General features: G+C 36.2%; 2 protein-coding genes across 2 annotated transcripts; one reads left to right on the top strand and one right to left on the bottom strand.

Annotated features, from left to right (window-relative positions):
• Positions 1-18,369: 18,369 nt before the first annotated feature.
• Positions 18,370-21,627, top strand: LOC113237079 (cytochrome P450 18a1). Its single transcript, XM_026473340.1, has 6 exons — positions 18,370-18,772; positions 19,157-19,278; positions 19,492-19,716; positions 19,798-20,002; positions 20,109-20,373; positions 20,486-21,627. Exons 1-6 carry the CDS (start codon positions 18,385-18,387, stop codon positions 20,910-20,912), a joined length of 1,632 nt encoding a protein of 543 aa, XP_026329125.1. The 5' UTR covers positions 18,370-18,384; the 3' UTR covers positions 20,913-21,627.
• Positions 21,628-22,525: 898 nt separating this feature from the next.
• LOC113237177 (cytochrome P450 306a1) lies at positions 22,526-28,318 on the bottom strand. The gene is made up of 7 exons (XM_026473495.1): positions 27,994-28,318; positions 26,143-26,288; positions 24,246-24,445; positions 23,716-24,166; positions 23,444-23,590; positions 23,158-23,332; positions 22,526-22,839 (listed from the first exon to the last, which is right to left on the bottom strand). Exons 1-7 carry the CDS (start codon positions 28,310-28,312, stop codon positions 22,658-22,660), a joined length of 1,620 nt encoding a protein of 539 aa, XP_026329280.1. The 5' UTR covers positions 28,313-28,318; the 3' UTR covers positions 22,526-22,657.
• Between the last annotated feature and the right edge of the window lie 27,008 nt (positions 28,319-55,326).

The raw sequence follows: 55,326 nt of genomic DNA, 5'->3' as shown, positions 1-55,326 counted from the left end.
TTACTTTTATTCATTAAATATTTTGTAACTGTCATAAACGTGTGTCTTATTATTTAAAATAATAATAAATTTTACGGATGTCCCGCTCTGAGAGAAAAAAATAATAGTCACGTTATATTTTTTTATAATATCAAGTGACGGAACGAACAAGGCGTGCGCCTGATGGTAAGCTACACGCCTGTCCATAACAGTTACAGTGCCACCCAGAGCTTTGAATTGCAAAGATCTGAGGTGCACGACCACTGCGCCCTGAGACGTAAGTTGACTAGTGCCACGTGCCTGTAATTTCACCAGCACCCTTGTCCTTTAAAACCGGAACACAATAATGCTGACATTACTGCTTGGCGGCAGAAATAGGTAAGGTTACCCACAGGACGAACTCTTTCACAGGGAGCTCTACTGCTAATTTAAAATTTTTATTATACTCGTATTATTTTATTATAACCTTCCCGTATGGAGCATGAAGCGTGGTGGATTACGATTAACTTTTTTCTGACCCGTTTCTACTCGTGTCTCGTACATAGTTTGTTGATGATGGTTAATTTTAATATTATATTTTTATTCATTACACACATACATTTTTAGCTCTATCTAATCTTGGTTTTACGTCCAACGTATCGGTACTATGAAATACTCAGTAGCGATGCATATTGTATTGCTTTGTAATCTTATCACTGCCTGGTGCAGGTCGAATCACTAATTTGTAGTACTCTAGCTATTTGCAGCATTCTAGATTGTGACTGTTACTATTATTTTAAATTATTTTCAAATAGGTGTACGTATAAACCACTTTATTGGACCCTAAACAAAAATTATGCAAGCTTAAAAATTGAATATATCTTACTACCAATTTCGTGTAGTCTCCTCCTTGTAAATAGGTTAGTGAAAATTAGTATCAGTCCTCCCTTCGATGTTGACGCCATTCGTGATGGTAACTGACACGAGTCGGAAAAATAAATAGAATATATAATAAATAAAATAGTCATAAAATATATATTTTTTGAATATTACTAAGTAACGGGACGAACTAGTCGTGCACCTGATAGCAAGCGACACGCCTATCCATAACAATACAATACCATTCAGAGCTTTAACGCAAATATCTGAGAAGCTGGCTTGGTTACCCTGAGACATAAGTTAACAGGTCCGATGAAATTCATTCGTCTAATTTACGTGTGAGTATTTCGATTTACGTACAAGTATTTCACTATCCGACATCAATTGCGTTGAAATAAACAGTTATTTGCAATTAGCGTGCAAATAAAGAGACCTATGCTCAGCAGTGAGTTATCAAAGACTGAAGAAGAAGAAATTATTCTTTATATTTGCGCAATTTTGAAATTTATAAATGAGAATGGACGATATGCAGAAAATAAGCATCTGAACTACGCCACCGAACAAAATTGCTCATGCGCAAGATAACTGCATGTTTTTAGATACATTACGTATTTTACGTTTCACTAATTTGATTGCAATAATGAAATTTTATTTCGTTTCATGTACACTGTACATTCCAAGAACACTCAGACACATCGTGAAGTATACAATGAACACGTTGTATATGATGTACGATAAAATTTCAACTAATAATCGCGACGGTTTTTTTAACGTTCGGTTCTTCTTCTACTTCTTCTTTAGCCGTTCTCGACCTGTAAGGCCTCCGTCAGCTTATGTCATCTTTCCCATTCTTGAGAAGTTTTTAACAACTTTGTTACCGCCAGTCCTTTGATATCGTCGTACTCGTCTCTCGCCCTACGGTCTCCATTCTACCGTTGCCTTGCACCAAGAGCCTTTCTTGCGGGCGACAGGGCCAGCCCACTCCCGCTTCAATTCTACTCACTGTTATTTTGACGTTATGTAATTTTAATTATTGTTTATAAAAAGAATATACTCGACAAAATTGTTTGTAATTTAGTGTAGTCACTAAACTATTTATTTTTCTATTGAACAAAACAGTTCAATCGAAAAAAAAATTATACTTATAATATTACTAGATACGTTTAGAAGGGGTTCCAAAAGGAGGTACACCTCCTACAAGAAAGAGATGTACATTATGACATAATTCTAAACAATTTAATCAAATATTACTGTGCATACAATACCTTTTTTAAATGGTGGAAAAAAGGTATTGTAAAGTATTTATTGTTTTTACAATTAAACATGTAGTTATAGCCGAAGAACTTGCTGAGTACTTTGGTTCTCAAATAATGAATTAACAGATATCAATTTAATCTGTTCGAAGTGGGTTATCGGCTGACCCATGAATTGCGTTGTAGTTTCGACGTAATGACGTCACATGCTGCGTTGTGTTTAGATTTAGTTTAGGGCAGTTCTCACGAGCCGTTGCCTGCATTTCATTGAACCAGGGTGAGTTAATCATTCGTAATTGAAATCTAAACGTAAAATTTTAGAAAAGTATAAAGTGATACCACTTTCTAAAGGCCATTAAAATAGAATTTTCACCAAAAAGATATCACTGTCAACTTAAAATTTAAAAAGAAAAACATATTGCCAATTAAATAGGCAATTATTTAAGAAGCTTTCAAAGAAGCGATTAAATATTTTAATTTAAACCTTAGTATGTAGTATGAGTTTTTATTTAGTATGACGGCGTATGAAAGTTAGTAAGAAAAGCTTCCGTGTCGTTTATGGTTCTCCATACCAATTTCAGTTACCCCGAGATAGTACATATTCTAGAACAAAGACAGAAATTCCTTTCAAATCCACTTTAGCATTTAATTTATTACTATAAGGAAACACTGTAGGACAAGTATTCCGTATAGTAAGACCCTTAAGAGGGCGGACTGCACTTACGCAAGCCTCTTATCGATTGGTTGCGCCTGCATAATTCGTTCCGTTCTAAACAGAGTCATTCACCCCGACCATTCACACAAAACACTAATTTCAAAAATTTTGTGCATATAGGTATTGGATATGTTTTATAATGCCATTATCAATACTTAAAAGTTTCTTACTAAGATATAACTTAAAGCTCTCAATTGGCGCTTCCCAGTCAACCCGTGGCCACAAAGCGCAAGGTGACACGTTCTATAGCCACTAGTTGAAATGTGGGGAGAAGTATTTAAAATCATACCGCGGTAAGCAGCTGCTTGTAAAAGAATCCGGCTATCAGGAGTACTACCACCTAGCAGTAATGTGAGCATTACTGTGTTCTGGTTGTGAAAGGTAAGGCTGCTGGTGAAATTACAAGCACATGAGACTTGTCAACGTATGTCTCAGGGCAAAAGGGGCAGAGGCAGTGTCGTTTGAATTTTTGCGATTTAAAGCTGAGTGGCACTGCAACTGCTACGGACAGGCGTGTCGCTGAACACCAGGTACACGACTTCTTCGTCCCGGTACTTGTTGCCATAAAAAACCCCTGTACCTGTAGACCTATAGCGGTACCTGTAATATATACCTTTGGCTTGGTACACAGCAGGCTTATAGGAGTTGAAGTTAATGATGAAGTTTACACTTCTGCTACGCCTTTTGTATTTTTCTCTCTGCTCTCAATTGAAATATTTTCTCTCGAGTATAAAAAGATAAATAAATGTTTCAACAGGATCGTATCAGTAACACAACCCTACGATATTTGTTTATTATTTGGGAAAGTGTAGTAGCGGTATCTCTTGTGACGCGATGGCCTATTATTACAAGTGGAATATTATGGAAACAGTCTTGCGTGGTCCGATGTTATCGTTACATTATGTCATGGGTTTGTCGTTGTTTTTACTGATTTTTAGTAGCTATGTACCCTATATCTTTATTAACATCAAAGACAAAGCTTTCAACATCGTTTACGTGTTTTAATTTACAGTTGTAACGTCCACGTCCAACTTTATTTACAAATACTTAACATTTTAAATATAAATATTAAATATTTTAAACATTAGGCTGCCAATTAAGAAACTCTAGTAGCAGTACAATAGGGAAGTACTGCTACCTTACGTATTTCTGCCGCCAAGCAGTAATGTGAGCATTACTGCTTGGTGTTTTTGTGCTACTTGGTGTTTCGGTTTTAAATGGTAAGGGTGTTGGTGACTTTACAGGCACATGGGACTTGTCAACTTATGTCTCAAGATGACATAAGTCTAATAAAATAACTCAGATCTTTGTGATTTAAAGCTCTGAGTGGCACTGCAACTGATACGGATAGGCATGTCATTTACCAACAGGCGCACGATTTGTTCGTCCCGTTACTTGGTATCATAAAAAAAATCTTTGAAAAATATAGTTGATACTTGTAATTATATAAGTGTATACCATTCATCCTATCTTATTTACTTTAAATCTTAGTTTCGATTGCTTTTAATCAAACGTAAATGCTTATCAGTAGCCACTTACATAACTAAAACAACATGTTATGAGAATTATACTTAACACATGCCTAATCCGAGCTTCGTTTCAGGTTACGTCGGAATTATTCACATGCAATCCCGGGAAGACATTACAACCAACCCAGTTCAAGGAAACCTCATTTATGTCTATATCGCTTTGAACGTTAGGGGCCTGCTTAAAGTGGTTGTTGCATTGTTACAACTTCGACACGGCACTGTTTACTTTACTTCCACGTAACGACACGAGACCCCGTGTTACGGCCTCTTGAGCACCTAGTCGTTTGGATACCTGAAATATGACCCACCATTACTATAATTGCATTCCTGTGATAGTTCTGCTAAGCAATAACTAATTGTCTTAGGTCTCGTTTTGTCGTATACATGCTTTTACTCCGATGGTCTACAACCAACTATAAATGCTTAGCACAGAAGATAATGTAATCAGGCAAAAAGAGAATAACGATTAAAATTAAGTATGTGCTAAAACTTTATTCAATGTCGTGTTTTGGTTTTGCAATATCATTATCGCACATGTATTGAATTTTACGAAAATGTTTACTATTGAAGGCGAGATAAAAGCGTGTCACAATATTTTTATTATATTCTTTCATTCGATAAATGTCACAATTGTCCAGCTTTTACGTTTACGATGTAAGCCAGTAAGAAACATTAATTTTTCTCTTTTAATAAAAGTATTACAAGATCAGCGTGTCGCGTGTTTACCGAGTGAATTTATCGTGTCATTTTTCTGTAAAATGGGTCAGCACCTACTTTTTGCACACTGAAGGTCATGATATTATAATATTTTATATTAGTAATAAAAATTGTATAATCAACTGTATTAATTCGTATGACACTGGTGTCATGGACAAACTGATAATTAAATGTCCTAGACATCGTTAAAAAAATTCCAAAATATGTACCAGCAGTATCGATGACGCTACATATTCTCTATGGATTTTTTAAAATCAAGCCTTACTGCTCATGACAATAAAATTAAGAGTTACGATAAAATGGGTGCATTAATTGAGCAACTCAATTGCTTATACTTAATCTTGTAGTATGCAGTAATGGCATGCAATTAAGATATTGCCCTGTCTGTAATATACATATTACCTTACATAATATTTCCCACAGTATTCAACTTACCCATAAAATAAGCTTTACTAAAAGTACCGACGCAGTCTCTTTACCTTCCTATTTAAAATATTTCTTCATAATATATTTGTTCTTAATAAAGTGCTTTGTATGCATTTATAAAATATACGTGATCCTAATTGTTTGAGTAGATATTAATCTTGCATAGAGATACAAAAAGTGATTATCTAGCAACATACTTGTAGAAATGCATAACGTGCTTGTTAAAATGCTGTACTTCATATGCCTACATATAGGGTGAAGTAATTATAGTGCCGCTTTTTTCTTTAATTTATTTAATTTCAATAGCACAAATTTATTTGGTTTTCATTTTTATAGAGACGTAAATAAAATAACTTAATACTAGACATTATTCGGAGGCCTTACCTTACCTTAGTATTGATCCCAAGCTTACTAGAAAATTTCTAAAAGGTAAATCTAGAATCTCATCCGCCTTACTTCTCAATAGTCTCATAAAAGTCTGGATGGACTTAGACCACAGTTTCTCAAAGTGGTCCCTACTGCCCCCCAGCGGGTGCTGAAGAGACCCTGGGAGGCGGCAGGAGTCTCAAAAACAAATGGGGGACATCGATGCTGTCCAGGGGGTGCTACTGTATTTGAGAAAAAAACCTGAATTATCTATACAAACTACATTACATATGTATATATTTCTCTTTGTGATTTTTGTGTTAATTTAAAAAAAAATGACGTGTTTTCAATTATGTTTTGTAATGGTGGGCGTTAAAATTTTTTTATCTTGTCTAAGGGTGCGGTGAGCCAAAAAGTTTGGAAACCTATGGCTTAGACCATCTAATAAGAAACTTTAAGAGCGAAATATCTAATCCAACCTTTGATTTAACCTATGATTCCGTTCTTTAATTCAGAATTGACTTCTTTCAAGACAAAATTTGGAACTGATAAGTGTGGCGAAAATTTAAATTTACTAAATAAGATAATTTAATACAATAAATATGTGTGCACGTGATTTTTTTTTATGTTAAGAGGAATAATGTATTTTAACATCCCGTCTCCTTTCTACACGATTGTTTTGATCTCACGCTCGCCCTAGCGGCGCCTACAAACAATCGAAAACGGTGATAAATTGTTCTGCGCAATCTGGATCACATACGTATTCCACAAGCATCTGGAACATTCACGTGGTTTGCCTAATTTTACTTGTTTCATGTAAAACGCAAATGAATAAGTAAGTCGCTGATTCTCCAAAATAGCTTTAGGTGCTAGTGATTTCACTACAGGTGCTTTCGATATCTAGTGATAATATGATTGCTATTCCGTAGCAGGTTGTTTTAGTAGGTCAGACTAAAATAACAGTATGGCAAAAAGATTAATAAATGCGTGAGGTAACTATTACTCACAGCTTAAAACTGTATTGCTGTCATTTTAAATTAGATCAATAAGTGAAATCAGTTGTTATGATTAGACAATTTTCCATCCGTACGTTGAAGACGTATTGGCAAGTATTACGAGTAAATAATCGAGGAGAAGCAACTGCATTTCTCCAGTGAGTTGACGAATACTAAGCTAAGCTTACAAAGCAAGGCGGTTTTTGTGCCAAGAACGACAACCCACTTGACGCACACTGTATGGCGAAAATTTATATGTTTTCTTTTTTTATGTAATCTCTGGTCTGTGCACTGTTAATGTAACCAAGTACACTAAACATATTGTATACAGGGTTATTTGTATAATTCTAACAACCTTGCAGTATTATATTACTAACACTGTAAACCACAACTTTCGTTCCATGAATTTTTACAAAACATAATAAATTTACCATAAATAGATTTTTTCAGTTTTTGTTGTGCTATCTGACACTGTTTAGATCTTTAGTAAGGGACTCGCCACATTTATTCACACGGAACCGTAGTAAACTGGTCAAAAAAACCTTATGTCCATACAATAAGAGCTAAAAAGATGTTGCGCGTTCCGCTCGAATCGCCGATGCGAAACGCACAACGTCATTTCCCTCTTATTGAAAGATTTTTCCAAACAGCTTAATGCGGTTCTGTGTCGATAAATGTGGTGACTCCATAAGGTAGAGGACTGAGATTGATCTATTTAAATATTTTTAGTTTTGTACGAAACTAAAATCATATAAATTATAGAAATTCATGGAACAAAAGTTGTTGTTTATGATATTAGTGGGAAATTGTTAGTATTTTACAGATATCTCTGTATATGTATTCACAATACAATATGCATCGAAGAAGAAAACAATTCTACTACCTTCTTCGTTTTCGTTTTTAAGGATCATGTCTGTTGACTTTAATAGACGCTATCAATCTATCAATATAATCATTTAGAATCAGGCAATTGACTATAATAATAATTAAATTAAAGCCTAAGCTGTCTGCGAAATATCGCAAAAATATTAAAGGCATTTAATGGGTAGTGCAATGACAAATAGAACACTCACTCCCAATTAACTACTTCCAGGAACTTTGCTTTGTTAGCATATTAATAAAACATAGTTTAATTTGTTAAAGCAAACATTTAATTCTGTAAATGTATACTAATTTATTTACCTAAAGGTCATTGATTATAATATCAAATATTCAAAATAATGCACCCAACAAAGATTGCAACACCTAATGACTTCAAATATCACTGACCTATAAAAAAAATCACAATTCATTGTTTGTGTGTTTACCCGTCTTTGTTTGCGTAGAACTATTTACCGTATTTACGTGAGCGGAAAATACGTTATTGATCTAGGAACTAAACCGACGAATGATTGCATCGATAAAAAGGACGGCCGTTGAACCGCATGCGCTGCACATGTTGCGCCTGCGTATACTCATAGTCGTAATGGGCTATTCCCACAAAGTTTTCTTTAGGACTATTACATATAATAATTATTGGTAACTGTTAATTAGTACAGTTGTACTAAAGAAAAATCAGCTTCGAAATTGAATAATGTGTTTGTCGTATCGTGTAAGATAAGCATAGATACTTATACATTGTAGCAATTATTCTAGATAATTAACAGTTACTACTAATTGGATATCCGGTAGATAAACAAATAATAATTTACATAAATACAACAAAGAAGGTAATCTTACGTTATTGGTGCATTTAATTTAGTTACTGAATAGCCCTAAGAAATTTTATTCGGTCATTGTGACTAATTAAAATAATATGATACATACAATCCTCAACAAATAGAAGCAATTTAGCGCTAATTAGCGGCAAACTTTAAAACCAGACAAATCTAGTAAATGTTTAACTGGTTTTACCAATTCAATTAAAGGTCCCAAATGACTCTGCAATGTTTGAAGATTAACTTATTGGACGCACATTTGGTAATTATATTTTGGTAAAGGTTGTTAACCTTATTAAGTTAAATCGGATAAGATTGAATAGGTACCTAAATGTGTATTTAATCCATATTCACATCTTCGGTTTCCAGCAAAATACTGGAAACTTGTGGATACAAACGGAGAAAAAAAGAACATTGTAATTAGACTTTCACGTAGATTAGGTTTGCTTTAGAAAACTTTAACACCTTGCCTAAATAGAATTTTGTAGACTCTGTCAAATGAAGCATATCCGATTGTATTCGAGCAAGCCCAGATTAATTTCTTGCACCTCGCGTTTTGTAACGAGGCGTGGTAAAGACAGTGCCGCATTGTTTTACCAATCAGTTTTCTCGTCACTGTATCGACACTGATGATGAGGATACTTCGTATACGGACTTCTTCTATACGATAAACTTAACGATGACATTAACTTGCAGTCCTTATGAAGAGGGTTGGTATCGTTACAATGTTATATAGTAATATATTGTTGAGACACACGTTACAAAAATCTCTAATTTCATAGTCACATTCACAAGAAGCCGTATAGGTATATGTACTTACAAGCAAGAAGTGTATGCAAATTTTAGTCCGGCTAGAAGTTCAAAAGCGTAACTTGATCGAAAAACAAATAGTTCGCCGATCGGCGTCATTTATTTCTCCTGGCCTAAATTGATCAGAGCCAAATTGAACTGTAATAAATCCGTCGATATGAGATACGAGTATCCGCCACCAAACAGGATCTTTAGTTTTGGGTCACAACACTGAACGAAATATGAAAGACTACTTTGTGCAATATTTCGAAATGTACAGGGTAATGTTTTAATCAAAATTTATTTATTAAACTCTATGCGACCAGGGCAGACAAGAGGGCAGTGGGTTAACTCCTAATCAACCCACCCGGGTTTTAACCGGGTTTTCACCCAAAGCGCTGGGTGTTGTCCCATTTCTAAATAAAATCGTGGGCAGAAACGGCGAGTACGGAATTTGGTATTATTTAATACTTATTATAAATTTTGATTTAAAACCTTTTTTTTTAGAGAGAGAAGCATCTCCACACAATACCCTTCTTGCAATTGATTCTCACAACATAGCGGCGTAACGGAATGGAAGCGAATTTTTGTAACGATACTATTGTGTAACGTACAAACTAGATACAAATCAAAATCTTCCGCGGAATTCTCGCGCATGCTCGAGAAGACTCGCGCATTCCGCGGAAAATTTTGGCTGGGATCTAGTCTATACGTTAAACCTATATTGACCATGAAGTTCATTATGCTATGTACCATATTGTTACAAAAAATCGCTTCCATTCCATTCCGCTGCAATATAAATTAAGCCTAAGGATTCCACATTACGATTCGATTTTTATAAAGATAAATTCAAATGCATACGATCTAACAATTTTTGTATCGATTTATCTCAATGCGATTTTCAAGCCGATCGATTTAATAGAAAGTTAAATCGAATTGTCCGGATAAGAAAACAATAATAATCAACAACAATAATAATAATAATAATAATCTTTATTTACTCTTACAAGGGTACAAAGTTTTTACAATGTAATTTACATGAAAATGCTTTAAATTTAAATGGGTTTAATGGGTTTTAACCTGACTTAATGGGTTTTAACGGGCGGTTGTACATCTCTGCGATTCTATACGATTTCTTCTTTCATGTATATATATTGTATTGTAAATGCGCCGAGCATTTAATTTTTTTGTATAGCTTTAAAAGGTAAGTGTAAAAGTTTAGTTCCAGTTTTGTAATACAGACAAAAGACAGTTGGGTCAACTTATCATGAATCGGCAGGTTTAGTGCTGAAGCAAGCTGTGCCGTTGCACCGCTGAGATAGCCTGTAGGCTTGCTTTAATCAGGTAATTGTTCCTACTTACATTGTTTATCCACCCGGCAGCTTGTAAACAAACGCTAACGACAAATTGCGTCCTGCGGTCTTAGCGTATCTGCTGCTATTATCGAAGCTTGTACCATTTCGCTTTGTCTGTCTTATTTCTATGTACAAAACTAACAACAAAAGGTTACATAGGGTGCTGGCGAAATTACAATCACATGAGGCTTGTTAACTTATGTCTCAGGGTGACGGACGCAGCGGCAGTGCCCCCTCAGAACTTTGCGATTTAAAGCTGAGTGGCACTACAACTGTTATGGACAGGCGTGTAGCATACCATCAGGCGTACGACTTGTCCATCCCGTCACTTAATATTATAAAAAAAACATATTCTATAGGTATGTCTATTTCACAAGACACTAAATGATCAAAAATCGTTGCTAAAAATAGTATTGTTACACAATTGTGGTGACATATTTTTATTGTTTCTGCGTTGTAGTTAGTCAACATTTTTAAATAAATTAATTCAATGCCTAAAAAACTCATACCGGTATACAAATAGTGTTATACCGACAACACATTCACGGACTATTTTAATAATACTTTACATATCATAAAATAGACAATTTACATATTATCACGTGATAAACATCTTTATCTTTATATAATATAATTCTTATTATAATTTATGTACATAACATATAGGTTTATTTGGAGTCCATAATCTAAAAAATCGACAAGATTGTTCAGCTTGCAAGGCCACTTAATCTTTTGATATGACCTCTAGGATTCCGTTTATTAAACTTGATTGATAAGAAAATAACCTTAACATGATCTTTGAATATTTAATACAGTATGCTTTTTATTAATGTTCTAGTTAACTAAGTAAAAACTACATGAAAATAAATTTATTTATTTATTTAATACGTGTACAAAACAGTTTACATAACATTATTACTATTTCTAGTCTAGAATGTAAACCTAATAATCTCAGTACAGAGTACTAAAACACCAACCTCAAAAGTTCGTGGAATTACATCTATTTGCCAAGATTTATTGAAAACGGTTACCGGAAAGTGTGCGAAACTGGATTGATCCCCTAATTTGCCACTCTTAGAGACGGAATATTTTCTTCAAATTTAAATGGAACCGCTGCTTCTGAATCCTCTTTCGAACAAAAAAGAATGATCAGAATCGGTTCAAAAATGCCTTACCGAATGAGTTACCGCGTAACATACATACAAAAAACCCATACAGTAGAATTGAGAACCTCCTGCTTTTTGCGGTTAAAATGTACATACAACACAGCCATTCAAGAGTGAACAATTTTTTTTTTATATTTGTAAAACTTACCTAGATGTCACAAAACTGTAACATTAAATAAAATTACTATGACTATAACAATGAAAGGGAGAAACTGCGGGTTCGTTTACGAAGTCTATAAAAGTACAATCAAATATCCATGTCAAATCATTGCCGGGATCAGCCACAAAATCAACTTTTGTGAAGTTGGCTAACTTAAGTATTTATCTAATGTATATTCTATACTTAATCGACTGATTTTTGTTTCATATGAAAAAGACATCGACGTGGTCAGATTTTTGCTTCATATGAAAGACATCAACGCAGCCACGTGCGTTTTTGAACGGCTCACCTAATAAATTGTTTTTTGAAAAAATCTTTGTTATTTTGGGACACTACCATCGGATGCAGGGGTACTAACGCATACTACGATTTGCTTTCGACCTACGCAAGATGTTTCCGGGTCCGTTTGAAAAAACTTATGACGGTGTAAAACGTATGGGTAAATTGACCACCCCACTTTGTTTTTTTTTAAATATATATCCAAGCACACTTACGCCCAGTATGAGCATACTTACTATATACTAACGATTGCCGCACAAAAAATCACTAAAAGCCGTTTTGGGGTGACAGTGTGAAGCAGACCACCCCAAAAAGTTAAAAAAAAAATCCGGGTATACTTACGTCGAAAGCAGGAATATAAGATAAGATAATATGTCATTAATGGGTTCCGTTTAGGGGTGGTCAACTTCACAGGAGTATAGAGTCATTGTAGGCCCGACACATTCTTGTCAAAGGGTTGCAAAAAGAAGTATTATTACCATACACAATCAATACAAATAATCTAGAAAGGTGTCGTCTTTCTAGATCATTTTTGTTTAAAATTTGCTTCGATTTCTAAATATTTACCGTGTATAAGTAGTTGAAACAAAGTAATTTAGTTTTATACACAGTGAAAACCGTTTTACAATAAGAGATATTTTAATGATTATCACTAATATCAGGTTTCTTACCACGGTATGACTTCTTTTTATTTTCCCGATATTTATATAATGACCACAAAAGTCTTAAAATCTAAGAGATATATTTCTGACACGTACAATCAAGAGCACTCAGTCACAATCAAGCTTGACACTTTGTACTTTACACCGTTCTTATCGTAAGCGGCATAGAGTTGGATTTAAGTCTTAAGTGTCAAGCTTGATGTGCTCTTGGCCCTGTACACTAGTAAGACAACATTCTGTGACTTTTTGTCGTTTCAGTGTACATGTGAGAAATATATCTCAAATAAAATTTAAAAAAATTTAAGATTAGAAATGAAATTATTTTTGTTTTTTTTTTTTTTATAAATAACCTAAATCGTGAAAAGTGAACTGTGACCATAAGACGTATAAAAAGCCCAAAACATTGGGTTCTTTAAAAAATCAAATACGCGATTTAGATCCGATAAAAAAATTTAATTTCCAAAGTGTAACAATCACATAAGCCTACAATCTTTTAAACTCAGAAGATAAAGTTACGAATTTTGTTCTAAGAAAGCATAACAATATGGTGTATTGATTTGCATTCACGCCATTATTACGGAGGTAGAATGACCTCTAGACCCAAATCACTAAAAAATCGGAAAAAACCTAAATTCTTATTTTTTATTTCATTGCAGTAAACATCGATTCGCAATCACCTGATCCTGGTTTATCCAAAGGTCATTGACTTGCACGGCACGTGCTAAACTTATAGCGCAGCAGAAGGAACCGAGAAAGTATTGCTATCTCTTTCTTTCTCAAACACAGCACACGCGCCAACCTAACTAGTGCACTCGCTTACCCATAAGGATGAGGTGGGATAATAGCCGAACTCGCCGCAATTCTAGTGAAATATTAGCTAGTCTCTCACGAAAGGCCACGTGGTCTGATATGTAAACAAAAGTTAGTGCAAAAGAGAACCGCTGTCAGGTTCACTAGAACCTGCATTACAATCAAGTGTAAGTGTGTGATCATTCTTCTGGCATGATGTGAAACGTTTAGTTTAAGCGGAGGAGATTACGAGTGTCGAAGAATTGCGCGCAAAAATCGTCTTCTTTCAAAGTTGTGAAGTCAATGTCCTAAGTTGAAACGAAACTTACTAAGTATTAAGTTGAATCTCTGTATAGCTGGAGGTGCCTCCGGTAGGAAGCCAGTCCACCAGCTATGGAGCTAGGTACTTCTAGTAATACTTTCATGTAACCTAAAATTGGTAAGTACCAAATCTAACTTACAAAAAACCTTTTTTCAGTCAACTTTTCTAATTAATGTAAATAATTAGTAAATTATAACAATACTAGTACATAATCATAATTTAAAAAATAGGTAGATAAGCGATCGCGAAAGATTACGTATCGCTCGGTGAAGTGGGTGGCGGGGTCACTGCTCTCGCGAGGCGCATACGATATAGGGACAATTTTGCAAAACTTTACTAGGTTCAATTAGCCAGAATATTGACCAGAATATTTTGTTTGATATTTTTCAATGATTTAGCATTATTTTTATTATTAATTTCTTAAATATGGCGAGAATACAAACCAACACACTGTATATACATATAATACTAAATCAACTAAAATATTTAAAAAATATTCTGTTCAATATTCTGAGTAATTGTATCTAGTAAAGTTTTGCAAAATTATATTTAAATCGTATGCACTGCGCGCGGGCAGTGACCCCGACGGGGTCCGAGTGCTCGGTCACCCTGCATTTCACCGAACGAAACATATCTTTCTAGATTGCTTAATTATCTATTTTATATAATTATGATTAATTATTGTTATAATTTATTAATTACAATAATTAGGGAAGTTGACTAAAAATGTCTGTTTTTTTTTTTTGTAATTTAGATTTGGTGCTCTAGTTTATACACGTAATGTACCGTAGACAATAGACAACATTAGTTGCACAGCGGCCCGACGTTCCCGCCATTACGACACTAGACAGTGGTGTGAGCGGACGAATCGCACATGTACGTGAAGTAAACACATGTTGTTTCATTGCGCTATCCCTGTACTAAGTAGAGTAGAAGCTACAAGTGCTCATTTTAGGCTATCTACTTGAAGGAATTACTACAAGTGTCCGCCACCACTGGCTATGCAAAAATTTGCACGTTGTCGAAAGTTTGGTTTCAACTTTCTGAGCACTAGTAAATGTAACTTCACAAGTTAGAAAGCGGACATGATTTTGGCGCGGAATTGTTCGCCACTCATAATCTTCTCCGTGGAAACTAAACGTTTCACATCCTATAAGTAATAATCACGCACTTGCCGTCCACAACGAGAAGGAGCACAACTTTGATGATATTACAGTTCTGGTCAACAGTAAAAATCTCTTGTTTAAAAAACAAATCAGGTTACGCGGCACTTCGCGATATACTAGATAGAAATGATAGAATTGCGGCGGGCTAGCTCTCCCACTTATCCCAGTGCGTACGCGACCGCATTGATTGAAGACGCGCGACTCGCGAGCGCTTGCGTTTAAGAAAGAGATAACAACACTGGCGGCTCCTTCATCTTTCGCTGTTTGGTAGCGCGTGCCGTGCAAAAGTTAATGACCTTTGGATCAGGTGATAGGGAATCTATGTTTACCGCAATTAAATAAAAAATAAGAATATAAGAATTTTTTTGCGATTTATTGTTTTAGTTGTGCGATTTGGGTTCAGTTTCAGAAATAAGATAACCTCTGTAAATATGGTGACAATGCAAATCGATACATTGTATATGTAAATGATTTATGTCAGTTGTTACAATCGAATGTAATGCAAATGTGGCCATTTATATCATCATTCATCATCCTCCGAATTCGTAAAATGTTGCTGAGCTAGTCTTCATTTATTTAATGGTTTTTCCTCTTGTGTATTCTCTGCGTTTTCTTATGTAATATTTGTTTGTATTCCATAATCCAATTACTTTAAATAATGCAATGATTTTATTAGATATAAACACAATAAATAACTTTAATTACAAGAATAATCTACATATGCAAATGATGCTTGCTGCCTACAATACCCACGAATATAAATTGATTATGAGCAAGTACAGTCTTTTGTATTAATACGTAGGCACGTAGCTAAGTTAAAATAAATAATCTCCATGAATGTTTAGTTGATAATTAATAAATAATTAATTAGTGAATAATTCTGAACTGGCCGTTCTCCGTGGCCGAACGGTTACCATGCCTGTCTGGCACTTATTTCTCTCGTGAGTTTGGGTGTAATTTGTGGTTGTCTATGTATGTGTCCATGGCACCCGCGACACAGGGTTTCTCTAGTGAGGGGCTATGTTGAGTGTGTGCATTATTATTATTAATTGTAAAACTGCATCTGCCTATGAAACATTTGCCACCGTGGACGTTGTTTATTTGCATAAATATCAATATTTTTCTACATATTTTTATGATTTCTAGGAAGATCAAATTTTGATTTCGATTCTAGCGACTGTACCATTACAATTATATATAGCTTTACCTATTGTAATAAATTATGTTTTAAATTTTTAATGTAATTTTCTAAGAATGTTCCAGAATACATGACGTTTTCATATACTAGTATGTAGTGTATCACTAGATAGACACTTTCATACTAATGATACTTCATGAAGTTACCTTCTACGTTAATGCATCTAGAAATGTCTAGACGAAATCTTATCAAATCAGACGAGTTTTATATCATACCTAACGTGATGCAGCGAGTTTTTTTATTTATTTTAGTCTAAAAAAATTCAAAACATGTCAACTTCTTTATATTTTACGACAGACAGGTTTTGTTTAAACTGGTTACGCTCGTTGCGATCGGAGACGTCAGAGGTGCAATGGCGCCTATGGAAATCGCTGCTTCCTATTATTTATTACTTTTATTTTTATAATACCGAGTGACGGGACGAACACATACCCAGTCCGTCCAGTATGTGCATAAATAAATAAATAATTAAATAAATAATAAATGACGCATACACTCAACATAGCCCCGCACTAGGGAAACCCTGTGTCGCGGGTGCCATGGACACACACATAGACAACCACAAATTACACCCAAACTCACGAGAGAAATAATTGTAGGCCATACAACTATTTCTCCCGGCCCGGGAATCGAACCTGGAACCTCTGCGTGGCAGTCGTTCCAGTGGTAACCGTTCGGCCACGGAGGCAGTTATATGCATATGCATAGGCGGCGTGTTGGGTCGGATGAAATCCTCGCGACGAAATTCCTCACGGATGAGCCGGTAATCGCTGAAGACCACTGTCAGCTGGTTACCTAACCGAGCGGAGAAGAGCGGACCGTAGCTGCGAACGAATCTGAGAGCTGAGAGCGATCTTTTTGCGAGACGCGTCCAGTTTGTGAAATGTTTGTAGTGTCAGTTAGAGGTCGGGCCTGGTACGCGGGCGCGTACCCGTGCGGGCTGGCCCAAGGCTCTCGCTCGCGAGTCGTTGACCCGCCGTCACCTTGTTCGCACCAACTTACGCAATTCGTTAATCTTATCATATGCATGCATACCCGTACGACCTCGATAAGCCCTCGTTCCTTCACTACGATACATTATGCCTTGACCAAGTGTCCACATTCGAATGTATCATATGAACAAAAAAGAAATTGATAAATTTTATAAAACAATCCGAAAAGGACGAAGTCTAAGTTTCCGAATAAAAATTGGCAAATAAAGGAACCTAGATACCAACCCGTAAAATTAATCACTGAAAACGCCAACCAAAAACGTGAAAATACTGTCTTAGTTCATTATCAAATTATTAATTACTTATTTTTCTCTCTGTCTCCGCCTCTCTTGTTACACTTACTATATTTAAAGAAGCAAAAATTATATAAGTACTTTTGTTATGTTTACCATTGGCATACATATTTAATACATTATCCTTAAGTGTGATTTTTAAAACACTTGGAATAATTTGCACGTGCAAAATTTATTAAGTTGTAAATTATTACTGTCATTTTAAATTAATTATGGGATTCTTTTGAATCCTTTCAAAAAATTAAATAACTAACGAAATAATTTGTAAATAATTCTGTAACAATTATTTACAAATTGAAACAAATACCACGTATTAAACTTCTACGTATTACGTATTAAACCTTCTTATTACTCGATTGTTTTTTATTTTTTAAAATAAATTTGTGCTACGAGCACTGCTACGCCGTTCGTAGCGTTTACCAGAGTGAAGAAAAGCGACGGAAAGAGGGCTCAGGCGCCGGTGGGACGAACCGCGCTCCACCCCGCAGGCTACTATTTATTCGCAAGGCCACGCCAACGGCGCCCAGTGCGCAAACGACTGTCGCACGCGATATACAATCATAGCATTCTCAGTATAGTAGTATCGCGCGATCTTCGACAAGCTCCTCGCACGAATGTTTCGTTTGCTCGACAATTTATAGACTATTTTGTTGATTTAAATCCTAAAAAAAGACTACGATGATATTAACGATGCTAACAAATTCTAAATTATTATGGGGGATGTGGCAAGTGGTAGTTTACTGTGCATCGCGCACGTCTGTGCCGCTGTTGGTGGCAGCAGGCGCGGTGCTGCTGGCGATGTGGCTGATGGCGCTGGTGCGTGAGGCACGCAAACTGCCACCAGGCCCATGGGGACCGCCAGTTGTGGGCTACCTCCCATTCGTGGGTGTGCGTCATAAAACCTTCCTCGAACTGGCCCGCAGCTACGGTCCGCTCTTCTCCGCTCGGCTAGGTAACCAGCTGACAGTGGTCCTCAGCGATTACCGGCTCATCCGTGAGGCATTCCGTCGCGAGGAGTTCACCGGCCGACCCAACACGCCGCTTATGCACACCCTGGAAGGACTAGGTAAGAATTCATAATTTGTAAATGTAAAAATTTTAATCTATACATTTTAAAACTTTCATAAAACAAAGAAATGTACTAAAACACTATGATAACGATCGAAGTGAATAATACTATTATCACCCGTGTTTTCAAATTTAACTTTGTTTGTTAAATAATTTCTTATAAACTTATTAAATTATTATCAAATTACAAAAAATGCGTAATTGTTGGCATACATAATATTAATGGAGAGTATTATGCCCGGTATACTATCGGTAGCACATGTGCGTGTGGGCGGAGAGGGTAGCGGGGTCGCGGGCGGTAGTCTGCGCTCGCGCCGCCCCCTGACGCCAGGCGTCACTTACCGGTCAATCCGCTTGTCTAACCGCGCCGCGCCTCCCGCAGGTATCATCAATAGCGAGGGCCGCCTCTGGAAGAGCCAGCGCCGGTTCCTTCATGAGAAACTGCGCGAGTTTGGTATGACATACATGGGCAATGGCAAGAAAATCATGGAAGGAAGAATTAAGGTTTGCACTTCTTATCATTTCATGACATTGTTTCTCTGAATATTTATATCTAATCAATCCTAGTTGGTGATAATAAATTTTATAACATTCGTGTTTTCGTTACTATTAGAACTGACTGTAATTTTTGTTCAAGTAGGTCAATTCAAACGAAAATATTAACATATAAGTAGGTACGTTGGAATTAATGACTTAACAAAAAATTTAACTTTACAGAATGAAGTACTGGAGTTGATGGGCAGTTTACGCGCATCTGACAGCACTCCCATTGACGCAAACCCCTTACTCGCTCTCGTTGTGTCTAATGTCATCTGTGGCATCACTATGTCCGTGAGATTTAGTCAGGGCGATGAGCGCTTTGAGCACCTCAACCATCTCATCGAGGAAGGCATGAGGCTTTTCGGGGAAATACACTACGGAGAATACGTCCCTCTTTACAACGTATGTTAACTTTCATTACAAAATTTTAACTCATTTCGTGATAGCTAAGTAAATGTCTAATGTTATTTGCTTGCTCTACAGTATCTCCCTGGAAAAACACAAGCCCAAGAGAGAATAATTCAAAATCGCCTACAAATGTTCGATTTCTATCAAACTTTGATCGATGAGCATCGCGAAACTCTTGACGTGGACAACTCCAGAGACCTCATTGATGTTTACCTCATAGAAATTGAGAAAGCGAAGACCGAGGGCAGGGCTGGAGAGTTATTCGAAGGACGTGATCATGGTAAATATAACGCCATCCTTATATATGAAACATTATATTTTTATTATTTTTCATAAGATAAAGAAATTTATAAAATATGTTACGTTAATAAAACGTACTATTTCAGAACTGCACCTAAAACAAATTCTTGGTGACTTATTTTCCGCCGGCATGGAAACCATTAAGTCGTCATTATTATGGATGATTGTGTTTATGCTGAGGAATCCCGATGTGAAGAAGCGCGTCCAGGATGAGCTAGATGCCGTAGTGGGTCGCAGCCGCCTTCCCACCGTCGAGGATATGCCTAACCTGCCCTATACAGAAACCACCATCCTAGAGACTTTGAGAATGTCGAATATTGTTCCCCTCGCAACTACTCATTCTCCCACTAAGTAAGTATTCTAATATGATTTTATGTTATTAATTTCTTACTTGAAGTTGTATGTGTTGTTTACTATAAACTTTAGAAAACAAATTACTAACACATTCGTTTCTTGCCTACAGGGATGTCCACCTAAATGGGTACAGAATTCCAGCGGGCTCGCAGGTGGTACCTTTGATCAACTGCGTGCACATGGATCCCGATCTATGGGAGGAGCCTGATAAGTTCAACCCTAGCCGATTCATCGATGCTGACGGCAAAGTTCGACGACCAGAGTATTTTATGCCTTTTGGCGTGGGTCGGCGCATGTGCCTAGGTGACGTATTGGCGCGTATGGAGATGTTTATGTTCTTCGCTAGTATCATGCACCAGTTTGACATGCTTCCGGAAGCGGGTGTGGAACTGCCATCATTAGAAGGCATCGTGGGGGCAACAATCGCGCCCGAATCCTTCCGTTTACGTTTCGTGCCCCGTGAACAACCTCCTCCACCGCCTCCGGAGCCACTCGTAGTTGAGCATCAGGTGTTGCGCCACGTTGGTTCACATTGACTAGCCGCCTAACCATAATCAGCACGCTGCGCAAGAGCGCTTGCCAAGTTCACCCACCAGTATTCATCGATCACTCGTTTTAGAGCGCATCTACGACCATTATTTAAGTCTTTATATTTAAGTGACTACGTCGCTGTGGCGATGGTTGAGGCTGTGCATAAAAGTGTTCATTTAATTAACCGACCTTAGACTTTAGCTTGTATCGTATGATTCTGATGAGATTATATACATAAAGTTGGTTGTGTGAGTTTGTAGTATTATAAAGGCGGTATTACAGATCATAGCAAATCACACTGTATTAAACACTGTAGCGTTTAGTTAAGTATTGTATTAAGCTCTAGTACCTATACCAAAATATACGCGTATTCTAGGTCATTATTTATTAGTAAATATCACTTATGAGTGTTATTGTTGAGTGTGATCTCATGTGTGTTATGTTCCATTAGTGCCTCGTCAATTATTATTTCTATTTATAGTGTAACATGTACCATGCCGTGGTAGTGCAGGCTAGTCTAACGGTGGCTGCTACGTCGCCGATGGTAATACGATTGAATATTTTAAGTTTCGTATTTGGATATAATTTTGTCTTGATTTTCAACATTTTGCAACGTAGTTGCCTCTGTAATGATATTTTCATAAACCCGATATTTAAAAACAAGTAGTTTACCGTTGTCAGTAACTTACCATCCTTAGATAAGTTTTAAGTACATAGTTGTATTTTCATAATCTAAATGATTAAGGTGTACTTTATCAATAAATGAAAAACTATTGAAACATATATATTGTTTTGTTTGTAATCCCAATAATGAGGCATCGTAACAATTTTAGTTTATTAGCCCAACTAATTGATCGTATTTTATTATAATGCCAAACACTTAATACATTAAGTATCTGGTCGACCCACACGTCGCTTTTCTCATGGTCATTCAACTTAGTTGGCGCATTATTGTTTTTTTTACTATTTATGTCCAAAGTATTCGCAAGAAATAATGAAATGAAACATTGCGAAAGATGCTGTTTGCTTCCTCTTAAACGTAGACAAAAGATATCTGAATTACCAACGGTACCATTGGAAACACTATGTATCGAGTGTATAATAAAATATATATGATAATACACAACAAAAATTTAAAACCAGCATCCTAAAGAAACAAACAAATTAAAACCAACAAAAACAAGTAAAAAAACAAACAATTTAAAACTATGAACGATGATGCTTCAATATGAGTTAGTTTCGTAATTTGATAAAAAATATGCATCTGTAGCGGACTGTATCAATGGGTTCGGGTAGGTGCTAACAACGAGTGAGCAAGACCAAAGCAAATGTACTTCCAGTTTATTAATTTATTATATAACACATACAGCTAAACAAAAACAATAGTGAATAAAAGGCGCCAAAAACAATCACATTTAAATTTAGAATTTAAATATAAAACGAAACCTCAAAGAGACTATAAAATACATACATATAAAGGAGATTTATAGCGATTGCTGCGATTCGCTATAGCATAAATACTTTGCACTCCCAATCCAATACAGTTGTTGAAAATTGTTAATAGTTACATATATGATGTTGGAAAATTATTGAATAACACACCGTAACTTGAATGCAAATATTATAGTGTATAATTTTTTTTTCATTAAATATTCAGTATACATATTTTATATATACTAAATTGTTATTAACATGTAAATGCTAGTTCACAAACCGTAGACACAAACCAGAAAATCTTATTAAAAATAAGTTACAATGGGTCACAGAAGAATTTCACATGTGGAGAAGATAAAGTGACACCTACAGTTCCCATCATTTCTTGTTCCGTGGGTGGGTTAGAGGCTAAGCGAATTCTCTTGCGTCGGAAAAGTCGCGCTACCAACCCATACGCGAGCATACGCGAAAGCTCGTCTCCGGGACACATACGCTTGCCTGAAATAAAGTCATAGTCTCTTCACAGCTTTACAAAAGGTGATTCTTATTCTTCAGTGCCTAGTTGCAACAAACTACAGAGAATTGATACAAAACACATAAACCTATTTGTTTGTCAGCCTAATAGCGATCTGCCGTAGCAACTCCATAAGCCAAATGTATAATTTATTTGACGAATTGACAGAGTGCAAGGACAGGTAACAACTCAACAAGGCGGCTTTATGGGTAATTGAACTCGCTGACAATTTCTTTCTGCCTTTCAAGGTCATATCATCGCGGAATTATCTTGAAGAATATCTACAGTAAAGAGTAACTCACCAACTTGGAAAGGTATAAATTCGGGAGGCTTAAGCAAGCTTCCATCAGGAGCTAAGAAACGACTTGGTCGAAATTCTTGCGGATTGTCCCAGACGTTTGGGTCCATGTGAAGTGCCCATTGTAACGGAACCACCATAGTTCCTTTAGGTATTCTATAATTTCCCAGAAATGTATCCTGAAATTTATTTTATTACATGTAGAGAAAAGGATTGTTTGGAGAAAATGTTTTAGTAATAGATTTAAAAAACGCCAATGGAAATAAATTTCTTATGGTCATAGGATTTACTTCGAGGCAGCCGTGAGGTATGCCTACAGGTACAATCGAGCGTATTCTCTGTGTTTCGCAGATAGCTGCCATTAGATGAGGAAGATCTGTTCCGTCAATTTGCCTTTCTTCTGGGTAAACTTTAAGCATTTCTTGCCGGACTATTTCCTGCAAAAAATATCTCATACATGAAAATTCACACCAAAACCGCAATAAATCTCTCAACCTTTAACAGGATATCTCAGTAAAAGGCAAATGATGTATTTTGATAACGAAACATTAAAGGGAGTTACTTGTTCTTCGGGGTAGAGCGCCATATATAGCAAGAACCAGGCGAGTGTAACAGATGTTGTATCAAGGCCTGCGCCGAACATGTCCGCCAGGAGGTAGAGTAGTTGCTCGTCCGTTACATAGCATGAATTCTTATCGCCACTTTCGAACCTCTTCTTCTGTTCGGCTAAGAAGTTATCCAAGATGCATTCACCATCAGTTGGAATTAAGATCTCCGGATCAAAGAAATGTTCTTCTGTATTGGACGAGTATTTGCTGTATTTGATACATTTGATATGACCTTCAGGATGCTCACTAAATAAATTATGATGTAGGGGATATTCTGCTCCTTCTGGCGTCTGTAATCCTAAAGTCTTGCGTCTTTTATATATAATGCTAGCGTACAACCTGTGCGTTTGAGCTTGACCGCGCGTTAATACTTCAATGGTTTTCCTAGTTGATGATGATAGAAACCTAAAAAAGACATTTAGGTAATTTACTTTATTTGCAGTTACAAATAAACACATAATACACAAAAAAATTTGGAAACTACCTAACAAAAGGCAAAAAGTTGACTACACCTGATACGCCCATTTCATTACACCCTTCCTCTTGAATTTGTCGAAACCAAGTCCAAGTTCTGTCTTCAGGTGGAAATTTGTAACCAAATATAATTTCATTAACAACATTTCCTAATGAATTCGTTAGCATATGTGTCAAATCCATGGGAGCCCCGCCGCTTTTGTCGACATTCTAAAATTCCAAATATATTCAGGTTGTGAATTGTAAATTAAAGAAACAAAAAACGAAGTAAAAGATCATTTTTTTGTTGCTCGTAGCGCAGCAACATTTATCTGTGCCATTAAATGCCGCTTACAAGAAATATGTACGATTTTTTGTATTACATAAAAACTGATTTGTCACGAAGTTTGTTAGACACAGGTAAAAATTATCTTTTTTGTAACTTGAAATACTTAAATACATCTTTTGAAGTAAATCTAAATATATACTTTGTAATAAGGCGATTATCACCTACACCACGCCTCGCGACGGAGCGCGGAGCTGCGTTTTTTAACGTTGTACTGTAGTCCCTCAGTTTGTATGGAAAACACGAGCCGTCGAACACACTGATAACGCTTCTCCGCGCGGTAGCGCGGCGCGCGCTGTTTTACCTCCGCGCGGAGGGGCGCGGCGAACCGCAGTGTATGGCACACTGCGCTCCGCACTACCGCGCAGACTTCTAAGCTTAAGGACATGTTTAGTTTTCTACAATAGATCATGACGTCGATAAATTTATATTTGTTATTGAAAGTCGATCAAATTCATCTTTATATTTTCTTAAATCTTTGTAATGAAGTTGAAATTATCCATTTATCGATCAAGTGATGTATCCAATATGTTCGGTGTCTTTTTATTTGAGTAAACAAAAACCAAAGGGACAAGCACCATATCTTTCTACATTAGTTTTGATTATAATGACCCTCCCTACCTACCCTTAGAGATACCCTTATACGAGAAGGACACTATAACCTGTACGCGCACAGGAACCTTACAAGTTCAGGTTCTGACCCCAGATCAGCCAGTACACAGGGTTGTCACCGACCTCTGTCACTTGACTTCACCCGGTTCTTCGAGAGGCTTGTGCCTCAGGTGAGCCGCCCCGGGTGCACGTACAGTACCCTCCCTATTTTCCAGATAGGTACCGGAGCTTTAGGTACCCTGATCTTGCCGTCGAGCCCGTAGTCTCTCCGGAAAACCATGTCTCTCGGGTCGGTAGATAGGGACAACCAAAGGTACAGTATGACTGCAGCGTCCTGAATGAGTTCTGTATTATTAACCATTCTTGTCAAAGAAGGAGCTCGGCTACATATACAATCACTACGGCGATCAACTGCGAAGCGAATACTTTAAGTAACGTGGGGCCGCTAGGCCGCTGCCCCCACGCAGATTAAACCGCGCGTTGATGCAGATCTGTGTCTCCGCCATCGCGCGCGTGATTCTGCGTCTCGCGCTCCGTCACGTGACGCGGTGCATTGTAATGCTTCGGAAGAAGCCGTATAGCGTAATGGTTTAAGAAGCCGTGGTGGCCTAATGGTTTGACCTACTGCCTCTCTAGCAGAGGGTCGTGGTTTCGAATCCGGGCTCGCACCTCTGAATTTCTCTGAATTTATATGCGAAATATAATTTGAAATTTATCATAAGCTATTCGGTGAAAGTAAACATCGTGATGAAACTAGCACGTTGAAGAAGGTTCACAACCCTCGAAAAACGTGTGAAGTACGCAATACGCATTTAGCCAGTATGGCGGACTAAGGCCTAAGCTCTTGCGTGAGAGGAAACCCGTGTCCAGCAGCGGGACGCGTAAATGGATTGATGATGATGGTGATTATAATGAATGGTGCTTCAAAATCAAGATCAGCAAAAAGTAAATTTAGTTAAATAATTCATACTTCAAGTAATTCATATACGCCGGATGAAATGCGTGCTTCCAGTTTATCTCGCGACACGCCGTGCTTAGTCATTCCGAAACTTTTAAGCCAGGTCGTAACCAGCTTCCTCTGATCTTTCCATAGTCCTCCTTCGGCGCAAATTATACCTTAAAAAAATTGTAATTAGCAAATTTACCACTAATACTTAATTGGTTGATACGATTATATTCATAAAATTTTGTGGTAGCTGTCTGTCTTTTTTACACTGACTTCTAAGAGTACTCCTCCTCATTATTGGAGTATTTGTAGTAGTTTTATCTTCTTCGTCTACAGTTAATTGCAAGAATACCATAAAATCAGAAAGTTATCTTGTTAATTTCAGTTTGATCAGGATATTTCGAAACAAATGTCCCACGTTGTTTCTGATATAATAAATAAGCCACATAGTTTGAATATACGGTAGTATCAGTAGAGCTCCTGGTGAATGAGTTAATCCAGGGAAGTACTTACCACCTTACCTATATCGGCTGCCAAGCAATAATGTGAGCATTGCTGCGTTCCGGTTATAAACTTAGGATGCTGGTGAATTCACAGGCACATGAGACTTGTCAACTTATGTCTCAGTGTGACGGGCGCAGTGGCAGTCGCCCTCAGATCTTCACGATTTAAAGCTCTGAGTAGCATCTGTTATGGGTAGGCGTGAAAGGGTTGTAACCCTAACTAGCCGTGAACAGGTTCACGGCAATGAAACGGGAAACTTCCGGTCCACAAAATTTATTAAAGAAGTAAATTTTAAAGAAAGGGCTGTAACAATAAAAAGGTAAATGTAAAAAAACAGGTACAACAGTATAAAACACTCCTACACTTTATTATTAAGGCACTTACCCCGAGTAACTGAATTACAGATATAGGTACACGAAGGCTGTAGACTGTTATAAATTATTACACATGATTTAGCTTATTTAATGATTATAAACTTAGTAAAGAACCAGAATTAGCGATTATTCGCGATGGAATTTGGAACAGCTCCGACTGTTGTGGCGGTCGAGCTGGGAGTGACCGTGGTACGAAAATAAAATGAAAAAGTGAAGGAAGATGGAAGAATTCAAATTTAAAATTTAAATACATGTAAAATAAAAAATGATAGGATACAAGCGGAGAGAGACGATACAAAGGGTGAGATGACGGTGTAAGGAGGTCGGTGTACAGGGTTTCAATGGCGGCACCATTATATCCGGGATTATGGCTTCATTTTTGGTCAAAAAACTATTGCAGCAAATTTTTGATAATTCTTTTGCTCCGCCTGTTGTATTATGTTTTGTATTATAACTTGGTAAAGAATCAAAAATAAGATTTTAGTAAATGGAATTTGAAACAGCTCCGCCTGTTGTTGCAGTAGAGCTGCGAGTGACCGTGGTACGAAAACAAAATGAGAAAGTGAAGGAAGATGGAAAATTCTAATTTAAAATTTAAATACATGTAAAATAAAAAATGTTAGGATACAAGCGGAGAGAGGCGATACAAAGAGGTGGGATGACAGTGTAACGAGGTCACACCGTCCCAGGTGTGTCGTTTACCACCGCGCGCGACTTTTTCGTCCCGTCTCTTGATATCATAATAATCTCAGTACAGAGTACTAATAAAACCGACCTCAAAATCCATTCATCCCCTAGTTTGCCACTTTTTTCTTACACCTATTTTCTTCAAATTTAAATGGGACCACTACTAAGGTACCCTCTTTCCAAAAAAAAAAGAATTTTATTGCGTAACATACGTACAAAAAAAAGGAAAAAAAAAACACAGTCGAATTGAGAACCTCCTCCTTTTTTGAAGTCGGTTAAACAATATTGTATCGTTTAAGTATTCACTTACCGTTGCCATGCATTATTCCGTGCGTCAGGTAGAGGGGTGCGCGCCCTGAGAAGCTGTCTTTTGCGAAGGCATCTCTTATCAATTTGTGATCCGACAAAACGACAGTATAAACACTTCCCATGCTTATTCCATATATTGGGCCGTACTGTTTTGACAACTCTGTTAGTGTTAAATGTGGAAGGCGGCGGTCAAGAAATGGCAAATAACCAAACACAGGCAAACCCCATGGTCCTGGCGGTAGATTTTGCCAATCTTTAATTTTTTTGAATATGAAGTATCCCAGCACAACAGTGCAGAGGTATAGGAAAATGACGTCCATTGTGCTCTAGAACCAAATTATTATAACATTTTATTTCCTACGGAAAGATATGGTTTCTAGTTAACTAATCAAAAAAATAAAAGATAACCTTACGTAATTACGTAAGATTATCTTTATATATACAATACTTTGAACAGTAAATTAATTTTTCAGATTATCACTAAGTAGATATACACTGAAATTTACTTATAAATAATGTATGATCTAGCGCAATTTTTTAACATTTTACGTGTTTAATTTGAGAAAAAATAAACCAGACATTATATATAGGGTATGATTATAACCCTAATGACTTTAGAAATGAAAAATTTAAGTGTGGTTACGATACTATCTATCCCGGTAATCAAAACCAACACGGAATAGGTAACTGTTTTTTATCCTCGCACTCTAAAAACGCTTACTAAATTCCTTTAGCAGCTATATTTCAAATTCAACAAATACAGAGTAGTTATCTGCTGGCTTTAGCAAATCACTATGTGCACTCAATCCCAGAGCGAATGAAACTTTACGCTTTGGGCCGTTATATGATGTATGAAGCGGTATAGAATTAAAATTAAATGTTGAGTATCATACTTTACGTGCAACTTTCCTGCTACATTCATGTAACTTAATATTATCATTTATTAGAAAGAGTTGGTCCGAGATAATTATAATATCTCCAAATATATTAGTTTGTAATATCTTCATGTGGGAAGTACTGCAAGTAGTATTATGTTAGTACGCAAGGATTAATACGTATGGTGATGACCAGTTCTTGAAAAAACCCGCGCTATTATGTCTAATCGGGCTGACCAACATAAAAACATAAATCAAACATGTCAGCACGAGGCTCAGATAAGGAGTCGAAAACATTTAAATGCATTTTTTATCTATTTACAGTGATACATAAATAGTAATTAAAAGCAAAATTGCAAGAACTATACTGAAATTTACCTTCTATGCTATCTGCGAGTGCTGGATAATCTACAGAGTAATGTCACAAATAAAATAAGTACTACTAATTTCGTCTACAGACGACGGCAGACGCGACGTATCACTAACGTTACGCGCAGCTTGTAGGGGCACAGTTTGTGTTGTCACGTGGTCAGACGTTAGCCGACTGTCCTTTAAGCTGCAGAATTGATTTGCCTAACACTTAATTTGAAAATCAATGGGTTTCCATTATTCAATTTTCCATTTTGTCTTTGTGAGTTTCGAATGTGTAATCATTTATCTTGAAATTTCCAGAATCATTTAATGTCGATGACGTCAATGCCAGTACGACGCTGACGTAAGCAATATATTATATCCCTTCAAAAACATAATGAATAAACAAAACATATGACACTATGGATAATGATGTGAAAAGTAGCCAAGCTCAGAACAACAAACAAATGGATCCGTAAACTTTGTCAATTAAAATTACTTGAAGATTTCTTACACAAATATGTAACAACAGCTACTATGTGCTAAGGTACAGTATCATACAAATATATTGTTATGTAATTTACAATCATAAACATCCGTCAACCTGTGTACAACCCCTTTACTGTAGAAAGTTTTTCTCTACGCGTAAGTAGATTATTAAAAATGTTTAACAAGAAAGTGTTAACTGTGTGTCACGATATCTATGTATGTGTACTAGCGTACTAGATGCGACACAGACTGTGTTTGACTGATGTGCGGTTCCGACACAACACTTTATTTAGTTGGTTGTCAAACATTCTATATAGCGGAAGCAGTTGCTCACATTTCGCTATTTGACTAATTGAGTGAACATAAATTTCAAGTTTTAAATTATTAAGTAATGTTATGGTTTTTGATTAATTTGTATATTATATATAATATTTGAAATCGCAAAATACTAAGCAAAATTTCACGCTATCCATCTCGTTTCCGCAAGCATATAATGACGCGTTTTAAAACAAGACAAAACATAATATCATAGATTAATAAGCAACAGAGTATTTTATCTACACAATGACAGAGTATGTATAATATGAATAAAACATTATGGTTACCACATAAATTAAATAATATATAAAAAAGACTAGGCTGCATGGCCTAAAGATCTTTGCCTTTTCGCCAAGAAAATTACATAACATAACATCAATAATTTAAACAACTGGACTGTATTTTTTTCTTTTACTTATTTTGTTTTTTCGTTTTAGTAATTGGTACGTCATCTTTGAAACAATTGAATAATGCCACCTTTGTGTGCTTCAGTACTGCAAAAATACTTCAAAAAATATCAGTACATAAAATAATCTCAGTACAGAGTACTAAAAAAACCGACCTCAAAATTACGTGGAATTACATCTATTTGCCAAGTACTATTGAAGTATCCCCTAGTTCGCCACAATACAGGACTTGACACAGGAGATAATAAAAATCGGTTCTCACTACTCGAGTAGTAGTAGACTCGAGTATTGAGAGAGAAAAACGCCTTTAATTGGAGAATCGCAAAACCAACCATTAAAATAATTTCTCCTTAAATAAAATTTAGGCGCTATTTATAAAAATGCATGTTCATGCGTGATCAGCCACCCTTAGAGGCGGATGATTTTCTTCAAAAAGAATTGGGACCACTATGGAGGTACCCTCTTTCCAACAAAAAAAGAATCATGAAAATCGGTTCCCAAATACCGGAGTTATCGCGTAACATACATACAAAAAAAACATACAGTCGAATTGAAAACCTCCTTTTTTTGAAGTCGGTAAGGTACGCGATAATCTGTTTTGGTTTTGTTCTGTATTATAATATAATGACGATTCTCAACTCATTCCCAACAGATATAGACTGTCGCGTCTGTCCCACGGTACTAAGGTACTGATACTCTTTGACAAAATTCAACACTAAAACAAAACGCTGTCACTATTGATACTGTCACAGTGTAAAAACATACAGTGGGACATCGCCTTGAAGTTTCGCGTAATGCCGCTTTCGTCTAGACATTACGTCATACCGCAGGGTTGTCACCAAGTGTTTTTTTTAATTTAGTCTGTTGGAGTGGGTGTACTACTACTATGTCCATAGTGGGGCTTTCTCACAAGCCGTTTTATAATATGTGCAGGTGTAGCATACAAGGATATATTTAAAAAAATATTTTTATGTTTAAACGTTTTATTTTAAACCAAAACACTCTCTCACTCGTTTTTTTTCCAAGTTTTTCTGACTAATAATGGGTCCTCCAAATGCTTCAATTCAATGCATCAAGTCTATAAAGGATTTAATTATGATTCATAATCATCAACCTCGATAATAGCTAAAATGATACTCATATTGCTTTTATTTGTATTTGTCGTGTCAGCTATCTTGGATTTAGAAATAAGTGCCATAATCGTAATGAGCACTCCCAAATCGTTGAAAGCGATACCCAACTTGCCATTATTTGAAAGGTCGTGCCCGCTATCTTGAATTTAGAAATAAGTGCCATATTCATAATGAGCACCCCCAAATACTTCGAAAATGGTACCCATATTCATTGACTTACAAATAAATGGACGACGGGTCTAATACAAAAACCACGAAAAAAATGTCCCAAGTCAACCTATTTAAACGTAGTGACATGTAAAGGAATATGAAAAAGCTAAAACGTTGAATTTAAATTGTAATGTCATCGCAGTACTGTCTAATTTTGCTTGCTTCGCTGTCAGAAGAAACAAACGAAGACTAAAGCGTGAATGACGCTCTGTATACGATTTTAACGCCCTATAAGTTCGGACACTTTTTAGCGCGGACCCGACGTCCATATAATTGTAAGTCAATGCCCATATTACATTTATTTGCATAGTTGTGTCCGTCATCTTGGATTTATAAATAAATACCATTTTCATAATGATTACGACCAAAAATATATTTTTTTTAATTCTTGTCCGCCGTCTTGGATTTGGAATTTAAAACCATATTCGTAATAAGCACTCCCAAACACCTCGAAAACGATACCCATAATTATTGATTTTATTTAAAACTCCGGTCCGCCATTTTCCAAAGCCATATTTATTTGTATGTAACGAGCACCCACTAAAACACCGAAGACGATACTCATATTAATTTTTAATTGAAAAAGTCGTATCCACTTGGATTAACCAATAATACTATATTCTAATAAGTAATGAGTAAAAGCAAGCTGCTTGATTTTAGTCGCAGCGCGTCGTGAAGGTCCGCCATTTTGCTTTTAAAAAGTATTAGCAAAATATAATTTCATTACCATACCATTTCAATTCCAAACAAAATAAAATTATTTGACTCACCTTTCTTCTGTTTGCGGAAACTGACGAAATTTAAGATTTTTAGCTATGCGAAATGATATGCAGTCTTTAACAGCTCACGTAGTATGACTGTACCATTTTCCACTCAACAAATCACTACAACTGTTGTATAACAAATCACTATAAACACGAAGTATTTAACGTAAATGCCGCTACCCTGAATGGTGTGTCCCGAGCACGAGTGTATGGCAGCTTGGTCTCGCACCCGCCCCTCACACCCCGCACCGACAGTAGGAATTGGTTGGACTGTCATAGTGTTTTGTTTGGAACTTATAGTTTCTGTGAATATTCTTGTCTATAGATTGAAGTCTTTGCTTGTGTACAAAAACTTGAACCTGGTAAGATTTATACTTATATGATTTATTTTTATTTGTTAACGCTACTACATAATAAATAATACTACAATTTTATATAAAAAATACTATATATCGAGTTCTTAGGTTTTCGCGATTGTTACACATAGGAAATGAAACTATTTTTCCGGATTTAAATCGCGTATATTTGTTTTTTCTACTATAATTTTAGTAGCAGTAGAGCTCCTTGTGAAAGAGTTCGTCCAGGGAAGTGCTGCCACCTTACCTATTTCTGCCGTCAAGCTAGCAGCTATTAGCAGTACTGCGTTCCGGTTTTGAAGGGTAAGGTGCTGGTGAAATTATAGGCATATGGGATTTGTCAACTTTTGTATCAGGGTGATGGGCGCATTGGCAGTGCCAGTGTGCATTATATACCAAACTGCCTCAAAGGCCGAACGGTTACCATGCTGCTCTTTATCGCAGCGGTCCCGGGCTGGATTCCCGTGTCGGGAGAAATATTTGTATGGCCTAAATTTATTTCTCTTGTGAGTTTGGGTGTAATTTTATGGTTGTCTATGTGTGTGTCCATGGCATCCGCGTCTCAGAATTGTCTCTGGTATTGGAATATGTGTTTGTGCATTATGTAAAATATTTTTTATCAAAACCTTTTATAAAATGGTAAAAAATATACGTATCTTTTATGTTCTGTATTATAAAGTATTAGGTCCTGTTAAAAGTAGGTAGTTATATAGTAGGTAGGTAGTAGATAGCTGATCATTAGATTAGGTATCAACGTCGCCTATTGTTAATAATGTTTGCTATTCGAGTCAAAAGGGGAGGAATTATTACAAATTGCAATGTGTATGTAATACGTGAAATAAATTTTGGATTATAGAGAGTTAAACATAGTTTGAGTCCACAAGACCACCTTGCATTTTTAACCTTAAAGGGCTGGAATACGAGTGTCATGCCAAAAGAAATTAGATTTTCAAAAATTATAAAATTTATTCTTTATTACAGTTATCGATTTTTTCAAAATATTCACCATGAACACCTATACACTTTTCCATTCGTCTAAACCACTTGGAAAATATCGATGACCACTCTTCTTTAGACATATCAGAAATCTCCAAGTTGTAAGTAGCCAAGGCATCTTCTTTGCTTTTAAGCCTTTTAATTTTTGTTTATTTTTAGAAAGAGGTAAAAATCACAAGGTGCTAAGTCAGGGGAATATGGCGGATAAATTTTTTCAGTGAAAATAGTCGAGTTTTCTAGCAGAAGTATGCAGAGCGTTGTCGTGATGCCAGAGGAAGTGCCGTATTCCTGACTTCGGGCGTTTGTCACACCAAGCTGACAAGACTTTTGGGGCACAAACTGTTATATACCATTCGGAGTTAACTGTCCTTTGATCCTCAAGCACTACAGTAGCAATGTGTCCCGTCATGCAGAAAAATGAGGCGACCATTTGTTTCTGTGTGCTTCGTGTACGACGACATTTCGTTGGCGTCGGCTCATCTTCTAAGCACCATATAGTGGACTGTCGCTTTGTTTCAGGATCATAGTTATATAACCATCAGTTTGTTTCGTTCGTCAGTATATCATAAACATTTTTTTTCTCGCCAGAGTCGAATTTATCTATCATAAATTTGCACCAATCCACGCGACGTTCTTTCTGCTCATCGTTAAGTTTGTGCGAAACCCATCTCGAACAACGCTTATGGAAGGACAGTTGCCCGTGAATAGTGATATATAGTGATAGTGAATAATGATAGTTTGCAATGCTGCTGATCCAATGCCCAGTTCTTGCTCAAGCTCTACATACGCAGTTCGTCGGTTTTCACGAATTACTCTTTCGACAGCTTGAACGTTTTCTTGTGTAACCGCGGTTGGCGGCCGACCTGACTTCGCCTCATCTTCAAAGCTTCTCCGTCCTCTTTTAAATTCAGCAAACCGAACTGTGGCTCGAACGAAACTGTAGCTCGGAAACAAGCAGTATCAACAAAAGTTGCGGCTAAAAGTTCAAAACATTCTTGCGGGTTTAAGCCTTTTTTTTAGTCATAATAAATCATAACACGAAAATCACGTCGAGAGAGTGGAGCTACGAATAAAATTCCCGCCAGATTGTCTCCGAAAAAAAAAGCAAATTCAAAAATTTTCAAATTTATTAGCAAATAACCTGCTTTTATGACGGTGTATAACTTGCCAGTATGAAACGAGTGATTGAAGAGTATCTAGGGTTCTTTTGGCATGACCCTCGCACAAAAATATTGATACCATCGAATAAAAGTTTTCTCCGGTTTTAAACATCCAAAGTTTGTACAAGGACATGAAAATGACGTTTATCTAATTTCAAAGCTTTCGATCAATTACATTTCACCCTAAAAATACAAGGTGGCTCTAATGTCGCCTATTTATATTAGATCGTTGACTGCCACACTGTGGTATAAAACTCTTTTGTGTGTCGTATTCCAGATATGCAATTTTAGTTGTAATGGTTATTTTTTGTTTGATTATTTTTTCTATTGCCTTAAGGCATCCTTCAGAGCCCATACAGTGTGTTATCAATGTCTTATACTCGTAGAAACTACAAAAAAACGTGAAAAAAATATTCCTCACATAAATGAAAAATATTTATGAATTTGAAAGCTTTTCTTTTGTTTTTGTAGAAGTTGGTTTTTTAAATTTTTTTTCATTCTCAAACATTTTTTTAGAATAAATATTGTAACAAAATAATCTGTTATCACAGATTATCGTTGCATCTGACAACATGATCTGCCAGTACTGAAAAAATAAATAATATTTTTTTTCCCACCTGCTATTATTACATTTTCAGACTGAATGTGTAATACTAGACAGAATTAAATGGTAATAGTATCTCTCAATATTATAAGCGCCTACCATGTGTTTTATAGATGAAAATACTTTTTTGAAATAATAAATAATTATTCGAAATAAAAATTATAAATAACTTTAAACTGCACCCCAATAGACCGAGCATGTCTGGAAGCGGAGTCCAGGTGGGAATCTGGCCACTGGCTTACACGCTTTCCCCTCTGCCAGTAACGGTACCTTCCTAACCACCGAGACCATTCGTATAGCTGCAGGCCTCCGCCTTGGTGTCCCAGTTTGCACCCCGCATCGGTGTTCTTGCGGCAAAGACGTAAGGCCACGGTTAACGTACCCGTTGTACTCGAACCAAGCGGCATAGTCGTGAACTGATGGTAAACGCCCGGACGGAATTACTCTCATCCCTTGAAGTACGGGCCGGGCACTGATGTGGGACGCCACGTGTGCCGACATCCTTTCCTCATCCCATCTCTAGCACACCAACAAGAAGGCTGACTCCGTAGCTGAGCTGGTGGAAAGAATTATAAGTAGTAGAAAGTGTAATAGGTACCAGAACCTCGGCTCCGACTACCTATTTACAGCCTTTGGAATCGAAACGGTCCCCAACGGTCCACTCCATTCCGGTGTCTTTCATCTGTACAAAATATTATCCAAAAAATTAACAGACTGTCTGGGAAACCCAAGGGCTGGCAGATACCTTGCCCAATCCATTAGCTTAACCATACAAAGGGGGAACACTGCCAACATCTTGGGCACCGTGTCGAGGGGCTCCAATTTTATTCATATAATTTAATCCATTTTTTAGTTTCTAGTATTTAAGCTTTCATTGTTCTGTACCTGTATATTTTAACTTATTGTCTAAAAAAATACTTTAAACTTAGATGTGATAGATATGCACATCTCGGTTGATAGGAGAGCGGTGAATACCACTGTTGCATGTAATTAAAGTAAAAACCGTGTCAATATTAATAAAACGATTTGTTTTAGAATATAAAGTATTCTATATGTATTTCTATGCAATAAAGAGCTAGTGCGGGGCGCTGTGAAGCGTGTGACGAACGGGCGAGGTCGCCTGCAGTCGCAGGCGCAGGCACGAGGTGTGAAGGCCGGTCAGCGGCCGAGCTGCTGTTATCGGACCAATCGTACCGATCTCTAGTACCGACTAATGCACATTAGGCAGTCCACGTGCCTGCGCTCGCTGCCGTCATCGATAATAAATATTAACAGCCTCAATCACGATCACCAACTTAATTGAATATAAATATACAGATCACATACCTACACAAATAAGATTGCGAGAGAATGCCCCCATACCTGGGCCGTGACAAAACGTACTTGAACGTAAACGGAGCGTTTAATTAAGTGACTGCTACCAAGACCAAGCTAAACAACGGTGCTATCAAGGAATGATAAATAGTGTCACTGCCTCGGTCGAGTGAACCATTCGCACCTAATCACTCAATAACCAAACAATTCCTGGAATACCATGTCCCAAAGAAATAATATAAAATTACCAACCAGATGCATAAAATGTACCGAGAAAATTGTGCATTCACGATGGAGTGACAGCCCTTTCGTCCAGGTGAAGCGCATGCGGCTCTCCATTTTTTGCTATTCTCATTCAGGCTTCGTACAGTTATCCCCCGGACAGTGTTACTGACACAATGCAAGGTTACCCGTGAGGTAGACGCCCGCGCAACTAGCACTTAAAAGGATATTTTACGTTTAAGCGAGTTGACAGATCAAGCATAACCAAGCTGAAACCTAAATTCGTTTTTGCGTAGCAAAAGGCTTAAAATGAGTTTGTTCAACTTTATATAATGCAGTTTCCTTGATAAATATTAATTAAATGGACTTGAGAGCACGCGTCTTGATCATAAACATAATTTTCTCAGCATTTTCTCAGGTATCCTATTATGCTTGTCTTTTGTGTAACATAGGTATAATACATAAAGTTGATTTTAAATCATGCCTATTTGTTAATTTTAAACAAGAAAGCCATTTCCATTATTTTATTACGACTCGCTCTATGCTATGAATTACACTTGACTTTGTGTATTCATTTACAATTCGATGACAAAATTTAAGGGACAAAAACAAATAAAAACTATTGAAATTTTTGTATTGAAAGTTCATTAGAGACAAAAGTCGATAAAAGAGCGCAGCCCACAACACACAACAACAGCCCCTAATGAGGTACTCTTGTCAATGAGTTCAGCGAGCCTCATCTCTAGCGGGGCGAGTATTCTCTATTAACTTTTGATCGTACTTGGCCTAGACAAAAGCGCCGGAGTCGGCGCCCGCGGGTGCGGTCGTCTACTCCCAGCTCAGGCCACTGAACGGGTTAGATTCTTTTATTTTTTTATCGTTTACTCTCGCAGGCACCGTCTAGAATGCCTACATCCCGTGTATACGTCTTCCTTCTTTTATTTTTAGTTCGGGCGAAAAAGGTGGTCGACCAGTCACAGCCGAGGGTCAACGTATTCATCGAGGCATTTACCCTTAGCCTGTGCAGCTGTTGCACAATAGTCGAGAAGATTCCTGAAATAGCACGTGTAGATATTACTAGATATAACTAGATATAATATATATTACTATATAACATAAATATTGCTAGATATAATATGAAATCAGTAATTATGTTTTAGTAAAATATGTGTCTTCTAGTATCTCGTTAATGTTCAAAAAAGGAAGAGAGCTTCTTTCCATACCAATGTTGAATGCGCACGGATGTATATATTACCTATCAATAGGACTTTAACTGCATTTAATTAATTCGTAAATAAATTAATAAAGCGTACATATATAAGGTCACAAAGAGAACTCAAGACATGTCGCAATTAATGTCTCTCATAATGATGCCCAAGGGAAACAAGGTTATTGGACTCCGCCGTATAATCTGTAGATCGTGTACTTAATTGACGAGATGAACGCACAAAAAATATTTATCAATTCTAAATACGTAATTATGAAATATTGATTTGGACCGTATATTGTTCTAACAGAGACCGCAGAAACTAGTTGGTGCTTTGCACATTTTAATGTTTAATCTAAATTAAGTGTTGGACAGCGATACGAGCATCAAAAGCAGCTGTGCTACAAGCCACCGCGCCGCCCAATGGCCTCACTATCCGTACCGTCGAAGCTTCCACGTCGCCACCGGCTGAGCAACAAACGACCCATCCGTGTCCTTGCATTCTTCGAAAGAATAGCAAAATTGTACCGGTTCAACGACCCCCTGTTAATGTGAAGGGATCACCGCAGCTTCGAGTTATAGGCGTGGTGACTTTACGTAATAAAACCAAGCGTGAGGGTCGAGACCGCATGACGGTCGCTATAAAATATTACCCTATCGGTGACTGAGACGAATCAGATTGTATTTAGATTTACATAAGAATGTTGTTTGAATATACGTGTAGTTTGTGTACTTAACTGGTGCCAATGTCGTTCATATTACGACTAGAGTTATAATACCAAATCATTAATTTATTCACAATATTCGAGTAGCAAGTCATGTATCGTCGTTGTGTAAAAAAAATTCGAAAATTGCGGTCATATCTCGTACATTGTTTAAACAAGCACGAAATGCTTTGATGCTAAACAATGAGGTGTTCGTAATATTTGGGCAGCACGATTTGTTTAGTTGAACAAATGCAAGCAATCATTTGCGAACGAGTCAATATTGCATGGCAACCAAATTATCGACTTTACGTGACGAATTTACGTGTTCACAACTTTAGGATTACTGATGTATCTACTGTTTATTTAAAAGTAGCAACACTCTTTTCAGTCGCGATTGAAATGTAATGCCTATACGTAAATATAGGCACTTGTATAAAAACTTTCCGAACCTCAATTGTGAACAACATATAAAACAAGACGTGAAGTTAACGTTGTTCATTTCGACTGCACTTTACAGGTAGGTAAGGAACTTATAAAATACACGTAGTTTCTTTTCGACGATATTCTACCTTAATCTCGTTTTGCTGGTTTTTGTGACATGAAATAAAACAATAGACGAAAACGTTTCGATCTAAATTAATTGTACAGAGTTCATTCATGCATACAAGACAAGGATCAATTAAATTACAATTCTTTTCTTTGGTATGAGTAAAAAAATAAATATAAAAGGGGGTATAATATTCAAAATTAGTCACCTTAATTTTTTTAACAGCTAAATAAAGTATCTCTTAGTTCATAATGAATAGACTACTACTGAAAGTGTACTAATTTCTAAAATTGGCTAGAATGGCGAATATACAGAACCAAATAAGAAAATTTCGCATATCGGACGGTGGCAATGGCGACGACGCCATGTTTACAAACAAAGAGATCAACGCTCGCCAAGTAGGTTAGCACGGCAACGAGCCGCGTGCGCGAGCGCAGCCACGACCGCCGCACTCGCCGCGCCCGCGGACGCTGTCGTATTGCGCGGGTCGTGGTCTCCACACTGATGTTCACCGCCTGAATACTATAATAAAATTATTAACTTAAAAATACATCTGTGTACAATTTATTATAATTTAATTTAACAGTAAGCGCTCGTATAACGTATATATATATATATATATATATATATATGATACGAATGTAAGTGTGAATACTTAGTTACTGCTCTTTAAGTTTTTTATAATCTATAAGTTTATGTATAATTGGACATAACTAAAGTATTCTTAATCTCCTTGTACGACATGGCGCTGCTTTTCTCCTTATTTGGTCAAATTGATATTATTGATTTTATTATACGAAAATTTATTATTGTTGCTTTTCTTACATTGGGATCTATCATGCTAAATCAGATTTCTATTTATCATGTATAATCAACCATCACCATACCAATCAAGGCGCAAGTAAAGAATGTTCCGCAGTCTTCACAAAAGCACAAGAAATCGATATATTGTACACCCTGTATATTTTTCACATTGATATATTGTACAACCTGCCTGAACTAAGTTCCTGGTAAACAATTTGCATTGCACAGCGTTCAGATGCACAGGCGGTGGCAGGCTGTATCACCGCGATCCCGCTTAAAAGGCCTGAGATGGCCCACATAGACATGGCTCTTAGTTTATTGTCGCGAACCCATTCCCATGGGTGCACGCAACAAGACCACGAGCAGACCTCCGACACACTTAACTCAGTCTGAAAGTTTCTCCGATAGAGAAACCTACAATATCTAATAGCACCGACATCCGTCTATGCAGATTTCCAGAGCAAGCCTCCACAACGACAGTGACCTAAATACGAAGGTTACGAAGTGAATAACAGACAGAGAGAAACTGTTTATTTTGCGTGTCTTTGATATTTTACAACTGATTTGACCATCAATGTTCAGTATCAATTTTTTAGATGACAATTCCAACACTTATCTTAAAGCTGCTTAAATGTAGCACTAAAAGACAGCCATAACTACAGAGTCACGCATTTAAGAGAAAGATTACATCAAATTAATACGATACAATGAATGGCATCATCAACTCGTTTTCATTTCAAATGGTAGCCGGCAAGAAAAACTTGCACTAGTGTTACGTTAGAAAGCGTAGACATTTCACCACAAAGTCTAGAAAGTGTACTAAGAAGAAAGTGAAGAAGTAGATAGGGGAAAAAATATGTAATTAAAGTGCATGGAAAAGCACGAGGGTTCGACCACCACAGTGAGAGCCGTGGGGGTCGCAAGTACTAACAATGACGAGTGGCTCCATACTTCCCGAGTTTCCAACTAAGTAGATTTACTTTTTCCCACTAGATGAAACGACTGCATCGCTTTTGCTTGCACGTTTTACGATTCAAGTGAATCGTTTGCCTAGTTCTTATAGCCAATGCACTCATTTTTACTTTCTTTTCCGTTCACTCTTATTTGTTTGTTCCCAACTACGCTTCCACACAGTACTTTATTGATTCTTGCAAGCTTGAAATGTATGTTATGTAGATTGAATGTGAGAAATAAATCTAGTTGACGTCAATGGAACAATAACAGTTTAGAAATTTAAAATTCATCGAAGTAATGAAGATATGAGTAGTATTGAAAAAAAGCTTCAAATCTCGGAAGTAACATTTTTAGACAGCAATAATGATCAAGTTTCGAAAGTACGATTGACCTCAATAGTTGCGAGGGCTTTGTGTCGTTTCTTATGAATCTGTTATTGTAATAATAGGATCGCGATCGACGTTACCCACTTTCATTTCTCCTAGGATGGGACTACAACGAAGTTATATATTTGTATGTTTATTTAAAAATAATTATTATAGCGTTAGTTACTTAGCTAGATGTATTTTATGCGTAGTTGAAATTAATATCATTCAAGTATATTGGGATAACGTTCTCGACTGTACATATTTACAGATGAAGTTAAGATTTTTTAAGCGTGCCATATTCAGAAATACTTGACTTTCTCTGATGTGATGAGAGTTTTCCTGAAAGTGAAAAGCAGATGCTGTTCACACATACTTCAACTATTTGCTGTACACTAGCACGGAGCGCCACACACGCATGCGAATGCGTCGGCCCGGTATGATTTTCCACTGGCTGCTCCCGATTCTTTGACAAATGCATAGTAATAGTATCTACCTATTAGAAAAGAGCGACGATTGAACATTCTCGTATTATTTGATATTTATAATGGCTGTTTCTTACGTGTCAGTTCCGTCGAATAGTTCGGATGGCCACATGCAAGCGGATGGATGGCAGGAGAAAATACAAACACGCCGATCCGTCACGACAAGCAAGCTTGTATTGTTTTACCAGTTTACAAGGAAAATCATCTACCATCTCAAGAGAACAACATGCCACTAATATGAAATATAAGTTTTACTGTTAAAAAAACTATAGCACGTACCTTGTATGTATGTAAATTGACTTATCGTGTAGATAATTGAAGTTTCTGAGCACATAAAGCATGTAAAATATCTTGTAGCATGTAAAATATTTGCAGAGTTTATGTATATATGTGTGTATAATATATTAAAATTTGACCAATAACTACATCGAAAAGGTTAACACATAATCATTTTTCTGAGACAAAATAAATCAAATAGTTATTGTGCCTCTGTCCCAAAAATTTTCCATTTAGGTAACGTGTAGTATACAATAAATAAACATTCGTTTCTCACATGTACATCATGGCTAGTTTAAGCGCTGCGTCACACACTGATGTGAAGGTTTATACCGATGGGAAAGCCGTTGCTAAGCGACGTCGAGAGAAAGAGTGTAAAGGAGAGAGATGGGCATTTCACCGGCCGGGGTCAACGCGCTCGGCGTACTGTCGCTGATTGTGCCCCAATTGCAATATGTGGGTCTAGGCCGGCGTTCGTCGACCCGCATGACACACTTAGCAGCGCCCGCGCACAGCCGCTGTGCTTTCACGCCCCACGCGAGGGTGGGGGCACAAGTTGCCTCTTTCATGGAAAGCTGAGGAAATTAACGCCTCGTCTGCTGTCGCTGGACGGGGAAAAGTATTGTACGTAGCAATGGCACTAAAGCTCTCTTCGAAATTTATTAAAACATATTGTTATGTATTCATTATATTAATGTTTCAAAAGTAACATGTGGAAAATATATATAATTATGAGTCGACGTATAAATGAATGTTTACTAAAATTTAATTAGCAAATATTAAACTTTATTGTCAAAGACCAAGAACGATAAATCAGATCGTCCTGCCTGTTTTGGGGCCTCCGAAGTTCGGGGATCAAAAGTTAATTGCATAAATTCCTCTTTCACGGTGTACACTCGCAATTTACAATATATGGAATATAAATAGATACGACGACGGCCTCATCACTTCAAATAAAAACTACGGAAGTAATGCAAATTTAAAACGATATTACTAATGTCTAGATTAATTAAGCATAATGACAAGCATTTTATTTATAAATTACTAAACTTATGCGTGTAATTTGCGAGGTACAAAACTAAGTTATTAGAACATCAATAAAACTGAACATTTTTCGTCTTAAACACTTCAAGGTTTACATATAATTATATGCCAAAAACATGCCAAAATTATGTTTTCATTTAAATTCATTTTAAAAAAATGGAGACATTATTGTAAATTGCCGGTCCGTGATTTGTGACGTGGCTAACGACTTATTAGCGTTTTTTTTTATTTTTGAGACCCAAACACGAGCAACAGCACACTGTATATTGGACCGTGCGTATTGTAAGCGGCATAGTGTTGAATTTAAACTTAAATGTTAAACCCAACATGACTTAAGTCCTACATAAATGCACGTATTTTACAACCTTCGTATTTTCTATTTTCAGGGTCAATAACTTGCAAATGGTCTATACAATACACTCGTTTCATAGTTTACCTATACGTTGTTAAAGCTTCTAGAAATATAATTATATAAACATCGTACGAAGATTTTATTTGGTCTTTTTAAGTGAATACTTTGCTAACTTGGCTGTGAAGACTCTGCACATTGTATGAACTTTCCCTGCATTAAATATCATGCAATCAAAGCGAACAAGTTTTTCTGTAATGAGTAGGTACTTAAATTCTAGATACCTGAATTAAATTTTGGTAAAGTAGTATATAGAAAGGAATTAAATTATTTGTAGCTATAATAAAATAAAAACATTTAAGTATCTCAACATTCAAATTCTGACAATAACGAAATTGAAATTTAATTATGTTGTACATATTGTATCAATTAAGTCATATTACATTCTCTTTGACATTCGAAAACTGGTAGTAAAATTTTACTACTTGCACATATTTACATTTAACACGTCTCCGGCATTTCCGGGTTCTAACAATATAAGAGGGAGATCTCCAGTAGTGTATTGTGCATCCAAAAAGTGGTATACTAAACAATAAGGTCAGCTCCATAAACTCGATAAGCGTTTGTTGCTTGTTAGCCGCGGAACAAGGCTGGAGTGTGATGTAGAGCAAGGTCACGCAGACCTACTCGTGTGGTGATAGCGTGACCTCTGCCGCCATTATCTACCCACAAGATCACTTCTACAGAGATGTATCCATGCATCTTATGTGAGCCCTGTTTCGATTTGCAGTGAAACAATGATAGAAAACCATAAGTAGCAGCAGGGCTCTTATTTCTGCCACCAAGCAGTAGTGTGAATGTTCATGTTGTGGAACCGAACGCAGTAATGTTACTGCGTTCCGGTTTCGAAGGGTAAGGGTGCTGGTGAAATTACAGGCACATGGGACTTGTCAACTTATGTCTCAGAGTGTCGGGCGCAGTGGCAGTGCTCCTCGAATCTTTGTGATTTAAAGCTCTCAGTGGTATTGCAACTGTTATGGACAGGCGTGTCGCTTACCATCAGACACACGACTTGTTCTTCTCGTCATTAATCAAGCTTTGTAAAACTACAACATGACAATCCTGAGTCTGATTTGCGATAGAAAATACATATACTTTACTTAAACACTTTCAGAAAGTCAATTTCGTTAACCTTAAAGGAAAATATAAAAAAATCCTAAAGATAAAGTTTTCTATGTACATTTATCTGCATTTTACCATAAGATATACAAATGATTGATGAAGTTGAGCATAAGTACTGAATAAACTTGGTGTAAATGACTGCATTTTCATTGAAGATCGCAAATTTTATCTTAACTATTACAAGAACAAAATGAAAGTTTTGTGACTATTAAATAAATAGGTGTCACATCACAGTACACTACACTGCACTTTAGTCTAGTATGATCGGGATCGTTTTTTATTTGATATTAGATAAAATGCTTGTTTGTCAATGAAACAATCAAATATTAAATACAAGCCTATGGAACTGGTCAAATTAATAAAAGTAGTTTGAAATTAAAGAATTTCTCATAAAAATTGTAAGTGATGTGTAAGTCTTTCTGCAGAGGTGGTCCTTTTGCGATCTAGTCCTTACGCTGATCAGATCATTTTGAAGATATAGTTATTATGATACCGACCCAAAATTATATTCCTCATTTTACTCTAGAAAAAAGTATAATCATATTGCTTCGAAATATCAACTGTAAAACATATTAATATTATAATTAATAACAATATTTTAGTTACATTTTTGTACGTTTATTGACAAAATTATGTATCCATTCCATCTTCCATCTCGCCTACAGGCATACCGTCTATTTAAAGTAAGACCACTGAGAAATTGATAAATCGAGGTTTTAATTAAACAACATTGAAGTTGTAGAGGAGCTTTTGCCGTCGTAAACATATCGCGATCGTGACAGTCATTAATCACAACCAATAAGCGAGTGGAAACAAAAAACTGACTGCCATAATAATTGATGGCCTCATTCGTTGCACGGTCACAGTTAATGGAGATCAGAATAAGAACAGGTGTGCAAAAAATATGTTTCTTGGAAGCGGGAGTGCGTTCCGAGAACCAGTTGCAGGCAGAGACAAGGACTCCATGCGCCGACGCATAGCAGCCTATGACGTCATATAGGATGCACTCGCAATGAGTATGCGAGTATTCTGAGAAGTAGGCTTGAAAGATTATTTTTGTAACTGTCTCAGGAAATTCCCACTTTCTGCATGCCTAATAATAGCTGCAGCGTACAGAATCCTTGTACTGCACCACCATAATATTACACCAGGTTCGAAGTAAATCAAAACCAACTTTTCAAAAATGAAAACTAACTTTAAAGTAACTAACTTTAAAGCTAAGCAAATATCGAATTGAAGTGTCTAATTGATACAACTCGTTGAAGTCTTTTATGCTACATTGGAGTCGTCAATGAGACGTACAGAAGACTTCAATGCGCGCGAGTGATTGCGCACACGGCACTTTTATTACTTATCAATTTTTGGTACTTGAGTATAAAATTATAGGTACAGCATTTATTCAAAGTGAGCCTTTTCATGATTTCAAATATTTTTGTTTATACTTGAAGATTGTCAAGTACTCGTATGTATTTGTTTACGTTTACAATCCACTTTAAAAAATATTAAAAGACGCAAAATAAAAACCTTTGCAGGCTAAGATTCTGATATTCTATATTTTTATTTTTTGCGACCATATTACAAAAAACTGTACCTGTACGGTAGGCAGATTTAGCTTCATTTCGCGTTGTTTAGATGTGCGTCATTTTGCAAAAACAGGAACATGGATTTGAATAATAGCGTGCATCTTTCATTCAACCCCTGGGTACGTCATCAGCTAAGCACTCAATCCGTGACTCACTGTAGTATTTTTAGCTTGTAACAAATCGTATGCACGTACGTAGACATATAATAGATAAGAACAAGCACCATTTTTTTGGATGATCCCATAATGTACAAGTAGATTAAGTAAAATAATGTTATATTAATTTACTAATAGATAATAGTAATAGATATAATAATCTATTTCTGTCATGTGTTTTCTAAACATTTGAATATATATTTGGATAGCACAAAAAATCTGTCTAAGAATATATATTTATTTTATTTTATTATAATCGCGGAAACACAAATAACTCAAAACACGAATAAGGCGGTCCCGGTTTCTCTTGTTTATTTATTTCGATTCCCGGTACAATAATACATATCTAGGTTGTTAAAAATGTTTAAAAACAAAAAACTTTGCTTACCTACTACAAAAACAAGTTTCACCCACTAGTCAGTCATATTATACCATTCCCCATAGGCATAAAATTTCTCGTACTTATATATAAGAGTTTCGTTATGTGTGCATGATAAATGGATTAGAAATGAAAAGGCATTTAAAGGTAATATGTTAACATTCACGTACCAACGCCTGGGAAAAGTCGGAAAAGCTAACCGGCAGGCTGCATCCACAGAACGTCTTTCCATCCGGTGCGTTTTGCCCATCCATTACGCTAATCCCGTATATTTCCCTTGTAGCGGACTGACGAGTGTTCACTCGTTAAATTAGCACGTTGGAAAGCCTACGCGGAGACAAGCGCCGGCGCAACCACCTCTCGTGGAAACTATGCCACGTCGTGCCTTCTCTCAGCAAAAGCACTTTCTTCAAGCCGCTTTCGGAAACCCGTCTAGAACAAATTTCCTCGCTGTGTGACATAAGGTTGGCGTGCGCGTGCGCTATAATTAGACTCTCATCGTTCTTGGAACTAGCAATCGATACTCGACTAATACCAGACTCGATTTTGTTTTAGATAACCTTAGAAATTTTAATGAAGACTAGTAAGTACCTACATACATATCTACCAAAGATTTCATAGATTTAAAAATGCTCTCAAGTGAAGGAAGTTTTTGCAATAATTATATATCAGCAATATTTATGTTTGTACCTATGGTTTGTACACAACAATTTAGTAGGAAATGAGTCTGATTTTTGGTCTTTTTTAAGAAAGTGAATTATTGAAATATACTAAACAAATATCTACTTATTCCAAAAACTCAACACAAATTTATAGAATAGAATAAACTTTCTGCTAGGTTCATATCGCTTGGTCTTCGATATGTTTGACGACACCAAATAAAAAACACTTCGTGCCAATAGCAAAGTGGTTTATTTATTTAAAACTTTCATCGGATTGCTTTTGTGTGTTTGAAGCAACGAATTCAACCTCGAGGCAATTTATCAGCGGAAATCAAAACATGTCACGAGCATCGCGAATATCGTCAACAAGCCATCTCCTGTTTGGCTTTCGTATTTGTTTATTAGATTGCATTATTTATATGTTACGGACGTTCACATAATCAGTAATCTTCATGTCGGTTTGTTTGTTACAAATAATGAAAGCGCCCTTTTTCCCAAGATGGTAAAACTAAATATTGATTAAAGTCAAGGAGATCAATTGTTTAATATCGTAATCATATCCATATCTGTTTACCTTTGATAATTTGATTTGTCTTCATCGCTTCATCTGAAATATTAGTACATGAAATATTCAGTATACATAAAAGAACATCATGAACTGAAAAATTTAAAAATATGCGATAGATAGTTGTCATCTCACTACATTTTTCTTTCGATGTCAAGTGAATGTGGTTAGATAAATATACGAAAAATTTAAATTGGTAAGTATGGAAACCAAATTTTTTATTTTATTTTACCTAGTGAGTGACCGCTATATGTATATCCAATATTTTGGTTTTCACAACTTCAATACATTTAGTACCTTAAAATTTAGGTTAGGGTGAATTGAACCCGTCATCCTGTGTTTCCATGGAATATAATACAAAATTTTAATAATGTTTATTATACTTGTATGAATATTGTCGTTTACTTTTAGTATCTCGTCTTAGTGCCAGTATAATATTACTTTTAAAGACACAGAAAATAAACTGTCATCATGGCCCTCGATAGCGTTTTATTTTTGTTTCAAAATTACTACGTCAGATTTCATGTGTGTAGCCCTTAGTTATAAAAATCCCGTTATTTGCAATGCTATAAAACTTGCCCTCGCAAATTTGGCACTTTTATGTGTCTGGAACTGGACAATGAGTCGTTTAACTGTTTCGAAGGGTAATAAAGCATTGCCTTTTATTTCAGAACACGAAATTTGTTCCTATGCACACGTGTTGAAGTAGGTCACCCGAAATTCAATCTTACATAATCCAGTTAACTTTTAAAATTGTTTCATACCGTATTTAAGTATTATTTATAATACAATGCGAATTGTTATCATTTACTTTCATTACTATTATATGAGTTCAAAATACAACAAAATACTTTCTCGTAAAATATTTTGATAGTTTACTTGTACTAGTGAACTAGCGCATAAGCAGACCGCAGGCAAATGTATGCTCAGCGACTGCTACGCCACCGCTGCGGGCGTAGCATTGTCGTGAGCGGACTCTCGAGTCCGCGTCGAATTTCGCCGCTCTCGCCCACTGATCTACATTTCACTTCGAATATGGGTCAATAACTGCCCACGCTCAGCCCCTCCGAGTCGCGGCCGTTCACCTCGCCACTTCAAATCATTGTTCGCCAAATGCGAAACGTAGCTTGAGGTCAACGACTTGTGATGGTGTGGCTGCTGCCATTGAGCGCGACTCTTCTTTGAACGACACTCGACACGGACTCATCACGGCAAGCACAAACATCCTCTGCCTCCTCCTTCATTGCTTAAACGAGTTTTTTTAGTGTCAGCAAATTGTACGTACACTTGTATAAATAAAGAGTTTTAATCGCTTTGGTTTAATCTGATGCTGACTGCATTTCACAGCTATTATGAAACATATATCCTCGTAATATATGTCAATTGATTTACTTGCTAACTTAAACAAACAAACAATAATAATCCGGAACTATTGAAGCTCATATATTTAGAATTAAGCTGCGTTATGCCATCTCCAAAATATCATAGGCGTACATCTGCTGCGCTTCTTCAACCCATTATACGCACCACTGATGTACAAGGAGAGGACTTAAGCCATAGTAATGCAAGTTGAGGACATCACACGTTTTCCAAGGGCTGTGAACCCGTGTGTGGAGTTCGACATCGAGGTTTCATCACGATGCACAGTTAGAGAGAGAGCACAAAATGTACTCGTACGATAGGTTAACCTTTATATTTCGGTATTTGGCAACCCTAGTGTTGCGATCTGTCAAATCTCCTCTCAATCGCATAGTTTGTAATTTTTGGCGCCAAATGTATTAAATTTTTTTCCATGAGTATTGTTTGTGTTGTTTAAAAATAATTTGAAAATTTCCTTTCATTCAAAAACTGGAATTAAGTCGTTAACATTTTCATGCCATTATTTTCTAGATAGATAGATAGATCGATAAATGGTTTATTTATCACAAAACACACACATGCGATACACATAAACAAACAAAAATAAATTAAAAAAACTAATCCAAAAACACAATAGTACAAAAAAAAGTAAAACTACAACTTTCGACGTGGTTAGTTGGTGGTTGGTTTAACTCAACAAAAGTGCATTGATGAACTTAATACAACTTTTGCCGATGAAACTCCATCAAGAATCAGTGTCTATCGATGGTTTTCAGAATTTAATCGAGACCGTAGTTCGCTTATAGACGAATTTCGTGAAGGTCATTCAAAATCGGTTGTTATTCCGGAAAACATTGATGCTGTGCGTGAACTATCGTGAGATTGACGCATACTTTGGCATTAGAGGGACAAGCATACACTCAATATTGCATGAACATTTATTTGGTCGTCAAAAAGATTTGTTCACGTAGGTTCCAACACAACTTGACAATCACTCATAAAAAGGCTCGAGTCGATTGTTCCCAAGAAATGCTAAAACAATACGATTGCGGTTTTTCAAAACGCGTCTATGATATAGTAACATGTAACAAATTGTGGATTTACGCGTATGAGCCCGAAAGTAAACAGCAGTCGACTGTATTATATTATACTTTCGAGATGAGCCCAATCCAATGAAAGTTGTTCGCACACGAAGCGCTTCGAAGCAAATGGTCGCCTGGTTTTTCGGAAAATTTGGACACATCGCAATCGTACCATTAAAACAATGTAGAACGGTCAATTCTGGATGGTATACAAACCATTTGTTTGCTAGTTGTCATCGGAGAAATAAGAAAGACCTGAAGACATATCATTCTTCCCACGACAATGCATGCAATCGGGTCGAACAAGTTACTTTTTGAGCAGTAAAACGTCGGTTTGATGGGTCATCCAGCGCATTGTCCTAATTTGGCACTCAATTATTTATTTTAATTCCCGCACATCAAAAAAAATGCGAAGTCAAGGTTTTTAGACGCCGAAAATGACGTTGATGCATTTGCAACGCATGTTTTGGAGATACCTCAATTAGAGTGGCAAAAAAGCTCGAAAATTGGTTTAAACGCTTGCACAAATATTTTTTTTGATCAGATTTTTGATGATGATTATTGATCATCACGGGCAATATTTTGAAAATCAATAAAATTATTTTCTTTGATATGTATTTGTTTTTGTTCTCTAGTCCCGATATAATATAAAAGGCGGCCCTCGTAGATAACTTAAAAATTAAGTTATTGGTGTAATTACGCCGTCACAGTGATTCGTATAGATTATACCGCACAGCTCTCAATTGCGAAGCAACCGTTCTCTTACTGGACTATCACCGCTCCGCACCGTAGCGTAAAACCATAGCTAAGCAAATATTGTGTAGCGCAAGGAAAGTGGCGCGCTGAACGGACAACCGCGCGGTTCGCTCGCCCCAAGTGTCACGTTGAACTCTTACATAAGGACTCGTTGTGCTTTCGAAAATATAATCGGAAATTCTGCCATTTCTTCACCGAACAACGCTTTTGTCACATAAAAACCGTTGATAGAAGAAAGACGTACATTACGCGGGCAAGCGTTATCTAAAATCGAAAACGTAAGCAGTACTTACTATATGAAATCGTGATATAATTTTCAAAAAGAATGTGCACATGTAACAAATTAATACAAATACCTACCATCGTTTCACGATCTAAAATAACTAATAGAAATACGCTTACTTATTGAGACGAGAATCAGCTACATTTAGGGTGGATAAGAATACAATGTACATTGCTCACTACATTTTAACGGCAAACGAGCTGGTGTATTGGCTAGGGGGGCGGTCGCAGCGATCGTGCTGCAGACAGGTTGTGCCGTGGCCCAAAGAGAAACACACCGATGCTCTACATTCAGCGAGTTCGGAGCCGATGACTCCTCGTGACCGTGTCCTCGTTTACGAGTGCTGCTATATCTCGCCGAATTTCTCTCTTCTGTTCCGCATCATCACGAACAAAAAGTGAAGACCCGTTTGGTAGAAGCGCGGCCTAGTTGAGTCGGCGAACTGCCCACATAGACGCCTCTCAATATATGCACCGAACTGACACCTCTCAATAGCTCAATAGTCGTTCTGTCAAGTTCGCTTAAGCGCTAATCACAGACTACATGCTAATTCTTCCAAAATGGGACAAAAACACTTAAAATGTATACTGCAAAATAAGACAATAACAACAAAAGTAAATTTTGTGCGGTGTCGAATTCCATTACATAGAAACTGTACTCATATATTGTATTGATTTCACCTTTCTCTATTTTCACACATTATTGATTTTAATTTGAGATTTAATCGTACGTAAAACGTATTTTATTTATGTATGGACATTGCAACACGTCTGAAATGTCGAGGTTAATAAAATACGTATTATACACGATTAATGCCCGATTTAGTTATTATTAGTTATTATGTCAGAAACAAATATATAAGTAAAAAAATAGTAGTCTATTAGATTTTTAGGTTATACTTAACAAAACAGTTAAATACTGAGTAAAACGAATACCAACTAAAATTCCATGTTTCAGTGGACATGATAACCAATATTTTAATTTTTTATATTTTAAAATTTATATGTGATCATTTGGTACTACCCAGTTAAATATAATACATTTCTGAGTAGCGCATTATTGTAATAAGAGGACGGAATGTACGGGCCTTAAGATACAATTTGAGACTCCTAAAAAGTAACTAAATCTCTACCACAACAAGACAGACCAATGGCCTATTGACCAACTAAACACAACTTGAGCATCATCACTATAAAGCATTTTTTCATTTCCGGCTTTTCACTGCCATCTAAAAAACGAGTAAGTAAAAATTGTAAATATTTGCACAAAATATTATATGCGTTTCAGTCTCCACATCATATTTGATTAGAATAGAGGCTTTCCTAAAAACATGAACAAGTCTTCATTAAACTTTACGACAACTTATGTATCCCTTGCATAAGATAGGAATTGATGGTTATCTAACTACATAAATGTACAGAAATTGAAAACCACCACTACAACAGATGATTATAAATAAATTGATAATATTGAGCCAAATCGGCAATGGCCATTCCACTCTACTGAGCTTATTTACCGTTTCATTAACGCTATAATGTAACAAAAGGTAAAATAAAAAAGGTTCTATGAGTTCGTATACAAAGTTTTGTAAACGTAGACTTTGAAATAAATGTAATGTATGCATTAATTTTTACATTATGTCCTTTTATCTCATCGAGAGTTTCATCACAATCACTTTAGGTTATTCCCCTTAGTTTAGAAATCCAACTACATTATATCACAGCATTATAAATATCAAGGTAAGAGGTAAGGAAAATGATAATACCATAATGGATAAAATCATTTATTGGTACCTATGAATAACTTTATGTAATTTTATTAATAGTGACAACAACAGAATACAATGTAAGCATAATTTGCGATTTATGCTTACATTGTATTACGTTGTATATGGTTTCATGCGCGCATGAAATCATATACTATCGTAACTTAAAATTGTGGAATTGAGAAGACACAATTTGAAAATTAAAACAAAAAACACTGAATGGATCTTATTGCGAATAATATAATTATTTTTATTTATACATAATACTTGGTTACTCATTTATAAACGAGAATACATTTAGGTATTGGTTACTTTCAGTAACTTCTGAATTTTCAAATCGTGTTTTCTCAATTGAATAATTATGAGTTACCGTAGTATTTGGTTTCATAGTATTCTTGCATGAAAATATTTATTCAGTAAAGCGGAGTGGTAAAGGTATCGATTATTTTTTCTTCTCCGAAAATGTATAATTTGTGCTTATGTACATTGGTTAAATTATTTTCAAAATGAATGAACAAAATACATTAAGTTTTTAATCACTACAATAATAATACAGTTACGTACTTAACGTAGGTCAATATTTGAGCGTGGTGTTAAAAGTCTTGAAAAGAATTATAAAATAAGAATAAGTGATGAAACAATTTTATTTGATTCTACCACAATTTTTAAAAGAGTTAACTAGTTTGACTTACTATTCCATCCATACCTTAGGTAATATAAATAAAATATACGAAATCATTAACTTTTGTAAGTCAATGTACGAAATATTTTTTTTTATAATATGACGGGACGAACAAGTCGTGCGCCTGATGATAAGCTACACGCCTGTCCATAACAGTTGCAGTGTCACTCAGAGCTTTAAATCGCAAAGATCTCAAGGAAGCTGCCACTACGCCCGTCACCTTGAGACATAAGTTGACAAGGCCCATGTACCTGTTTTTTTATCAGCACCCTTATCTTTCGAAACCGGAACGCAGTAATATTTACATTACTGCTTGGCGGCAGAAATAGGTAAGGTGGCAGTACTTCCCTAGACGAACTCTTTCACAAGGAGCTTCTACAGCAGTTAAATATAGCTATAAGTATTTATGTAGGTGATAAAATTTATATAGTTTTTGTATTGCAATATTTCGTTTCGTTGTCCATGTAAGCCCGTTCTTTAAGTTATTGTGTACTGTATGCAGTAAGAAATTTCTTTTAGAAATAAACTGTAGTAGCTTTTGTTCATATTTTCCTTTTTTCTATTGTGATGTGTTTGTTTTTCCTGCGCAATAAGTACTAAATATATATATATTAATATATATATATATATATATATATATATATATATATATATATAATAATATAATAACTATTAAATAAATAAAATAAATAAACCTCCATTCGAAATGAAAAAATAAACATCACGCATTATTATAATGAAACATTGCTTCGTAAAATATACATATTATTATTTTTTACGTGAAGTTTAACATTTTTATAATATTTTCCTAATAAATAAACATTTGAACTTATATATATTCAAGAAGGTGGTAGAAGAACTTCAAATATTTATTTATTAGGATATTTTTAAAAGAGTTAATATAATATAATATAATATAATATAATATAATATAATATAATATA

This window comes from Hyposmocoma kahamanoa, unplaced genomic scaffold, assembly GCF_003589595.1.
Source record: "Hyposmocoma kahamanoa isolate Upper Pololo Valley unplaced genomic scaffold, ASM358959v1 93, whole genome shotgun sequence".
Taxonomy (NCBI): Eukaryota; Metazoa; Arthropoda; class Insecta; order Lepidoptera; family Cosmopterigidae; genus Hyposmocoma; species Hyposmocoma kahamanoa.
Note: the sequence above shows the minus strand (reverse complement) of the source record. Positions and strands in the feature narration are given on the sequence as shown.

Coding starts and splice junctions, on each gene's coding strand:
- LOC113237079 (XM_026473340.1), top strand. CDS start 18,385: ATGATATTAACGATGCTAACAAATTCTAAATTATTATGGGGGATGTGG. Junction 19,717..19,797: donor AATACGTCCCTCTTTACAAC/GTATGTTAACTT, acceptor CTTGCTCTACAG/TATCTCCCTGGAAAAACACA. Junction 20,374..20,485: donor ACTACTCATTCTCCCACTAA/GTAAGTATTCTA, acceptor TCTTGCCTACAG/GGATGTCCACCTAAATGGGT.
- LOC113237177 (XM_026473495.1), bottom strand. CDS start 28,312: ATGGACGTCATTTTCCTATACCTCTGCACTGTTGTGCTGGGATACTTC. Junction 24,446..26,142: donor GCGTATATGAATTACTTGAA/GTATGAATTATT, acceptor TTGGAATTTTAG/AATGTCGACAAAAGCGGCGG. Junction 23,333..23,443: donor TACCTCACGGCTGCCTCGAA/GTAAATCCTATG, acceptor AATAAATTTCAG/GATACATTTCTGGGAAATTA.